Source organism: Chrysoperla carnea, chromosome 1, assembly GCF_905475395.1.
Source record: "Chrysoperla carnea chromosome 1, inChrCarn1.1, whole genome shotgun sequence".
Classification (NCBI taxonomy): Eukaryota; Metazoa; Arthropoda; class Insecta; order Neuroptera; family Chrysopidae; genus Chrysoperla; species Chrysoperla carnea.
In genome coordinates, this window is record NC_058337.1 from 10,064,213 (window position 1) to 10,136,301 (window position 72,089).

Consider the following 72,089-nt stretch of genomic DNA (forward strand, 5'->3'; position numbering starts at 1 on the left):
AAGTTTAAAATAACAATCCTAATAAAATAATTAATTTTATGGAAAAAGCGTGAAATGTTTTTCCAATATTTTTATAGAAAAACGCATCTTTGCTATAAAAAACATTAAATAACTATCATAATTTTCTCGACAATGGATCTTATATATTCGAATGGAAGCCAATAAATTCTTTTTATATCCTTGTGTACGATTCCAAATTTCATGAACAATGTCACTACATAGTATAAAACAAAGTCGCTTTCTCTGTCCCTATGTCCCTATGTCCCTTTGTATGCTTAAATCTTTGAAACTACGTAACGGATTTTGATGCGGTTTTTTTAATAGATAGAGTGATTCAAGAGGAAGGTTTATATGTATAATAACATCCATTAAATAGTGGACAAGTACTGCTATTTTTGAGGTTAATAGTGAAAAATGTAAAAAGTAAATAAATAAGTAAAAATGTAGTGTATGAATTTAGATATTCCAAGATAGCAGGAAATCTTCATGGTATAGGGAAAGGGGGATTGTTTTACTCCAAATTTAACGCGTGCGGGCCACGGGCAGTAATGAATAAATCAAAACTACTGGATCGATTTTAATCACATAGGCTATATATTTTATACCCGTGCGAAGCCAGAGCGGGCCGCTATGTTTTTATATACAACGTTCACAGTTTTTCTGTAGTGTATTTAGTATCAGCATTGCACCCGTGCGAAGCGGGGGCGGGTCGCTAGTTAAAATTATATGGTTTTGTTTCAAATTGGCCCCACTATATTATTTAATAAGATTTAAGAAAGATAACAATCTTTTAAAGTGACTCATTGTTATTTTTTAACACATCCTGTATAGTAGATATTTGAATCCCGATCTTTTTAAATTACAAATATAAAACAAAGTAAAAAATCTTTTTTTTAAATCATTCAAGGTGTTACGTATTAGTAGCAGATTTCTTCATTGGATATTATACCAGAATGCTTTTGCTATATTGGCGAACAATGTGATTTTATTCGCGTCGACTTTTTGAATTAATGAATAAATATATGTAAAAATATTTTGTTCGAAATGGTATGAGATTTTATTTATTCTACAATCTAAATAAAAACTTTTTCTTTTAAATATAATAAAGATTGTTTTCTTGCATCTATAATGCAAAGTATTCGCATTGCGCTAAAAACTAATATTGTTTCTTATTTTAGAAATTGCAAATTCTTATCATTATCATATTACGTCATTTTAACTTCCATTGATGCAATAATGGAAGAGAAATAATCATGTTCTTATTTTTCTTAAAAAATATATAAGTAGTAATAAGTTAATATACTCATATCTGTCAAATAGAAGGTAGACAGAAAAACATAGACATCGGAAAGTTAATCATGTATGTAGATGATATCACAATGTTGATACAAGAAGAAAGAAGTTCAAAGGTTAGCTACTGATGTCGTCATAAAGTTTGAATGGTGGTGTCATAAAAATCAACTAATTTAAGTCAATCTAAAACATTAAATATAAGCATTGGTGACTATGACAACAAGAGTGATAAAACAAAATTCCTAGGCATAGAAATAGACAGTAAACTACGATTTATGGAACAAACTGATTCAGCAAGTTTTGTATTCAGCTAAGAACTCTCAAGCAGTATTTAGGAATAGACCAGTTTCTAATGTTTTATTATGGCATGTTTTCTCGATCTTTAAAAATGGCATATTAATGTGGGGGCGAAGTGCTGATTCTAAACGAATTCTTGTCAACCAGTAAAAAATTATACGATGTATATTTGGAATAGAGTCACATGATTTGTGTAAAAGCAACTTCCAAAAATACGAAATTTTGACTTTTCCTAGTATTTATATTTACGAACTGTTAATCTATATGAATCGAAAATAATATTTTTCAACTCAGAGAGTACAATACTACAATACAAGATTTTTAGCTTTCTTTATTTCTACACTGAACCAGTTTCTATGAAAAGTGTACACAGGATACAGAGTACTTCAAAAGTTACCCAGTGACATTGGGATGGAACAGAAATTTTTTCAATTTAAACTAAAATTAAAAAAGGTATTTAGTAAAGTTAGCTATTTATGATCTCAATGAAATAATCGAAATCTAATTTATGTATGACTTACAAATAAATTATTATTATTATTATCAGATGAATTCTTAGATTTTATTGATTAAAAACTTGAAACGAAAACTCTTGTATAGCATTATTTTAAATTTAATTAGCGAATTTCGTCCCACGGAAATGAAGATATTGCATTTGTGCCTATGGAATTTGGCAAAAATTTCAAAATTTCTTCAAATATCCATGGATCACATCTGATGAACGTCAAAAATGACTATCGTTATTATGTATATACAGGTGAGTCATTAGGAATGTACCCAGCTCCAGGAGTGTCTTATACACTACACATGAAAATAATTTAAAAAAACCCAAATGTTATAATTTGATTTTAATTTGTTTTCAAGTTATAGCGTTATTAATTTAGGAAAAAAATTTTGATGCGTAAAGAACCCGTCAAGCAGAGAGGCTACGAGATTCGTTGAAATAACTTAGGAACAAAATGTATTGCATAAAATTTTCAAAAGTACAAAAGGTACATTGACTCCTCCCACCGAAAAAAATAAAATAAAATTGTATAACAATATTTGGAGTCCCCTCCTGGAGTTCGGTGCATTTTTCACAATGCATATGCATAATAAATAGTCGTATAATATATTATTAGTAAGTAACCCTGATTGGCTGTAGGAAATCGATTTTGGAAAATAAAATAAATATTAGCCCACCTTCGCAATTAAATTTTTTTATTTTTAAATTTTCATATACAATTGCTTTCATATCATCAAAAAACTAAATATCTTCTTATTAAGTACCATTCTACTATTGAAAATCGCATCGAAGTACAAACTTTCGATTTTCCTCTTATTTATCAATCACTTTCCCTTACATGCATAAGAACAAAACGGAAAATCTCCAATTTTTGAATTTGGTTATCTCTAATTTTTACTTTTAAATAAATAAAATAACCTTTTATTAACGAATTTTTTTAACCAAAAAGCTTTATATAACGTTCCCATCAATATATGACCCTCAGTCCCATGGAATGTGATTGATGTCGTGGTAGGTTCCGACACGATTTTTTCGTAATACAATCGTTGTTTGATGGAAAGTTATGTAAACACTGCTGCTCGTCATTATTGCCAAAGATTCAAGTTTCAATGCCTATCCTTATCAGTTGCAGAAAACAAGTTTTAGACCAACCTAACCTCAACATAACAAAACTCAGTTTAAAGAATTACTTGATTTAACGAATATTTACGTTCCCTTTCAATTTGTTATATCGAGGTTGTACTGTAGTTTTAAATCGTATTATTTTTAAAACAGCTTGGTAACATATGTCTGTATAATTTTCCTTTCAGTAATACAGGTGGAGTTAGTCTTAAACGTTTAAATATACACCGATATGAAGTACTTTCATTCGTACGAAATACGTTGATAGCATCACAGCCAATTTCCAACCAAAGTGCCGCTAAAATTTGATTTCATTAACAAATCATAAATTTTGCGGGTCCTATGAAATGAAACCCCTACTTTCGTGAACTACGAGAAAAAAATTGTTAGTCAGAGCATAATTTAGTCACAAAAGAAATTCTAGAATTCTATAAATCATAAAACGATTAAATAAATAGAAACGTTGTAGAATTTACTGATTGAACCGTCTATTTTCACATTAAAGTTTATTAACCGTGTACGAGAAATTTTTCATGGAAGTAAGAAAATTTAAAATGAGTATTCCGTTTTGGTAATATACTTTAAAAAAAGTTTAATCCTTTATTTTATGTTTTTGAACCCTTAGTAAGCACGTAGATATGACACTGGTTCAAGTTATTTTATCAAAATTGCACAAAACATTTCACATAGAACAATTTTTAATCCTTAATGAATTTATTTCACAAAAAGGTTATTAAAAGTCATTTAATTAACACAATTATTGTTCATAACAAAGGTTTATACTTGAATTAAAAACTATTGTTCTAATTATGTAACAAATATTATACATAACCTAGATAACCTATACATTTCTCTACATATTCTACGTTATCTTAGTAAATTTTACCATAATTTTATGTTCTATGAAAATTACAATACAATAATTATTTTACTGCCAAGCATTGCTAATAGAGAATCAATGTTAAGATATTTTTAACGACATGAGTATACAAATTTTTTTCACGAAAAATTCCAAATTGGTACACTGAAAAAAAAAATTCTTAATACCAACCGATATGAGGTTGTCTCAATCTTATCGCGAGATCTAATATGACGAATGGTCCCACGAATGTGATACAACTACCGTACGAGGTGAGTGGTAAAGTTGACACAAACGCATGAGTTGTTTGTATGAAATTAATATACTGTTTAAAAAATTTCAAATATTGTTGTTTTGAAATGCAACATAGTTTCAAGCAATCTTTTTTTGACTGGTTCTACCACTTATAAATATTATAACAAAATACTCATGTGATAGTCACAACTACATGAGCAGGTTAAAAAACTAAAAGTTTTATACTTCCTAATAGATTTATTTAAAAAAAAAAAAGATATCTTGGAGTCGGATTTGAAGCAGCGACATAGCGATTCATATTGATTTTAGTGTCCTTAGTCTACACAGCTTAATCAACTGCCCTATCGATGTTTGTTGCATATACACCAAAAAATGACATATATTATAAAAAAGATCGATGAGTTTTTTTTCAAACTTTCTGTAAGTAAGTAACAACAATATTCATGTAGTTGGTTCAATCACATATGGACTAGACATGATAGATATGCGATCATCATAACCAAATCCTGTTTTTATAGAAAACGCAAAAAAATTTTCTTTTAATTCATCGTTTCGCTTTATTTACACGATTATTTATTCCAACTAAGTTCAATTATATTTTCCATCAATAAAATGCATGACTTTAAACTAAAATCAATCTCTTTCATAGAAGTAGTGATTTTGTATCAATCAATTCATATTACAAATTTAATTCGATTCTATTGTAAATAAAAATATTTAGCTGTACTTGTTCCAATCGTTTGAAAGTATTTTTACTTTATTACAATATGAAAAGGCCAACTTCGGGATGAGGTGATCATTATTTTAATTTTTTTTGTCAGAGTACATATAAAATGCTTTGTCTTGAATAATTGACTGACAGATGGACGCTCAGCCTAAACCCCTGACCATAGACACCTGAAACTTGGATGGTGTGTTCTTTGTATGACGTAGACATTCGATAAGAAAGGAAATTTTACCCCTCGATAAGAAAGGAAATTCTAACATTTTTTAACATAATTGATGGGAGACGTATTTTATTGAAACTCATCGCCTAACGGGGTTAAAAATGTGTAGAAAGTTATTTTGTGGTGATTTGGATCGAGGTTGATATTCGTTATTTTTGAATTAAATACTTAACCGATTTTAAAAATTATTTCGCCTGTTGAGAGTTACATTATCAGCGAGTATTATGGGTCCACTTTTATCATCAAAAAATTTAGATTCCTCACCAAATATTAAAATTCACAAAATTGTGAACTAAAGGGAGAACAACTCAGGATAAGGGAAGTGAGTGCTTAAACACGGTAATCTTTGTTCATGCTTTTATTAGCTTCATGCCTATCTTAGTATGTAACGGAAACTTTGAACATTATTTTGACTCCCATCAAATCATTGGATTAACTCGAAGTTTGGCATACTTATTAAGAGCCGATAACAATACTATAATTTAATAAGATTATTTGATTTTCCTGATCAGCATTTTCAAGAATAACGATTTCCATATCTGAAAAAAATACATTTATTTGCGCTCCCACCATATTAATACTGAAATATTGATAAATAAATAATAGCCTAAAATAGCTAAACTAGAAGGTATAAAACATTTTATCGTAAAAAAGCGTGGGGTGCTGTTTATGATATTTCATGATGACTTTACTATTACCAATATCTGTCTATAAAATATTTACAATAATTGAAATGTAGCACCCCACGTTTTTTTACGATAAAATGATTTTTTCGGATTTAAAGAAATTACTTTCTACCTTTTAGTTCAACTTGTTACAAAAGCGCATTTTTTTTTAAAATTACTATTTTTAAAGGCAAAGCGGGCGGTTCTCTGCTAGTTTAAGTATATAATTCTTTATTTTTGCTCTTACTATTGGATAGACACAATTCACGATGTCATCACTCTATTTGTAGTCTTTAGTAGAACTGAAAATAATTAAAATTGGCATGCTAAATAAAAATCGTTGTCGGACTTCTAAATTTGTGGCATTTTTTTGATTTGTACCTAGATGCTGAAAAAATAATTTCCATATTTATAATTTAATCACATACATACAACGTTAAGGTGAATTCATTTAGAATATTTTATTTAACAAATTTCATAGTGCTATATGAACAAAAACAAGTTGTTTGACAATATTGCCAACATTATTATGGATATTAAACACGTAATATATTGTCTACTTTATGCATGTACAAATGAATCTGTTTTCATATTGCAATTTTCCATGAAGATTTTCAAATCAAATAGCTAATTTAAAAGTATATATTTTTAAATGCCAATATATTAGTGATCAGTTTTTCATCTTATATCTAATAACCTATGAGAACTGAGAAATTCAAATTACAATTGCACGTGAAATTTTAATGAATTTTTTTCCTGCTGGAAATAATTTTTAAATTTGTTAAAATATATTCAACATGCAACAAAAATTTCAGACTATTATATGTAAAAAGCCCAAAATTCTTCTGTAATCAAAAAATATTTCTTTCTATTAGTAGTCATATTTGGAAATATACTTTTTAACCATAGAATAATTCATCGTTTACTATATTTGTGTGTCGCCCTGTTAGCTCAGTTGGTTAAGGCGTAACCAATTCAGTTCGGGGTATGGTAAGGGTAGCAATGGGCTCTATATCCTACATGTTTCCTTCTTGTACAGCCATGATAACCTAACCTAGCCTAACCTATATTTGTACCATGTTAGGACCTACAACTATACGATACGGGTTCTCGAAGAAATTAATAAGTTGCCAACCTGCTTTGTTCAAATCTTTAATTTTTAACTTCCCATTATAAGAAGATATTGTAATTGGTCTGATTTTTGAAATCGAAATTTTCAACATATCTATACGTTCCATGGTCAGGACAAGGCACGGTACGTAAGTACGTTCGTGGTAACTTATTTTCGTCATCGATATCGCAGGAACAAAAAATGATATCGACTTCTTTGAGGAATCGAACAAATCGTATTAACGGCAATATGACCCGAAAATAATTTCATAATAATCGGTCAAGTTGTTTCGATTCGTTCGAGTTTTAACTTTTTTTAATAATATTAAAAGCTATTTATTACGCAGGGATCCGACTCAGTGGCCGAGCTGGGAAAGGCGCAATCGTCTTTAACCGTTTGACGACTGACTGGGAGGTTGCGGGTTCGGTAACAGGTAACGGCAGTCTGACCCATTATAATGAATGGGGCGAATTGATCACAATGTCGTTGCCTGGATAAGAACGAAGTAACCAACTCCACCAAACACCAAATTTAATTGTATAGTCTTATGTATTTTGCTACCTATAGCTGATGTAGGACCCTTGCTTGTTTGAATAATTTATATTTTCGTTAGTAAAATAGTTTTTAAACAAACTTCAAAAACCCGACACCGGTAAAAACTAACTGGTTTGCAAATTTGAGTATACAAATAAAGCCTCCTACTACTCGGCTTGTTATGCGAAGTCGAATTTTTCTGAGGTGATTTAAAAAAATCTTTCATAACATATTGAATACTGATGTTGAATATTTTGTGTAAAATTTCATCTTCTTTTCATTTATACCTAATATCATAAGATATATCTCAATTTATAAAATATCAAACCAATGTGACGACCCCTAAATTTTCGGCATAAATTATGTCACTTTTGATACTTCAATGTAAGTTCCATGTCACTTTTGATGCTTCAATGAGCCTTTATTTACTTATATCTGTCCACCAGTGTGGTCTCCACGATGAAACAATATAGGACGTGCTATATTTTATATCGGTATGTAAGCATTTAATAACTTTTACAGTTTACCGAATAATAGGCGTCTTAAGTTCCAAAAGTAACAGATATTTAAAGTTCCAGTTTTTGTTTTTTCGGTCAAGTAACACAACTGATTTTTGAAATAAAATTTTTACTGATTTATTTGAAAATTAAATGTATTTGGCTTGTGCATTAAAGTGAATAAACACGCTGTATATTTAGCATGAACGTAATTATCTTTTTAAACAAATTTTAGTCTAGTTAGATGGTAGTTAGAATCCAACATAACAAAACTCTAACCACTGCAAACGACCTGTCTATATATTAAATTCAATTAAAACTATTGCTTTAAAGATTGCATCATAATAATAAACCTCAGTTCTGTTACAATGTATTGTATAGTGTGTACCTAGTGTCAACCAAATCATTTCACAAACTCCAATTCTATTAACATATTGCCCAAAAATGATTCGCTTCCGAGATACACGGTGTTGAAGTATCTAAAAAAAACATCATTTAAACAAGTGAAAACTAACAATTGACTGAGTCCACGAAAATATCATGTATAAACAGTGTTGATTACAGTGTTGATAGTCACTCTTAGATAGCCACAGTAGTGTATACATAACACGAGAGTGGTGCAACACACATAACTGCTATTCCCATATAATACATACTGTATAATGATCTAAACTAATTAAGGCCATCGCGGGTAAACAGTGATGTTTAAGAAAAAATGTTTCAAACAAAATTTGATTATTTTTTTATAAGAAATATTTTTTGCATTTAACTTTCGATCTACCTCTAACTTTAAAAATTTCAACTTGATATATCTTTTTGTTTTTGAGATATCGTGCTTACGAACAAATAGACGAACAGACAACCGTAAATGGATTAATTAGCAGATTTTATGAACACCTAGCTGATTTTATGGGACTAAACTTAGTATACCTTCATATATTTCATATATTGTTAGGCCCTGGATGACGTCATCCTTAAAATCACGGTTCTAACACACTCAATCAATCAAATTATTATTATTATATAATACTTTATTAAATACAACCTAATTTTAGTATTTGAAATATTGACATGATTTTGATTATTTAGCTGGTCAGCAAAATTAATATTTAATATTTTAATTTTGCGTCACAATATTTAATATTTTGACCTAAAAGTTTTATATTTAAAGGGAAGCTAAGTATTCAGAATTAATACAGTTAATTATACAAACGTTAACTTGAACATACAGTAATTTTACAAACACATTAAGATTGAAACAGTTATTATTCGACATTCGAATTTTGATCAATTAATAATCATTCATTAATATGCGAGCGCAGCGGGGTCTACTGCCAAACGCTTTAGCCAGACCAAAGGCTGAAGCTTGTCTGGAAGGTAAGAGTAAAATTTGAGTTTATGGGATGGAATTAACAAAGGGTGAGCTAGCAGGGGGAGGGGGCTTAACGGGCTTAGATAGTAGTAAAATTTGGGTTTAGCGGACAGTCTTAGCAGAAGATGGGCTAGCTGGTTGAGCTTAAAGGGCTTAGATAGAAGTAAAATTGGGGTCTAGCTGCTAGGCAGGGGATGTGCTAGCGGGTGGACTAAACCAGCAGGCAAACACAATATATGTATTAATAAATTGGAGTTATGTTTCCACAGGATACAGTCTGTCGGATTCAACAAAAAAAACGGATTCAACCATGAGTACTTTTTGGTTTCATATTTGAAAATGATAGAAAATTGACTAATCGAACTAATCGAATGAATTTAGTCAAATGGGTGAATGACCGACTAGCTGTCGTAGAGAAAATTACCAAAACCGACTCGCATTCAAATTTTTAAATGCCTCAAATTTTTCATCATATTTTTGTAACTAGATTTTTGTTCTGCATGCCACAGTCATTTACTTTTATAGATAGATATATAAAATCTAGATACGCCATATTGAAACATATCACTTTCCGCATACCTTTCCAAAGAGGGGAGGTTTTCGACTTTCATTATTTAGTTTTTGCTATTTTTATCAAAGTATTTGTGAATGTCTATAATACCGTTGTAAGTTTGAAAGGATCTGGAAATAATATCGCTGTTTACCAGAATAGGCAAAAATGCAAGGTTTGGACGTGTCATATCATTACTCCGACGACGACAATTGCTTTGCGTTTGATTGGCATGTATGTATTTATAATTATCTGTTCCCTCATAATTTCTAAACTACTTTTTATAATTTGACAAATGAGATACCGTTAAAAGCGTCCTAATCGTTCGCTGGTTATATGCTATGTCGCGTCACATTTAATTGAATATGACTTCCTCTAAAGAACATAAAATCATGAACTCAAAATAATTTTTTTTTTAATGATTTGAATGATGTGTTAGGTATCTAATGAAAGGTCGTATTTAGCATGAAATTATACCCCTAAATTAGTTTAAATACAATTCAAAAATTAAAATCCCGTCGACTAAAAAATCACATTCTTAGAAGTTGAAAACATGAAAATATTTTCATTTGAAAAGTTAAGGATAAATAAAATCATTATTATAGTCGGGGAACTTCTTTTCCATGTTCAGGAAACATTTTTTATCGCAGAGGTCCCCCGACTTTAATAACGATTTTACTTCAAATGACAATGTTTTCTTGTTTAGGTTTTAGTTTTCGAACTTTATTTTATTATAGCGTGATTTTGTAATCGTCAAAAATTTATTTTTTTGAACTTTTTTGTATTGTACAATTCGCCGACTTGAGGGTATTAATTTTTTATGAAATTCAGGCAGGACAAATGACAGAGCCAACACAATCTTAGTTCATCATTGAGGCAGATAACAAGCATTTATTAACTTTGACATTAAATTGTAATTAAATGATTTGACTATACCAAGTTCAAACAACATTTACATCCCAAAAAAGAAATATTTGATTATACTTGCAAAGTATACTATACCATGTGTGTTTGTACCATCTAGGCATATACATATCTGTAGTATGACAGAATACATCCGTTTAGCATGCAGAGAGTGGGAGTTTTGTTGCATACTTACTAGTTATCTGTAACTAAAAACTCCCACTCTCCAAGCGTCTTCCAACTAATGTTCAATACATGTATATCATACCTCTCGCTTAGATGCATTACTAAACGGATGTATTCTGTCATACTACAGATATGTATATGCCTAGATGGTACAAACACACATGGTATATTGACTCGCTGTAAACATTTACATGCAATATGCTACGACAAGTCTCGAAAGTTACTAAACAATTGTATTATACGATACAACAATGTTCGTTTATACGTTAGATTACAGTACAGTGGCAACGATCACCTTACGAGGTGTCTAGCACGAACAAGTATTTAGATGTCGTAGTTTAAGTAATAAACCAGAGCGGTTAATACATATAGTATGTGTTGTGTAATGAACGTGCTACAAATAATATACGGTATACTGTTATTATTAGTGTGTAAAACGATCAAAGTAAACGACCTGGTTTTGAATGCACCAAACATCATCAGTCCTTTGGAAAATACTATGGATTATATCATCGTACAAAACGTAATTACTATTTAGTAGTGAAGATTCACCTTTGAAGACTATTTAAGTACCAATATATGCTATATTCTAGAAAAATTATCGACTAGTAGGAATGGTTTGAAACAGAAATATAATAATATTTGTCTTTAACTAATAAAATGGCTACGGCAACCCAGCGGTATTGAAACAATACTTTCCTTTATTGAATAATGATTTAGATTTACTTCTGAATTCTGAAAACGAATGGTTTCAACAATGCTTGTAAAATTTATTCATTAATATAAATATATTTCAAAAAAACTTTTAACAAAAAGAAAACCCACTTCAAAAGAAAAAGTTTTCCAAAACAAATTAATATGCGCTAAAAAGTAAAAACATTACGATAATATAATGTAGTTAAAGTAATTGGTATTTTTGGAGTAGGTGTCAGCCAAGGAAAGAACTCTGACAGTTTGCTACATTAACTTGACTGATACCGATTCCAAAAATAACAATAATTTTAACTACATTATATCATCGTTATTTTTCTACTTTTTAGTGCATATTAATTTGTTTTGGAAAAGTTTTGTTTATTTTGTGATTTTTAGTGAATCTGAAGTACACTAACTAATTTGTCATTAAGAAAAGAATCATCGAAATCGGTTGGCGTGATATTGAGTTATTCCTCCTCTTGTCGTGCAAACTTAATGTAAATGGAAGACTTTTATGGTTTTCTCATGGGAACCGTTGTCAGAACTGGACCAAAATGAAATGGGACCACATGGGAAGCACCGGCTTTCAAATAGATCAGAAAGAATCATCAAAATCGGTTCACCCAGGCGAAAGTCTGAGGTAACACACATAAAAAAAAATACAGTCGAATTGATAGCCTCCTCCTTTTTTGTTTGAAGTTGGTTAAAAATTTCATGATTATATTATAAAGGTTGCATTATTCTGGATGGGTTAGCGTGTAAAAATAATTTTGTAATTGCTATACCCTCGCATGATTAAACTTTTAATGATTATTTGTTCAGAATTGTTTTACAGTTTTCCGAAATTCGCCACTGTTATTTATATTAGAGAAGCTACAGTGCTAAGTTTTCCAATAATCCTGTTTTTTACATTTTACTAAAGCCATTTATAATTTGAATTCAAAATATATTTTAATTGCTCTTTACTGTAATCAGTTTTTCTTACATGTTTTAATGCAACTGTGACAGTTTTTTAAGCTCCTTACATTCTTCCTCAAACCATTTCTTGTTAAATTACACTTTTTGGGGTTCTATTAGCAATCTGGTTTTTTTTCTTTTATATTGAATATTATCATCTTCAGAGGCGCATTCAAACTCTGTTAAATGCATTCAAAACTGGTTTATTAATAGTTTTGTTTTTATCTTTTCTGGGCGTTTTTCCAGTATTATTAAAATATTTAAAAAACAATAGATAAGGGTCAAAGGATCGGAGACTATTATTGTATCCACTACAGTCATATTACCTTACGCTCAAGTAAGGTCTATGAAAATGGATCCTTGTGCGTAATTGCATTTTCTTGTTTTGTTTTTATCTTTTCTGGGCGTTTTTCCAGTATTATTAAAATATTTAAAAAACAATAGATAAGGGTCAAAGGATCGGAGACTATTATTGTATCCACTACAGTCATATTACCTTACGCTCAAGTAAGGTCTATGACAATGGATCCTTGTGCGTAATTGCATTTTCTTGTTTTGTTTTTATCTTTTCTGGGCGTTTTTCCAGTATTATTAAAATATTTAAAAAACAATAGATAAGGGTCAAAGGATCGGAGACTATTATTGTATCCACTACAGTCATATTACCTTACGCTCAAGTAAGGTCTATGACAATGGATCCTTGTGCATAATTGCATTTTCTTGAAAAGATGCAAAGCAGGATAAAAGTTTCTTTTGATAATGCGTCCAGATAATATTGTGATATTTTAGGATCGCTGTTTTTTAAGGTCTGGTTAAATAGGTGGATTCTTATTTGCATATTTTTTTGACCCGATTATCACATCTCCATCATATATGTAGATGTGGAAATTGATTTTCTGCCTGTAGACAGGGATAAATAAGGAATACATGCTTTAAGCACGGAGTTTTCCAAATTAAATACTGCATTTGAATAAAATATACCGACATAGTCAATGAACTAAAGAAAATTCTTAAAAAGCCCGATTATCACATTTAGACATATAATTAATTACATACACTTCTGCTTTTTCACTTCTCGAAAAAATCCACATTGACGAGAAAGACTTGAGAATTATAAAATCTTGTAATTGGATTCAAACGAAATCATAACAATAAAGGAAGGAGTGATACAAGGATGTATTCTTTCATCTGAATTATATAACTTATACGCAGAACTGGTATTTGAAAATTTCCAGGATATTAAGAGGGTTAACGTGGATGGAAAAAATGTCAATAAGTTAAGATATGCAGATGATACTGTGTTGATAATTGACAGTGAATACAGTTGACAAGCTTTAATAAACAAACTAACCTCAAAGTAAATCTAAAGACGGGCTGTGTAAAGTTAGAGCAAGTGAGTCAATACATAAATCTTGACGCGACCATTACTTCATATTACTTTCTGTCGAAAGTAATATTTAATAAATATAAACAAACATTAAAAACCAAAGTATAAGTAATAAAACTAAAATTCATATTTTAAAATGCTACGTTTGTTCGGTTTTATTATATGCATGCGAAAGATGGACAGTGGTTCCTGCGTCGCTCCCGCCGGATATCACGGACCCAACGAACAACAACTGAACTTATTCTACGAAAAGCGGGTGTAGGCCGTGAACCAATAAAGACTTTAAGATTTCGTCAGCTTTATCGACTGTTAAGGCTCTGAAGCTCTTACAACAAGGCACGAAAAATTAGGTGGCATTATCAACATACATAATAAAAATAAACGTTTATATTTGTAGATGGTTATTTGCGGTAGAAGGAAAAATATTGATCACTTTATGGCAATGTTATACACAGTTTCAAGAAAAATTTGACAATTTATGTTACAATCTGTTTCAAAAATCATATTGCTAATTTTCAGGATAATAATTCTTGGGCGGATTTTGTTATTTTTATCCATTGTTCATAATTCTTTATTAAACTTTCTATCCTCCATGCACTATTGAATAGATTTAAGATTAGTTACATATTTGAGCCTCAGACCGCGTACCACAAAATAAATGCTGGTCCTCGAGATATTAGCTCACTTTTGAGCGTACTTTTGAAAATCACATAAAGAAGGACTATGAAACCTCGGATTAGTAAATCGTATGGACCAATTTCACTTTTTTAAGAGCACAGAAGGATTATTGTGTGTACCCTGTCGTACTTTGTTGCTTTTGAAATCAGAAAATTATTTTACTATAAAACGAGCATATAAGGTCTTGTATGAAATCAAATTGGCAACTTTACCGCTGCTGTGGATGCATTCTGTTCCATGTGTCCAGAAATTAATAAGAGTTAATTTTACCGCAAGAGATCCGCTATATTTTATTTTTAATGGGCTGTATTTTATTTTTTTTTTTAAATTAGGGTTTTGCACCAAAACTGATCTTAACCGACACTTAACCAATTTTAAAAATTATTTCATCTATAGAATACTACATTATTAACAAGTAACAAAAGGGGAGTTAAGTGAAGTTCAGGATTGGATTTTTTTCCGTAAAACAATGAAAATGGATTTAAACTTTTGGTGCGGAAAATTTACTTTTTTTTTTGAAAATTGAATACAGCCAATTTTATTTGCTGTAATGTAGCATTCTTTAGGTGAATGAATTTTCAAAATCGATTAAGTAGTGAGCTCAAAAAGGACAGTTTGTTTTTCATACATTCCCTACTTCACTTCTTTAGGGGATGAACTTCGAAAAATATTTTCTTAATTGACACCTACAGTATAAAATTAATATCCAGAATATTTTCCCCCTTTGAAATGTTTCTTAAAAATAGAAGCATTTAAAAAAAAATCATCAAAACGGAAGCTGCTATTGAGGACTTTCTAAGAATGGCTATTTAATGTATTCCTTGATGCGAATAATAATTCAGATGTTACAGCCAGGATTGAAATTTCAAAAGTATGCCAAATATTTCAAAACTTTCATCACATTTCTATCTAAAACTATGTCAAAAACTTTCAATACAAATTTATTAATCTTTAATAACTGCATGAAAGTTAATGGAAATATTAAAATGGGGTCAAAGTTTGTATGATCACATTTATAACAAGAAAAAAGTTATTTTAAGGGTTTAAAATACAAATTTTATATAAAACTTTATCCTATACGTATTGTCACTTCTATCCAAGGTAATAATCATAAGGGGTATTATTCGTTATATAGCAGAGATTATATCATAAATTAAATAGATTTTCATATTTCTCATATAATACTATTTTATTATACCGTTTCTATTAAAATTATTATTATAGTGAAAGTAGATAATAATTTCAGTGAATTCTAGTATCACCATCAACATTTAACAAACAATTTAAGCACTTAATACAGGTTATATAGAAGCTAGTTACTCTTGTGCATAATGCACTAAATTACAGGAGTTATTTTTTTATTTAAATACGTTCAGTATCACGCATTGAATGTAAATGCACAAAAACCTTAAAATAGGCGACATTCCTCCATTTTAAGGAAAACAGTTTTAGGCTATATCTCCTTAACCGTGCACTTTAGAGTTAGACCAAAAATAGTAATAACCTTTATTGTAAATAATTAAATTACCTACCTTTTTTGTAGAGCAATTTTTTTTTTTTCAATAACCGTTTATGACTTATACGACTATGACAGTTTACTCATTGACTATTTGACCGATATCTCTTCTAATATTTGTTTAAACAATAAAATGCTAAGAACTGGACTTTTAAATTTACAATTTTTCTAAAATTTTTCAATGACACACTACAGCTACAAACATTTGAAATTTTTTCTTGTACTAATTTACAGGAGTTATTATTTTCTAAAATTAGGTTTATCATCACATACTTAATGTAAATGCACAAAATCCTTACAAATTTGGAGAGCGGAAGTCTCACCATTTTGAGAAAAATCTGTAACGGCATATAACCCCGTAACCGTGCATTTTAAACCAAAAATGGAAATAACTTTCTTTGTAGATAGTTAAATTTCGTATCCTTTTAGTTAAAAAAGTTTTCAAGGGCCGCTTGCTGCCTTTGCAAATCAGAAATCAAACTATTTATTGCTAATTATAGCACTTGCATTATCATTTTTTCATATATTTATTGAATTTTTATCATTACACAATGGATACGTCTTTTTTATTAATATTGCACCCGGTGGCTGCAACATTAAACGCGTTATAACTTCATAAATATTGATTTTCGAACGAAAAGTTTAGAGTAAAACCTTTAGAAAATTTTTAGATTTAAAAGTTAATTTATTAGCATTTTAAAACAAATATTAGAACAGATGTCGGTCAAATAATCAATAAGTAAATCGTCATAGTCGCATAAGTTATAAGAGTTAGTGATACAAAAAAAAAAAAATATTTAACAAAAAAGGCAGAAAATTTAATTATCTACAATAAGGGTCATTACTATTTATGTTCTAAAGTACACGGTTATGGAGATATAATCCAAAACGGTTTTCTTTAAAATAGAGGCACTTCCCCCGCCTATTTTTGTAAGGATTTTGTGCATTTACATTCAGTACGTGATACTGAACCTATTCAAATAAAAAAATAACTTCTGTAATTTAATGCAGAAAAAAATTCTCTGTAGTCTGAAGTAAGTTATGTTTTTCTTAAACAACACTTGATCATCGATTTAATGCATGTATGTACACATACACTAGTGATTATATAACTTGTACTAATAAGTTGATAAAGTGTAATATTTTGAATGTAATATTTAGAGGTATTATTATCATATACACAGTAATAATACACATAAATGTTAAAAAGGAAATATAATAACCATATCTCTTTTTAACACATTAATAAATATTTTCTAGTATGCATACAATAATTACGGATTGTACAAATTTTTTATTGTTGTGTATTTCTCTATAAACTTGAAAGATGAATGTCCTATCAAAACGTAGTATTAAGAAATTTGCAAATGAAAGCCCAAATTCTTGTTTAGTTTTTTAAACAGCATTTACTTGATGAACTAGAATCCAAACGCAAAACTTTATTGAGAAGTTTTTGGAAAGATTTATCTCTTCGCAATTGTTTGTCGATGTAAAACTATTTAAGTTTACAGTCGCATTTTATTTTATTGTTTATTATGGAATTAACATTATGACAATTTGATGTGCAATGGCCAAACCTATGCCAATCGTGACATAGCTTTAGATCCTGTTATTTAAGATCATTTAATTTCTTACCTGGCCAATCGGGGGATTACTCATAATGATTTCCTTTTGATATTATCTAAAACATCAGATGTTTTGAAGATTATTTCATTCTTCAAGCAACATTTCTTCTATTTCTTGTTAAAAGGTATGATAAAAAATACCACAACGCATAAATTTGATTTACTCCAAAATAAACAAATAATAAAAGTTTATACATTCTTCTAAACATTAAAGAACAGTTTTCCCAGTTTAGTGTAGTAAATCATGAAAACTAACGGTCTTCTGATGATATTGTGTATAAGAATATAATAACGAGTTGTCTATTAGAAGTGTCCGAACTTTTAGCTTCAATTGAATATGTGGCGCATAAAATATGATTTAAACAATTTTTTGCTTTAAATTCAGAAGCTTACTTTGATAAAAGATAAGCTAAAGGGCTGATTTTTTTTATTTTGGTCTCCGCATAAAATTGTTAAGAAAAATATAACTTTTAGCAAAAAAAAATCGTTAATACTTTAATAAAAAATTAAATATCAATTCGTTAAAATTATGTATGAAGATAATATTTGCCAAACGATCGCTCGTTTGATGTAGCGTGACGCACTACAATTGTTATAATTTTCGGTGACATTTTTTCAAATCGCAGACTGCTTTATGTTCCGCAATCGTGTTTAGTTTGTGAACACTAGTGAAATTTTCTCTTTAAATAGACCCAAAAGAAGAAGGGAAGTGTTTTAAATCACACGATCTCAATTCTAGCAATTCATTTGACCTGGAACTTTGGTGTTCAGAAGCACGACAGTTTCTGCTAATGTGAGGCTGTTAACATCATCTAGTTGAAACCAGAGATCCCCGATGTCCACATCATTCAATTAGTTCCACACAAACTTCATAATCATGTTCCGTTAGACAAAGCAATGACTAATACAAAATTTTCCGCTTTATCTTAAAAAAATAGGCCAATTACGCCTCTAGACCACAAGACACACCAAACAGCTAGTCTTTGAGGATGCATTTTCTTTTGGTAAATTGTCTTGGATTTGCGCAAAATAACCTTAATCGAAACTGTGCTCTGCAGAAATATCATTGAAAATTATGTCAATCGCGTATGATTATGCCTCATAAATCGTGTTGATCATATGGCCGATGTAATCATAATTAAAAATAAAATTTGTTTGTTGTTGTAAAAATTATGTTTTGCTTAATAGTTGAACGGGGGAAGTCAAATAGAATCATTCTTTAGCTTTTGCATTCCATTCGATAGAAAAAATATTTCCAGCATTTCCAATCTATATATATTTGCATATCAGACATGAAGTTTTTATTATATAGATATTGTGCTATAAAGATACGTATTTCGACTACCATGTAGTCATCATCAGTATGAATTTACTAATCGTAATTACTCTTGTACTTTATCTTACTCGTTGTTAGTTTGCAGTAACATACGACGGTCTGTGCAGTAACATAAGCAATAAAAGTCATTTCGACTAGCTAATTCATACTGATAATGATTACATGATAATTGAAATACGTATTTATATAATACAAAAATATGGCCAAAATGAACCAAAAATATAATTAAAAAAATGCAAATAATGAATTAATATTGTACTAGATTAGCTATTTGACTATTAAAATTAACTGATTCTAAATTAAATTCTAAAATACAAATTACTTAATAGGTATATATTTGGTATACATTATACGTTTTTTATTATAATTAAAATTATTAAGTAATGTTTTGTTTGTTCACTTTAATAAACAGATATTCATTATACTATGTTGTAGTGTATATAGAAAATGTTCCCATGAAAATCATGCTACAACTACAATCACTTTAAATCTACTCTCTCTCTTTCTCTCTCTTGTATAATTATTTAATAATATATTTATTTACATGTATTTTGTAGTATGAGAATGTCAACATTATGGGTTTTTGGTGGAACGAGACAACCATTATATAAAAAGAACCATGTATATAACTGAACTATTACTGAACTAATAATAGACCTGGCAAAATCCGTTCATTGAACAAGAATAATTTTGGAATGGAAAATTTTTGCCAAATCCCGTTTAATACATGCTCCCGCACATAGAATTGCAGGTTGCTGGTAAGCAGCCCGGAATGATATTGTTTTAAACTAATTTTTTTCAAACAAATAAATAAAATTGACCGAATTGCTTCGAAAAAATCAGATTTTTAATATGTATATGATTTTATTTGTAGTGTAAAGCTTAACAAACCATATTCATTCTCCAAAAAATTTTTGCCTGGTTAATATTTTCGAACTTTTCTATTAATTTGACTTTATTTCCAGTCGATTGGTGAAAATTCCGCCTTTTAAGCATGTAAAGAACAGAAAATCGTTAGTTTTGGGTGGTTTTTCGCGCGCTTTATTAATAATTAACAATCAAGCACTTAAAATGCAACTAGGCCAAGAAATTTTGCGGGATGTTGCTGTGCAAGCCTTACACTACAAATATAAATTTTATTCATTTTTAAAATCTGATTTTTTCATACACTTTTTCAGGGATGAAAATCGTAAAAATCGCGTTTTTTCAAATATAACGAATTTTTTATTCAATTACTGGGGAGTTTAGACAAAAATGCCTAAGACCATTTTTTGTTAATTTTGACCCAAATTATATGATAAAATGTTTTTGGAAGCGATTCGATCAATATTATTTACGCGGAGTAAATTTATACAGTAGCTATAAAACAAAAAACAAAGTGATTTGGGAGGGCGCAATTTCGCATATGCACATTCGTTACGTAAAAATATATATCGTTTATTTATTTCAAAATAGTTTTAATTTTTGTTCATGAGAAGAGGAGATAGTTAATATTATGTACATATTTTTGTCGTCAAATAATATATTATTGATTTTACTTGCAGTTTTAATAGCTTAATAACTACCCCACAGCGTCTGAAGGTACCACGTGGGGTACTTTCATACAAATTCTACATTGAGTTTGACACATCAGCTTCTTATTGTCACAAAAGCCAAAAATTTGCAGTTTTTCATTCTTTAATAAATAGATTACTTAATATTCCACTTTCTAGATCTTCTTACCTTAAGGAATTGAAATACAGTAAATTTTTAATGCTAAAATTTATTTAGGGCAGACCATGAGACAAATTTCAATTTGCGAAAAAAAACATATAAGCGATGTCAAGAATCATCGAATTGATAAATCTTGCATTGCGGACCATGTTCTAAATAGAGAACACAAAATTCTACCTGCCAAGTTAATTCAATTTGTTAGACATCACAATATTTTCGATGCTTACGAAAGGATTTTAATCCACGAGGCAGGCAATAACACTCTGAACTGGAATAAAGGTCCTATACCTGACTCTGAATTGATACAATGGACAACTGTTAAACTCATAAAACAATCTCGCCAGTTATAGCAAACTTGGACACACCCATTTTACAGACGATGCCGAATTTTAGATATAAATTGAGGTCAATAAAAGAATTTTTCAAACCCACTAAATAATTTGTTATTAAATGTTTACAAAAAGTTTGCTGGTCTTGAGAAATTTTTACTGCAAATTTGTGATAATTTTTGTATTTTTATTTTATAAATCTTTACTGTAATTGTTGGTAATGTTATGCATATTTATTTTCAATTTTTTAATTTTTTCTAAAATGTTTGTAAATGAATAAATTTAGCTACTGACGATGATTGTGTTGCAATCGAAATATCGATATTAAGCGACATGTAAGTTTATAGAATTTCTTAATATACAATTTTATTTCGAGTATCGTGGTATTTATTTCAACAACAATTTCCTACTGGATTACCCACCGCACTTTTACGTTCGGGAGCATTTTATAAACGGAAAAATTTTCCATCCTAAAATTATTCGTACTCAATGACGAATTTTCCGGAGCTATAAAACTATTACTAAATGAGTGTGTTCTGTTGTGTTATTGTGTACATACAAATTTAAATCTCTAAAATGTGTGTAAATTTTAACAGTTAGTCATTATTTATATTTTGCTATTCACACATATCACATAAAATTATTATTTTCAAGTACGTATTATCATCAACAACATAAATTTGAAGATATTAACAATAATATTTTCCGTTTCTAGAAATAATGAAGAAGTGAAAAAGTATGAATTACTCTTAAGAACACGACTATTAATTAGTTAACAGTGAACTGTAGTTGTAAGTCCTCTAATCCTAATAATCTAGTGCAGTATAAAGTCCTTTTATTATATTGCTTACATTTCATCGTAAGATACTAGCAACAAATAAGGCTCACTTAGGATCACAAAAATAAATAAATTCTCTAAATTAAGTTTTTTTCAAAATCTCGAATAGAATAATAGTTCATTCACTGCTAATACAAATTTTCAAACTTGTCATATTTAAGTGTTTCTAGTACTGAAAAAAAACTTAATTTCAAAACATAGGTTATCTAAGAAATTTCATTGCCCAAACAGAGCCGTTACATATAGAAAAAAAAAGAAATTATTAAAAAAAAAAAAAGAAAGATTAAAGTTTATGATTTACCAGCAAAGAGTTGTTTGCACAAATGAGACCCGCTCGATTGATTTACCTTCGAAATATAAAATTGAAATGTAATACTTAATAATACTTAATAATGCATAGCTTACAACAATAGCACTAACCGGTCAAAACTCGCGTTGTGAGTATTTGGCTCACGCTCGATTTATAAAACATACATAATTTTTATTTTGAAATGGTACATTTGTGTTTAAATATTTTTCTGTTCGTGTGCTTCGGTAATTGAATGTTTATTAATTTGTCTGCTAGCCGTTCACGAATTAAATTTGTATAAATGTATAACTGTCATTATTTTTTTGTTTAAAATATTTGTCTTAATAAATAATAATTATTAATTGATTTTAAGTTTAATAAATGTTAAGCCTAACGCTTTTTTTTAAATATCTTTATATTAAAATTTTTATTGAAAGCACTCTTACTTATGCATAACCTATAAGTATATTTATTTTGTATATAAAATCGCCATTTTTAAAATGCAAAGAGTTCATTCAATAAATATTTACAGTAAAAATTAATCACTAATTTAAATTCGTGCTCAGAAAATTAAAGAATATTTAAACGTGCGGAATATTTAACGCATGCTGGTAGCAGTTCTCGCGTGTTAATGAAATTTGCTTTCATCATTACATGAATTTTTAAGGAAATGTTCACTTACTTCTTTTGAAATAATAATATATCCCCTGTATATCATATTTCAAATGAAGCAAAAAACATTTAATAAAAGATTAAAGACAAATAAACGAAAAACAGTACTCAATCATAATCACCAAATTAAGTAATCACTTTTATAACGTTGTTTTGTTTTTAGGTAATCAAGAAATTAATTAATCATAGACCTATATGAATAATTCATTTATATCATTTTGATGGATGTTCTAAATTTCATTCTGGGAAAAATAAAGTTATTCTTTTTCAAATATTATGTTATTATCGGAGCAACTAAAAAAAAAATTTTTTTTTGTTCAATTGGTTAAGTAGATTTGTTTAGGTAAGTGTATTATAGTTCAAAGTTAAAAGATATGAAAAATTCCTCAATAAAATTCATGGTATTTTTTAAAATGTAAACTAAAGAGATCTTCAGAAAGGAGTTCGTAATGGCTCCTAAATGAAAACAAATCAATCTCAAAACTAGCACGGGCTCCAAAATGTGTATTGAAAATTTGTCAGTAATACAACAAAAGTTGCTGTCGTTATCGTTGCATTTAATTATCAAACTATCTATCGCACTTTAAAACCTTTATTTAACCCCATCCAGTAATTACCATGGTATCCAATAATACAGTGGATACCGGGTTGGGGTTTATTAAATTTGAAAAAAGTGAGATAGATAATATGATAATTAAATGCAACGGTATTCTCATATTTCTATTTCCTCCTTATATTTCTAACTGTTTTGTCCTTGGCCAAATTTATAATTATTGGCTAAATTTTAATAATTGATTTGGTGAATTATCTCGGAAATAAAGCCTCAGATCGAAATGTGGTGAGGAAGTCGAAAGTTTTTCAGTCAATTCTAGAACACCTTGCATATAATAATAAAAATAAGACTAGCGTAGCGCAACTACAACCATAAAAACAAAAAAATGGCAGGTGTCATTAATTATTTGATTATAAGCACAATGAAATATATAATATAGTTCTAAAAAATATATAATAATAACAATAACATGATAACGCAACACCTGCTGACACTTTAAACTGTCAGTACTTGCGTTTTGAGCAATTTACTCCTACTCGATTTAAAATATAAATAATTTTTATTTTTCAAATAGTATATGTGGTTGAAACTTTTTTTACCTTGATAATTTATTTTCGAATAATGAATTTTTCAGGTTTTTTAGTAAGTTTTAAGATAGCTTGCTACAGTTTTTAAAATTATACTTTTTTCAAATTCTCCAGAAATTGTAGGTATTTCTCTCACCACGAGAGTAAATGTAAGCACAAAATATAAACTTCGGAAATTTTCGGGCCTGTTCGTGCACTTTCTTAGTTTAATATATACAAAATGAATTTAATTATTAAGATTATTTCTCTGCTGTAAAATTTGTAATCTCAAACATCATTCAATAATCACGTAAGCAACCTACTTTTTTAATTAGCTAGTGCATTAAAAATAATTTTGTATAAAATTATGTAGAGGTTATGCTTTACAAAGTTAAAGAATATTTATTGTGCGAAATATTTGACGCATTTGCAGAATGCATGAAGAAATCTCTCATAACGCGACTTAAGAATACATAGTGTAATTATGAATTGAAAAAAAAAAAGAAAGAAAAACAGTATTTTATGAGACGTAAATTTTAAATCAACCAGAGTTTTTTATCGGCTGATGTGGTTAGAAAGAAACAGATATAAACTGATTAAAATCTCTTTGATATTAACACAATTTCCGTCAAAGGATTTCCTTGAAAAAATCTTGTCGTCCAACTTCCTTTTAAACTTAAAAAAAAACCTTCGATAAACAATTTGTGTATACAAAAATATCATAATACTGACAGATAAATAAATATTGCCGCCTGAAAAACCTAAATATTTTATCACTATATGATGTAGATACACAAAGTATCATCATAGCTGATATGTCAATTTAAAAAAACAGAAAAAACAAAATACAAGGGGAAAACAAAAGAATGTCTACATAAAACGTAACAATAGAAGAATATGACATCTGACATTCAGAGAAGTCTCACATACCATTGTGTTGTCCTTACTTATACATGAACAAGTGAAAACAAACAATTGACTGAGTTATTTCTTGAAATACCATGTATAGACAGTGTTTATTACTCTGTCACATAACACATACATACATGTCACACATTTAAAAGTGGTACAGCCATAACATACATACTTTACAATTTGCGCATAATTTGCCCTCTCACGGGTAAACAGTGATGTTTACGAAAAAATGTTTCAAACAAAAGTTGTATATTTTTTTATAAGAAACATTTTTTACATTTAAACTTTTGTTCTATCTCTAACGATTTACCTACTGACCCAAGACCCAATTGTACTATGTTATTCATTTACGAACTTGACCTCACTTTTTTTTACGCCCTCAGCACGCTATAAAAATTTCAGCTTGATATCTCTTTCCGTTTTTGAGTAATCGTGATGATAGACGGACAGACGACAGACAGATAGACAGACAGACAACCGGAAATGGAGTAATTAGATGATTCCATGAACACCTATACTAAAATTTTTTTCGTAGCATCAATATTTTTAAGCGTTACAAACTTGGGACTAAACTTAATATACTATGTATATTTCATATATTCATGGTATAAAAATGTAATAATAAGGGGGATATATTTCAAAAACAAAAAAATTATGGATAAAACACAAAAGATAATACCATGAATTTGAAAAATATTTATCGTTTATTGGTTTGTTTACTAATATATCAAGGAAGATATCTGTCCTCATATTCTTTTTCAATTTGATTTACAAAAATATTCACTGAATTTGACGATAATTTGTTATGTTGTTTTTCCGTTGTGTACCATACTAGTAAGCACTTGTGGCCGACAATATATTACCATTACATTTATGTAAATAAAACAATGTTCTTGCGAATAAATTTTTAGTTCATTTTCTAACTTTTTTGTCTTCCTAAGCCAGTGGCATGGTAGTCAAAATCAAACCCGTTTCGAAAAAAATTCCGAATGGCTGAAAGTACTTTTCTAACTTTTTTTTATCATTTTGTTTCTCAATTTTTATTTAAGAGGAAAACAAGGTTTGGAAGGATGGAAATTTCGGTTTTTCTTCAATCTAGCTTTGAACAGAGGAGTTGGACCAAAAAAGTTTTCAGGTAAAAGTTGTAGCTAGGTTACAAACGCACCGATTTCCGCCAATTGAACGTGTTTAAAAGTCATGGGGCCTAGATATGGCCCCTTTTTTTGAATGCTTTTTTCGTATAGGACGTATTAGGAGGACCCTAAAAATAACATATATGCCGGGGAAGTCACTGCTTATTTTCTAAATTCTAAATTCAAATCGCCGACCTCCTTGCTATCAATCAAGAAATTTGCAGCGCCGTACCGCATACATTGTCTTCAAAGTGCTTTTTTTTGTAGCTGGGAGGCCGCAAATTTGGCTGTAGAATAAAGGTGCCTAAATCTAACACCCATTTTTTACTTTTCCCCTGGCCCAAAATTGGCTTCATGCCGGATGAAGCGATAGTCAAAAAAGCAAAGACGAGGGGGAACAGCATAAAAACCACCATCTTTTCCGGCATACATATTATTTTTAAACTCAACCTGAAATTCGAAAAAAATAATTTAAAGAAAATGCAATGGACATATCTTTTTTTTTTTGGGGACGTTATATGAAGTGGCAGTTATAACACAATAATCTTTGTATTTATTGAAATTTCCCAGCGAAGCACGAAGCAGGTAGCTCACAGCTAGTAATAGTATATTTCTTTTAATAAAGTATACTGTTTGTTAGAAAACAAAGCAGCATATAAGTTTATATTTGATAGTAATAAAATATAAAACGGGCTGTATATAAAAATATACTCATACATATGAGAGTATAACACTATAATTTATGAAAATATGTAAATATGAGAAACTATTTTCTTAATTCTTAGAAAATGTGTAAATATCAAGTATTTAAAGTTTTCGTAATTGTGAACAAAACTTTTTGTCGCGAAAATTTTCATCAATTGGAATAGATATATGAGAACTATATGAGTATACTAAAAAACAAAAAGTTAATATATAATAAATTGGTGAATACATATACAGGTGACTGATTAAAAAGTTTCCTGAAAATTTCTTTCAACAACTCCGAATAAAATCCGAGTCTCCTGAAGTCGAGAGTGTAATTTTATTTTCCGAGGGCGCCATCTGGTTCACCATATGGAAAACTGCTACCGCGGTTTGATATTCTAATAGACACTTCCAAAAGTTCAAAAGTTAGTTAAAGTCCAAAATGTCATTTAAGCTATCGAAACCGTTTTTTTAAAGTTCAAATTTTTGCGAGGTAATATAAACATCTTTTATGAATGGTTTTGAATCCAAAGAGCTTATATACATAGATAACGCGAGGGATCTGCTGGCCTGTAAGTGGATGCGATAAAATGAAATGAATGAGAGAGAATAAGGCCAGTGAGCTCCTCTGTGTCCCTGTTATAGTCATAATCATATGATGCATAGAGATTTTGTGTCTGCTATTATAATTGTTTGCACAAAGAGGTTATTTACAGTTTTTTTATTATTTTTTCTGAAAAATGAAAGAGTGTTTAATATGCAGATTTGCATATTCTCCAATATGTGGCCGCAGTTTATACGCGATATACTTAGTACACAATTTGTTTATTTAGAAATATTGTAATTGATATATTGGTAGATGAAAGTGCACTTAAATTTAAATTATAATTAAACTCAGTAAAATTTTTAGTTAATTTTATTAAAACTTAAACTGTTTGTTTGTTTGTGTTTGTTATGTAAATAAAGTTTTTTTTGACGGTTCTACTTTTTAAATAACTGTTAATGTATTAAATAATATTCCATAACTCGTTTTTTAACTATTAATTTAATAGTTATAATGTAAACAAACTCTATCCAATGGCATATAGATAAGACAAGGACACAGGGGAACTCACTGGCAGTCTTCTTTCTCATTCATCTTATCGCGAGTTTTGAGCCCTGGTGTTCTCTAGTTGTATAAACTCTCTGGTATACTTTGAATTGTCGTAACAGATGACGTCATGATTCACGACGAACGATACTGAAGTGTTTTATTGTCACAATTTTGTAAGCGAGTATATATATCGCAAAATACTTTTAAATGTAAATATTTATTATAGGAATCATTTTGGTCCCTACAATCGATTCGACGTGTTTTTAGTTCATCAAAAGTTTTACTGGAAGTGTCAATTCTTCTTCGAAAAAAGTAAATGAAAACTTTAAAAAAAAATCATACTGTATTCAGATTGTATATATACTTTGTAGTGTAGTTTTTCATACACAAATATTATTTACTTGTAATTATATTTAAGTTTCAAATTATGAATATCATTCCATATGCTTCAGAATGTTTATAGTTTTCTTTGAATGTTGCCATTTTGTGGGTAAACTTAAGATATCTCTATATATTAATAATTACGTATGTAGAGGTACCAGTTATTCAAAATTCAAAACTTATTTAATATTGTTATAAGTTTACAAAACTTTAGCATAATATTATATTAATTTATGTATGCCATTGATTATATTACTTAAATTTTCAGTAATTTTTTTACAAAATTTCCCTAAAGTTTTGTTAAAATTGGCTTTACAACCACAGATTATAATTTATTATATAAATTGATAGGCAACTCTACTGAATATGTAATGTTGTCCAAAAAGCCCCCTGGAGTTTACAGAAAATTATCATTATCATTTTTTTAGTTTTTTTTGTATTTTTTCTAATAAAATAACTGGTATCAATAAAATAACAATTTAGTACAACATTTGAAACAAAATAGCATTTTTTGAATATTAACATATTTAAAATTATTTACTAGTTTGATGTTATATGCAATATCTTATCATTTAAGTTCATTAATAGTCAATAATTATCACAAATACACCGGATCTAAAGGTAATCAACACGATTTACAAGACCTAAACACTAAAACATACTCAGAACCATCAAAAAATCAGAAAATATATTTATAAGCACACCTAAAACGGCCTTAACTAAATTACACTAATTAGTTAATGAACAGGGGTATAATGAGAACGGCCTAAACACTTAAATAAAGTCACTACACAAATGGCCCACAAAAAGTTAATAGACGCAATCAATTGAGAATACACACAAAGAAACTTAACTAATTTTAACGGCATGCAAAGTTTGAAAGAGGTATTGTTTATTTATTTTAAAATATATAAAATATTGTTTCCCCAACAAAATTTAAAATAATAAATTATTATCCAAACTATATAATCGTGAAGAGCCACCTGGAGTAAAGCACCTTCAGAAAACTAAAATAATACAAAATTTTCAGGGAGTTGCAGATCTGTTTTAAATTTAAAACTTTAATCTATGTTTACAACTTCACTACAAATCAAATGTCTATATTTTCAATAAAATAGAGGCTAATTCAAAGCAGTTCTCTCATTCTTGAAATAGGTAATGATACTTTCTGAACCATTAACCAAATGCGGTCTGTGAGCCATTTTTTACTTTTTCTTATTAAAACTGACTTTAGAAAATCTACTATAGGTACAGAATAGCCATTAGCCAAAAAATGAACAAATAAATAAGAATAAAATAACTCAAAAAAGGAGTGTAAATTATAAAAAAAAAATTATCTTCTGGTTTTCTGAAACAAACAAATGAATTCTTAAACTGTCAAATAACGAGATAAATATAAAAAAAAACTGTTCAGTTAAGAAAAAAAAAATTGTATAAATAAATGAACAATGAAAAAAAAAACATGCTTTTATACTGTGTAAATATGAAATATATCAAGGTATACTAAGGTCAGTCCCAAGTTTGTAAACCGTCATCGGCAAGCTTATAGCCAAATCTACAATCAACAAATACCGGAATTGTTAAATATAGGGATAACAAATTATAGCAAAAGTAAGAAGGTAAACGCGATTGATAAATGGGAACTAACGCAAATAAATTAAAAAGAAAATGCTACATTTTCTGACTTTTTTCAGTTTTTGTAATTCAATTCAAAAACTATGAGCTTTTGACATTAGTTCCCACTATCATTTTGAAAGTATATCAAATTTAAAACAATTAAAGCCAACACAGGGCTCCGAATATCTAATAGTTTTTGAGACAAGATGCTTGAGAAATTACCATGGTTTTTTTGCTTATTTTAAACCGTTAGAGATAAAAGGAAAGTTGCAGTGTAAAAAATGTTCCTTATGAAGGGGTAAACAACTTTTGTTTGAAAAAATTTTTAGTTATCGTGGTTTTCTCGTGAGGGAGCTTATTAGGGCAAAACTTAAGTGTCCACTTTCTCTAACTAGTGAGCTAAACAATTTTCCAAAACTAGAACAAATGGCGTCCGAGCTATGTAAAGCTGTTTCTTTGGTACGTTTTTTGAACCCTTTAAGAGAGTGTGGAACTACGTTTTGCAAGCAAATAAACTTGTGCTGCCATCGTAATAAAAAATCTCCAAATTTGCTTACGCATGAAGTACAACTTTTTCTTGCGTGCAAAACGTATTTTCGAACCCCCCTAAGGGGCCCAATTAGCATGTTTAAAAAGCATCACGTTTTGCTATTTTAGTAGTTTTTTTTTTTGTCAGATTTTACTGGCGTATTCAATCTAGGTAATATTTTGAAAATGCCATACACAGACTGTACACTGTAAATTAAATAAACACAGGTAGCGTCTGGTAGAAACGGTTAAACGAAACTAAAATAAAAAAATTAAGTTGTGACAGACGATAAAATAATATATAATGACAATTTTAATTCACAGAGCATACTATAAATTGTGCACAAAACTAAGTGTGCAAACAACAAACAAGCTTTGTATATCTACAAAACAAGATGGCGCCTCACAAAAACAAAAACAAATTTTCAATGAAACAACCAACATATTCTCATAGCACATATAAAGTAGAATAAGTCACTACTATTGTTATCTTAGTCTAGCTGACGAAATGCAAATAAAATATATAACTAAAATGAAGAACTGAAAACAACTACAAATACAGCGAATAAATATTATGAATCCAACTCGTTCCAATAAACAAACACCTTTTTACTTGTGTGACAATCAAATTAGAATTACTAATGAGTTTATAAAAACATCAAAACATGACGACGATGATGACAAAGCAAGGCGACGACGACAGACAGAAGAAGCGACTTTTATGACAAACTCACGAGACTCGAACTTGTACATATTATTTTTATAAAATATATTTCGCAGTAGTTTTTTTTACTTATAGTTCAATCAGAATAGGTAAAAATAAAAATAAACAAGTGAAAACAAACAATTGACTGAGTTAATTGTTGAAATACCATGCATAGTCAGTGTTGATTTCTTTATCACATTACACATACAAACATGTGACACATACATAACTAATAAAGTATAGTACATATGTAAATGACTTTATAGGTTTCTGCATTAAGGACCGACATGACATTTAGTGTATAGTTTGTACACATATTATAAAATTTCCGCCTATTTGGCGCCCTCACGGGTAAACAGTGATGTTTACGAAAAAATGTTTCGAACAAAAGTTGTTTAATTTTTGATAAGGAACATTTTTTACATTTAAACTTTTGTTCTATCTCTAACGGTTTATAAGATGGGTCCTACGGACCCAAGACCCAATTGACCACTATGATGCTATGATGCTCACACTATGATGTTCATTTACGAACTGGACCTCACTTTTTACGTCCTGAGTACGCTGTAAAAATTTCAGCTCGATATCTTTTTTCGTTTTTGAGTTATCGTCTCCACAGACGGACGGACGGACAACCGGAAATGGACTAATTAAGTGATTCTATGAACACCTATGAGAAAATTTTTTTCCTAGCATCATTATTTTTAAGCGTTACAAACCTGGGACTAAACTTAATATACTATGTATATTTCATATATGCATGGTATAAAAAGTGAAAATTGAAACTTATTATTTACTCCGCCCCACTTCGCTGTTGGGCATTATGGTTGCATGGAAATAAATGAAAAGTATCTAGTAAATTTTATGAAATATGATAAACCCCCGATAAAAGAGTTCAGAACTTTTAAACAGCTGAACTGATTTTCATGTAAGTTACAGACTTGGGTATATTTGAAAATATTCGATCATTTATTACCACTTTCACCCCTCCCGCATATACCCTTGCGTAGGGATAACGGTTTTGAAATGTACAAGTAAAGCTCTTTTATTTGATTCCCCAATATTTGAAAATATTCGTTTTTTCATGAATATAAAAAACATGCGTGTCCATGATAGTACCTAAAGAATAATTCAGTAGATATTTTAAAGAACCGTATAACTATTAGTAGTTTTGTATCAAATATTCATTCTATGATATTTGAATTTGCAAGAAATTCTTATAAACTGTATGTCTTGTTCAAATTCAAATTTCTATCTTCAATGGTTCGAAAATGTCTACCTGCTCGAACTTTACATATATAGCTTTATAAGCATTGTTTCAAATTTTTCGTACAACGATAAAATATACTGTGCAAAAGAAAAATATATTTATAAAAATTAATTATACATAGTATGTTACATTTTATATTAACTGTACCTATTGTACAATATAACCAGTTTTGTTTATAATTTTATTATTGACTAGCTGACCCGGTGAACTTCGTATCACCTGCAACTTTTTTTTTTACAACTTTTGGTTCATGATTATGTCAACCTTTAGACTCTAATTTATTTTTGTCAAAAATTAACACTGGTTGTATTATCTACGGTTAAAATGGTATTAGGTTATTAAATGAAACTTGTTGGTCATTTTAACATGTTTTAGGTGTTTTATTAACACAACAAAATATAATCAATACATAACAAAACATAATAAATATATCTATTCAATTTAAAGCTTTTGGATAAACTACGTTTTTAGTTTGGTTTTTCGTAGCATAAATATATAAAGACGATGGCTTTCCTACACGTGAACACGCGACATATAGGACAAATTCTAAATTAATCCCGCACACTTCCAACGACTGGCCTTGCGATTTGTTTATGGTCGTCGCAAAGGCCAGGCGCACGGGTATGTTAATAAACATATAAAACAAAAGTAATGACAAAATATCTTCTTGAGTTTCTTCTTGAAATTTTTTGTTATGTTTTACAAACTGAATATAGATAAATAGTATAACTTCGCAGTATTCTTGTACGTATCTTCCTATATATTGAACAATTTTGGTACACTCTTGCAACCTTGAGGATCAAGCGTAACAATAGCGATTCCGATACAAAATTAATAAATTTTGATTTCTTTAGTTTAATTTTTGGGTTTTTTTTAATTTAGTTTAGTTTAATTTTGAAAATCGGTCCAGCCGTTTTTGAGTTTTAGCGAGACTAACGCACAGCAATTTATTTTTATATATATATACAGAAGATATTCATATTTTTATAAATATAGTTTCAGATTTTCGATTAATAAAGAGACATTGCTAACATACTGCTTGTGAGAATAATAGTTAGAAGGCAAACGTTGACCTGTATTTGTCTATACAATTACTTACATGGGTTTTTCATATACAAAATTTCATCCCCACTTCCACCCCACCCCACCCCCCACTCTACCACTTCCTGAGGGTTAATATTCTCGAAGCGGGTGTATATCATGTAAAAATTTGAGCACAATCTATGCAGACCTTTTCGAGTGCATAATTATACAAACGAACATTTATACACATATAGATATAAATAGATAGATGATAGTTCCCAAGAGGAATGTGGAAGAATGAGAGAGAATCTAAAAAATGGTCTTATTTCACTGAAGTTTTGAATAATAGATTAATCGACAAGTGATAATATTAACTCAATTCAAAAAATAAATTTCGATTTAAGAATATTTATTCGAAGATAATTGTTCATTCGTCTATTATTCAACACCTGGTTCGATGAAATAAGCTCCTCCTTTCACATGTGTAAAAAAGAATGCATTCTAGTAAGAAAACTAGTCGAAAAAATTCAAATATATTTTGTATGATGCATATTTCACTCAATATGCGTACTTAAATAAACTGAAATAAAAGAATAAAAACCACTTTTCTGTCGATAGTTTTCTGTTTTCCAGAAAAACCTAATGGAAACTATAAACTTCATATTCGACTTTATGATATTTTTCATCATTAGTTATCAACAAGAAAAATTTTCCGCTTTACATTTGCAATAAAACTTGGGATAAATTGGCGAAAATTTAACCGAAATCTGCTTTTTAAACTCAGCCTCCCACAAATTGTTGGCCGATATATATTATATTTTGCCTAAGGTTGAGATGGTTTGACATATCGAAAAAAATATAAGTTGCTTAGAATATTTTTTTATGCCAATATACCGACTTTCATGACATGCATTTTTAATCTCTGCATTATTTGGTCCATACTCATAATTATTACATGTTTGAAATATTGGAATACACAACACTATTAAATTATCAATTTGCCCGGTTTTTACATTCATAAGTTTTTTACAAACTTGTAAAAGTTTTTTTTTTTTAATTTACAATATTGTTATGTATATATATATATATATTTTAATAAACATTAATAATTATGAGTGTGGACCAAACTAATGAAAAAATTAAAAAATATTATCATGAAAATTGGTATATGGGTATAAAAAAATATTCTAAGCAACTTTTACAAATAATTTTTTTCTAACCATCTCTGACGCTAAGCAAAATATTAAGAATCGGCCTTATTTGCCAATTTGTAATGGACTGAATTTAAAATTAAGAATTTCGTTTAAGTATCTTAAATAATGTGACCCTAGTAGTATGACTGTGCAAAATTTCAAATCGATAATCCTATTCGTAACGAAAATATGATAGTGATGATAGTGTCCTCATCTTAAATGCGACACACTGTTTAAATGCCAATTTTTCTAAAAATATGAAAGACTGGAAAACCAAATTATAAAAATCGGTAGGTAATTAAAATTAAAATAGATTCAAAAACGAAGAAGTTATAAGCATTCAAAGATTGTTTCCCAACTCCTTTTAGCAAAACAAAGTTTTATATATATTATACCATGCATATATGAAATATACATAGTATATTAAGTTTAGTCCCAAGTTTGTAACGCTCAAAAATAATGATGCTAGGAAAAAAATTTTGTCATAGCTGTTCATAAAATCACCTAATTAGTCCATTTCCGGTTGTCCGTCCGTCCGTCCGTCTGTGGACACGATAACTCAAAAACGAAAAAAGATATCGAGCGGAAATTTTTACAGCGTACTCAGGACGTAAAAAGTGAGGTCAAGTTCGTAAATGAGCATCATAGGTCAATTGGGTCTTGGGTCTGTAGGACCCATCTTATAAACCGTTAGAGATAGAACAAAAGTTTAAATGTAAATAATGTTCCTTATAAAAAAATAAAAAACTTTTGTTTGAAACATTTTTTTGTAAACATCACTGTTTACCCACGAGGGCGTTAATTAGGTGCAAATTTTATAGTATGTATTAATATAGGAATATCAGTTGTGTGTGTGTCTATTTAAAAGTGAATATCTTTTGTTATTTACGTGACGTCAAAAAAACAAACGATTGCGCATCAACACTGTCTTTACATTTTTGTATGTGTTATGTGATAAAGCAATCAACACTGACTATGCATGGTATTTCAACAATTAACCCAGTCAATTGTTTCTTTTCACTTGTTTTATATGTATCTTTATGGTATTATGGGACATTGAAGTCACTAACCTATATCTTTCTCTTTGTTTAATTAGAATTTTAAACGTTCATGTTTTATATACTTCTAAAAATTTTCAAAAGCCAACTTCTATTTTTCTGACCGTGCATTGAGAAATCTACACCTGAAGTGATAAAAAAAATTTTACCAACTAGCCTATTAAAATTCTTATGTATGCAGATGCCACAGTTTTGGTATCTTATTCGGTTGGACAGATGAAAAAATCTTGAAATGGTGTGGAAGTATATTGTGATAAATGGAAATTAAAAGTAAATGTAGAATAAACCAAAATGTTGATAGTGAACGAAGAAGGGAGAGAAAGTAGCTGTGTCGATTGGAAATGTATGGTGGAAAAATGGATGTTTTAAAATGTTTTCATGTGTCAGATGACAAAGAAAGGAACGTGCAACAGATATATACAGAGTGAACAATTTTAATATATTATAGCTAATAGATCGTTTAGTAGTTAACCAATCCAAAAAATACATGAAACAAAAGTTGCAGAGCTTGATGGGGGATATTCTGTTCTTCATCAAATTGACCTACTTCTCCGGGTTGCTTTCATAATCAATTTAGATACTAAAAGGTAACAGAGAGAATAACACTTTAAACTAGAAAATTTCCCCTCATTAAAAAACTAACATTTAATCGAAAGAAAATACACTAGCTGCAGAAAAAGGATTTAGCCAAAAGTTTTTTTTTAAACTTGAAACTCTAGTTTCTAGGTCATTTGACCCTGGCCTTCAAACGATCTTGAAAATTTACCTAGACTTAAAAGAAATTAACACAGACAAATGATCTGTACTGTCACTAGTAACTTTGGTCTTAAAAATGTTTCTAAAGCTAGAAATTTGACGCAATTCCTATATATTATAAATGTGAAAGTAAACATGTTTGTTTGTTTGTTTGTTACGCTTTCACGTAAAAACTAGCGAATGGTTTTTAATGAAACTGTACATCAAAATAGGTCATACATTAGAATAACACATGAGCTATAAATTAAAAATATACAGATACTAAAAAAAATTTTTTTTAATAAATTTAATCTGACATTTACTATTTTAAATTTTACCGAAACCTTAAATTTATGGTTCCAAATTATGAAGATTAAAAATTTCTGTAAAAATTTAAAATAGTAAATTTCACAATTCATGCCACCTTTGCTGATATACAGCGGTGGTTTTTAGCGGGGGAGGGGATATGCCCGATTATTTAAATAAATAAATGACTTCAAAAGTAGGCATAATTAACATTGGTCTCATAGAAAACGGTAGATGGATGATATGTTTTCATACATTTCTCCAAAACTAGTTTGTAGACATAAATAAAAAAAACTATTTAAAGTTAAAATCTCAATAAATAATTTAAAACGAAAAACCCGTTGTGCCCGACTAATTGCACGGAAGCACGGAAGTGAGGACAAAAATTAAAAAATATATATATTTTTTCAATGACGATGGTAAATTATATTATAACTTGGCAATATAAGACGAAAAGTACGGATAAATTTTTTCGATATCTGAAATAGTTTTTAAAATATCGAAAATTGAACATTTTGTTAACTATTTAGCTTTCAATATTTCGAAAACCAAGGCAGAAATCGAAAAATTTCGTCTACATTCACGAAATTATAAAAAAATTAATTACCAAAGTTGAATATAAGGTACAAAAAGTTTCAACCACAAGTTGTTCTCTAATTGTTTTTGTGTTGTGTAAACAAATTGTCGTATATATGTTTTATGTGCATGCGCGAGTACTGCTCAAAGACAGGTATTAGCCACACGGCCCCTTCCAGCTGCAACCGCAGCACACGAAAGTGACGCGTCTAAGACAACGCTTGCATTAGATTTTATAAGAGCAGCACACTGCGTCAGACGCTTGCAGCATAGAAATCATACTTAATACGTATTTTATTATCACGTTAAAGTTGTCGTCTGAGAAAGTAGTTAAGGAGAATCCACTTTCGTCTGACAAAGTAGTTAAAATAACAATTAAACGTGATAAAATTTGACAAAAGGACAAACTAACATAGAACCTATTGATAAATAAACAATTGTACATATTTTGTTTTACTTACGTAAATAAACTTAACTCGACTTTGTTGACTACAAACAAAGTTGTAAAATACTATTATATAAATGTACTATGGTAGTCTATATCTACTAGCATTTAGGTAGTGAAACTCTGCGACATAAGGTTGCGAATTGTTTATATGTAACTGTGTTGAGTACCACCAGCAAGCACCACACACCATGTGAAGAGTTAAAACACCAGAGTATGAAGTTAAAACTAGATTGAAATGCAAACAATTTTATAACTGCTATATATTTTATTTTCTCTTACACTTCTATTTTTATTCGACAAGAAAATCTGTTTGTATTTACTGAAGTGTATAAATAAAATGGAATAATAAATAAAAAAAATACAACTAGATATGTTTAAAATAAACATTCACATTTTATCCCCACTAGTCTATGTGCATAGAACCATTATTCTGTATTATGAATAAAGTAATGCAAATCATTGCGATGTGGGAATCAAAATATTCAATCCAAAAATTGAGCAACGTGTGAACGTTTTCTATCTTCATTCAAAGCACATAAAATCAACCAAAACTGCAAATCAAATAGAAGCTACGTTTTTTCAAGTCTGAAGTCATAGTTTCAAGTAGAAGGGGGAATTAATCAAGGAAAAATTGCAAAACTGCCAACTCAAGGACCTAAAAATTCGAAAAGTTGCAATTTAAGGGGAGTCGTAAGATTCTATAAGTGGCAACAAAATGGTAAGACATGAAACATTCAAAAAAAAATCAATATCGTGCACGTCAACCACCATCATCACTACATAGTATAAAAGAAAGTCGCTTTTTCTGTCCCTATTAATAGATAGAGTGATTCAAGAGGAAGGTTTTTATGTATAATACATCCATATTATAGTAGAGTAAGGGGTTGAAATATGGGTTGAAAGGGATATGCTTCAAAAACTAAAAAAGTTGTGCATCGATTAAGCTCAAACATTGACACGATATACAACCAGCTTCAAAGATCTATTGTTTTATCTACTTTTAACCTTCGGAGGGTAGAAAGGTGTAGCGAGAAAGTGGGAAGGAATTATCGAATATTTACAAATATACCTAAGTGGGGTATCAAATAAAAGAGCATGACGTGTACATTACAAAACTGTTATCCCTCGCAAGGAAATGTGGAGGGAGAGGTGCAAGTGGGGATGTTGCCCAGCAAAGCGGGTAGTTCACAGCTAGTATTGTATAATGTGAAAATATTTTTCGTTCTATTTTCTTCAAATACAGGGTAAATCAGAATTATTCTAATAAGGACATCACTAAAGCACCAAAAATAATATTCTAAATAACATACGTAGGTAATCAATTTCTTCTTATTCATGGTTCTACAATCAATCACTAACACCCTTTAATTAACACTCTCAATCTGGCGGAGTTTGCCGCCGTGTTTTGTAGCATTTTCACCCATAAATCGTAAAAAACGGAAGCGGTTCAGTCAGTCCGTTCTTTATTACATATAATTTTTAAGTTGATCGGATCGGATCGGATCGGATCGGAGGCAGTATGATGGCAGGGAATTAAATAAAGAAGAATTTGTTTTCCCCAAGTATCTGACCACTTCGATAATTTCAACACCCTTTTCAATTTTTATTATTCTACTTTGATTGAGAATCGTATCTTTCTAGCATGCGTATAAGAAAAGGAAAACGTTTGGGGGTGTTTTTGAAGGGTTGTAATATTCATTCAAATCAATCAGCGAGTTTCGTAAATATATATATTTATAGTTACACAATTCATTTTAACTGTTATAAACCTAAAACCTGTAAACTAGTCAACAATCGTTATGAGTAAGTTCATTTTCGCAACATGAAAACTATTCCTTTATTCATTGACCAATTTTAATTAAACAAAATTCATATAATTTTTCCACCCAATCCTTAGTTTCTAGATAAAATTGGATAAAAGATAAAAAGGACCATTTTTACGTTTTTTAGATTGAATTAACTTTTTGATGAGGAGAGATACACAAACTATTAAATCTGCTAAACTGTTGCATCAACTACTAAACGAACGAACATGTGTTTTATTACTATTTTGTGGTATATATAAATATCATTTGGATAATTTCACAACTCTAATACCATCTGTTTTCATAACTTTTACTTCTAGGAATTCAGGTTTCAAGGACGCTTCGTGCTATCTACCTTGGCATTCAAATGACTAAAAATTGATCTAGGGTGAAACATATATGAAGACAAAAGAACGGCTTTTATTTTCCTTGACTTTTACTGAAGCATTAATCAGTAGCTGACATTGTTGATTCAAATGAATGTATGGTACCAATGTGGGGAAAAATGAGATTGTAGGTCATTTTTTGTAGGAAAAATGTATTTTATAATAGTCTAAAAACTTTTTAAAAATAGTCAAATGCATTTACGAAAATCGAAGAGGGGTTACCTAAAAGTTTGTGATACTAGATTTTTTTATTCATTCATTCAATTGTGGGTTGTTTTGACCCATATTAATGTCAAAGTACACGCTGCAATTGATAGAAAAAAAGTTATTCGTGTTCAAAGTCAAAAATTTTCCGTCAGTTTCTTTTTGCTACGGTTTTTTAAAAAAGGCTGTTTAATAATGCATCTTTTTCTTAAAGAGATATCAAGCTGAAATTTTATTGCGTGCTTAGGACGTAAAAATTGTGGTCGAGCTCGTACATGAGCAACTTAGGACAAGTAAGTCTTGGGCCCGTATGACCTATCTTTTAAACCGTTAAAAATAGAACAACAATTTAAATGTAAGAGCTGCACTTTATAAAAAAACAATTTTTGTTGGATAAATTTTTTGGTAAACATCACTGCTTACGCGTGAGGGTGTAAATTAGGTTAAAAACACAAACTGTTACAATAAGAAACTCACAGAAATTTTTTTGATTCTTTGACTCTCTCGAATGATTTCTGACACTTTTTTCTATCAATTGTAGTGTATAGTTTGAGACAAATGGGCTTGCAAACAAAACGTAGACTAGTCCAACGACACCAAAATCATCAAATTTTAATAAATAGAACGCAAGATATGCACAGATTTAAGGTTTTCAACCCTCTCTCGATTGTGTGAATAAAAAAATCTAGTGTCAGAAACTTTTATTTCAGTTTGTAACTGCACTGGAGTATAAATGGAGTTTCGACAAAAGTGATATGGGTCAGATAGAATAAGTGACTTTACAAAATTATCGGTATCACGGGCGTGATTCCTAAAATTATCGCATTTTTTTAACTTTCGTTTACATGATAGAGAATTGAGAATGCCGAAAATATAACCAACTAAAATATATAAGGGTTATTGCTTACCGGCTTGGACTTAAACATTAGTTCATATAGAACGCTAATACTTAAAATTAATTTCACTCAATGAAGTAAAAACACTTGGTTAATTTGAAATAAATGTCTCTTGTAGGATCTAATTTTAGAAGCTAAAATATTTCAAAATCTTCATATAAACATGGCTTCCCATAACAAATTACAATAGAAAACCCGTGCATAACTTTGGATTTTACCAGAATCCGTTGTGTTTTCAAAAAAAATATTTCGAACCAAACATTGGAATTTTTATGAAAAGTGTTTTTGTCGTCTAAAGTTTTCTTCTACCTATAACAGTTTGAAAACCGTAATAAATAGGCAAAAATTCGGCAAATATCAGCAATTCTAAATCTTATTTGTAAATGTAATAGGTAAAGTAGGAAGAATTATCACGCGTGGGTTTTGCTAACGTAATACAGGAGTGTAATAACAGAAGGATAAGTGTTAGTGCTTAACTTAATCTGAACGTAATATGATGCAAGACAAAAACTTAAGGAAAGAACTACAATATTTCGACGAGTGTCTAGCTTTTTTTATGAAATAAAACATGATATAGTTTCTTATATTTAAGATTATCATACAAATTATACTGAAGAAGATTTTTTCTTCAAGAAAACTCAAAATAATTAAAGCGATAAAGTTAGATAAAGCTTCTGAAATATAATTGGAAAATTATTTAACTTACAAATACATGGAATATAACAGAAGAAAAATGTGTGTACGTACCTGAAACAAAAGAAAATTCTTTTAAAATAACTAGTTGCAATAAAATAACAATGTTTTATAAATAACTAGCTTTGCACGGATGTATAGGTTATACCGTGCAAATTTTTGCACCTTAAAGTAGGCACCTTGATAATTAAAATAAATAATATGTGTTGATATATAAGTTCCCTTAAAATCAGTAATTCAGTTGAAAACTTGTCGACAAAATGCAATTTTCCATCTCCTCCGCTAAACTTACTAAATTAATATTTTTTAATAGTAACAAATATTGTTCTATTCTAACTGGCACTAGGGTCAACGTTTCCGTTAGCAAAGAACACCTTAGAAAAATTACCTCTATCGGGAATAGAGAATACAAGTATTGTAACGGAAATAGACATGCACTGAATTAGGGATAAATTTCATTTTCCATATTATTTCCAAGTAGTTGACAAAACCTACAATCTTATTACTAACGGGGTATTGCGAATAGATTATCATGCTAAATCATTATCATTGTAATATAGTAACAAATGAATAATAAAATTAATTTCAAAAATGAAATTTTTCTAAATCAGATAAAAACTGTCAATGCTGACAAAACATATTTATATCTGATATATACTATATTCATGAAAGTTTGAGAGGATGTTTGGATGATTGTTACTCTTTTACGAAAAATACTGAATGGATTTGGATGCAATTTGGAATACAGATAGTTTATAACATCACATTCTTTAAAATACTTAACGGCTACATACAGTAATTCCGCGGCAGCTTAAAATTATTTCACCTATACAAAGCTACATTATCAGTGAGTATCATGGTCTAAATTTTATTTTCAAAAAAATTAGACTCCAGCATCAAAAAATTAAAATTCGTAAAAATCTTAAATCTTAAAATTTATAGAGTTGAAATTACCCATCGAGCGGGTATTTGCTAGTTTTTTTTTTGTATAAATATGATTTTTCGATTGAGTTATTTGAATACAAATTCTGCTACTCAGACTAAAAAAATTTTAAAACACACTTGTTTTCTAATTCTTGCTTTAAATTAAAAAAGTTAGTGGTAGCAGCGTTACGCCCTTTAATGTACATCCATTTAAGTGTAACATTGGGTCCACAACAATTTACATATCTTTGCGTTTGTGTCTTACATATGCACGTACAAAGAACACGTATTTCGTACATATATTTATGGACATAAGAAGAAGAAATTGAAGAAATTTTGGCGAAATTTCAACATCTTTTCAAAAGCAATAGCTCCGTTTCCTTTTGTTGAAATGCTCTTAAAATCAAAACTGCGCGATGAGATGTTAGTATATCTTTTGCGCAAACTGAAACGAGGAATAAGAGCAGAAAGAAATTTAGCAAATTACACACGAATACCGTGTCGTATCTATTAATCCGCGTTGTATCTATTTGACTGCGATACGGTTTTGAAATTTCTTGTCTATATAAGTTCAATGATCCAGTTTAGGTTAGGTTAGGTAAGGGTGGCTGTTCTGGGAAGGGACACACTTACACCATAGGGTCCGTTGTGATACCGAAGAAGGGTTGGCCCATCTCTGGCCACTACTCCATGGACCATTTGAAGTTGTTTAAGAACAGCAGGAGTGCTTTGACGTCGACGGACTTTAGGTTGGCGAGGTCGTCAAAGAGAGGCTGGCTCAAGTAAGTCCATCTCCTCATGGCAAGTGCTGGTCAGTGGCAGAGAAGATGGGATATTGTCTTCTCCTTCTCACCTCTGTGACAGCTCCTGCCGTAGTCGTGATACACTGTCAGGCCCAGGCGTTCAGTATACCTATCGCCCATCCAGTGTCTTGTAATAGCCGCAAAAACTTTTCTAACAGAGGTCTGTGGAAGGGATATAAGATCTTCGAAACGCCTGCGATTGTACTCAGACCATACCCATACCAGACCCATACCAGGTTTACATTCTTCTGTTCTGCTAGCTCATTTAAGAACGAACGGCAGTCCTGTGCTGACGGATTTAAGGGCTGCTTGGCTGTCGGTGAAGATTGTAATGTCCCTGCACCTAATAATGTTCTGTCTTATACATTCCCTTACGTCATGAATAGCCATCACTTCCGCTTGATATACGCTACAGTGATCCGGCAGCCGAAATGATAGACGCAGATGTGATCAGTTTAATGTTTATGTGTTTTTCAAAACAGATGTTAAACGAAAATACTTACTTCATAAAGTTGCTTGAGATTGCGTATTGATTATCATTTATATTATTCAAATGAATGTACCAACGTCAAAAAGCCTAAGGCCAGTAAATGTTCTCATTTATTACGCATATAATGTGTGCTGTTTTCGATGTTTTCATAATTAATAAATAAAAAAAAATTAGTAGCGCAGAAGCTGCATTAGCTAAGCAAATTCCCTCAGAGATTGAAAAAATAACACATTAATACTAATTTTTAAAGAGTACTTTTTTGAAGTTCAAAATTTCGTACTTTGTTCATCCCCCACCCTTTGTTGTATATACACATACATACATATACATATAAATTTTAACGATGGCCAATTTTGACATCTATTAGGTAGGATCGATGGATATTTGTAGAAATTTTTTCAAAATTCCACCATCAGTACAAAAGCAATAGCTCCATTTCCTTCGACAATTCGCTAAAACAGATTCTCCATATTTTTTTCTAAACCCTCGTTTGCCTAAAGTCTTACATAATAAAAATGGATTAAAATTCGATACGATAATGCCAACATGAATATATTTAAAATGACACAATATTCACAATTATTCTACATCATATTTTTTTTTTTTTAATTTGGGCATATTTTATTGTTTTTTTTTTCTACTAGTGTTATTATTTACCATACCCGCAAGGCATACAGTATTATCATAATAGTCTACCATTTTACTCATATGAGTAAAATTGTTGATTAAAATATGATACATTAAATTTTACATGAAAAATAGAAGACAGCATTTTATATTCGGGGAAAGAATGACATCCATATTTAAATCAAATTCTTCATGCTTAAATAAAACTCATTGCTCTAAAGACATAGTACATTATGATTTCAATTGTGTGGAAATTCTTTGAGAGATTTTTTCATGCCAGTAGATAGTAGTAGATAAGAATGATAAGCGTCGACACAATAAAAAATATTTACGCTATTTTTTACGGGAACTACAATGACTTTATATCGACTAATATTTTGATATGAAATAAACATCGATAGGACCTATTTATGATTTATTCAATCAAATGAAACATTGGATCTTGTGGTTTGGTTTTTTTGATATGATATACATCAAATCAGGTGTATTTGTTTTTTTGATATGTTGTTTGTATCTCTTCATAGGATAAGATTGAAGAAATATAATTGCAAATACAAAATGCAAAAATTTTGTATTTTATTTTGATGAATAAAATTTCAAAAATATTAAAAACAAGTGAAAACAAACAATTGGCTGAGTTAACTCTTAAAATACCAAGTAGAGACATTGTTGATTATCGTTTACTTTTTTACGTTATGCAAGTAAAGAAAGATAGTCACTATTACACGCAAAGTAATAAGAGTATCTTTCTTTTCTTTTCATATACTATAAACAAACAAACACATACATAATATATATAGCGCATAAATATATATATACAATACCTGTTTACATACTATATAATGTTTCTAAACAAAAGTTGTTCATTTTTGTTACAAGAAACATTTTTCTTCCTACGAAAAGACCCAATTGACCTATTTCGCTCATTTACGAACTCGACACGCTATAAAAGTTTCGGCTTGATATTCCTTTTTGATATTGATTCATCGTGTTCGCAGATCAACAGACGGACAGACAGATTGACAACCGGGAAGGGACTCTTTAGGTGATTTTATGAACACTTAATATAAGCATAAATATTTTTAAGCGTTATAAACTTGGGACTAAACTTAATATACCTTGATATATTTTATACATACATGGTATAAATATTTATAAACTTATAAACTATTATACTTACTATAAATGTATAATATTTATACATTTACAAACTTATTTAATTAAATAATTTATCTAAATTTATTTAGAGATTTGAAACTTGATGACTTTTGTATTTATTCTAAATGGTGACGATTGCGTTGATAGGATTTGTTTCTTACGACTTTAGCACTACTACGCCAGTCGCTGTATTGTAGCAATTTTCGTATTTGAAAATTAAAAAAACTTTTAACAAAAAGAAAATCGACTTCTTAAAAAGTAACAAAATAGCGATAATATAATGTAGTTAAAATTAATGCTATTTTTGGAGTTGGTGTCAGTCAAGGAAATAACTCTGACAGAAAAGTTCGCTAGATTAACTTGGCTGACACCGACTGCAAAAATAACAATAATTTTAACTACATTTTATTATTTTTATTTTTTTACTTTTTAGGGCATATTAATTCGTTTTGGAAAAGTTTTTCTTTTGAAGTCGGTTTTCTTTTTGTTAAAAGTTTTTTATTTTGTGATTTTTAGTGAATCTGAAGTACACTCACTAATTTGTCACTAAAAAGAGAATCATCGAAATCGGTTGGCGTGATATTGAGTTATTCGCCCTCTTGTCGTGCATACTTAATGCAAATTTAAGACTTTTATGGTTTTCTCACGGATGTCGTTGTCAAAACTGGACCAAAATTAAATGGGACCACACGAGAAGTACCAGCTTTCAAAAAGATCATCAAGAATCATCAAAATAGGTTCACCCAGTAGAAAGTTCTGAGGTAAAAAAAAATACATTAGAATTTATAACCTCTTCCATTTTTGTTTGAAGTCGGTTAGTAAAAGATTTGTTGAGTGGATATTGAAGGATTTCTTCAATTTGATTCACCCATGTTGGTTGAGTCCTAACTCGGAAAAATCCTTATTTCAAATCTTTATAGTAGTACAATAAATAACCCGGAAAATGTGGAAAAGTAAAAATTTTTTGTGTGCGTGTTTCTTAGACCTTTAGGAACATTCAGCCGCACTAACCTTGGCATAACAGAAAAAATTGAGGAAATTAGGGTAGTTTTCTCATCCCCAGAGCATTCCAAATAGTAACAGAGAAAATAAATCAATATTTAAACTCAAAGATCATCTCTTGAGTGTTTTTAAGGTCGCTGATCATGAATTCAAGGTTAAAAATCAACTGGATACGGTTGCAACCCCATTAAAACTACTCTTGAAGTGACAGAGACAAAAAATTTATTTAATTCAAAATTTTGTCTCAGAAATTGTCTCTCGTCGGTTTTTGAAGTCGTTGATAACGATTTTGAGGGCAAGAAGCAACTCAGGGGCGGCTGGGAACTACATTCAGTTGTTTTTTGTCCTCATATTGATGATTATCGACTCCGAAAACCGCAGGGAAACACGATTTTGAGGGCAATTTCTGAGGTGAAATTAAGATTTTTCAATGTTTTTTTATCATTGACAATTCTAGTGATAGTTTTAATGGGGTTGCAACCATCAAATTTACTTTTTGACCTTGGATTCGTGATCGGCGACCCCAAAAAACCCCCGAAAGACGATATTCGAGGAAAAATTTTTTCTCTGTTACTTCTAAGGGTGGATTTTAGGGGTGGCTTGGAACTATATTCAGTTGCTTTTTGCCCTCAAATTCATTCAAATTAACCTAGCTCTATTAGGTTGCAAGAATGTGGAGGCCTAGTCCCGGAATTAAGCACATAAGTGATAACTAGCGAAAATCTGACATCACAGCTGAAAAGAATGACCCAAAATTAGTGGGTTTCAAAAAAATTCCAATAAGATCGGATCAAAATTGCCTGTGTTGTTTAAAAAAATCGAACTTTTGAACTTGATGACGTCATCAAAATTCAAAATATTTAATTTGGCTCTATCACATCGAAATTTTATCCAATTTTGATAAACAAAGTATGTAATCCTACTAAATTTAGGCCATATTTTTCAAATTTATGATCAAAATTAACCTAGCACTAATAGGTTTCAAGAATGTGGAGGTCTGGTCCCGGAATTAAGCACATCAGTGATAACTAGCGAAAAACTGACATCACAGCTGAAAAGAATGACCCAAAATTAGTGGGTTTCAAAAAAAATTCCAATAAGATCGGATCAAAATTGCCTGTGTTATTAAAAAAATCAAATTTTTGAACTTGATGACGTCATCAAAATTCAAAATATTTAATTTTGCTCTATTACATCGAAATTTTATCCAATTTTTACAAACCAAGTATGTAATTCTACTTAATTTGGGCCATACTTTTCAAATTTGTGGTCAAAATTAACCTAGCACTAATAGGTTTCAAGAATGTGGAGGTCTGGTTTCGGAAATAAGCACATAAGTGATAAGTAGCGAAAAACTGACATCACAGCTGAAAAGAATGACCCAAAATTAGTGGGTTTCAAAAAAAATTCCAATAAGATCGGATCAAAATTGCCTGTGTTGTTTAAAAAAATCGAATTTTTGAACTTGATGACGTCATCAAAATTCAAAATATTTAATTTTGCTCTATTACATTAAAATTTTATCCAATTTTGATAAACAAAGTATGTAATCCTACTAAATTTAGGCCATATTTTTCAAATTTATGATCAAAATTAACCTAGCACTAATAGGTTTCAAGAATGTGGAGGTCTGGTTTCGGAAATAAGCACATAAGTGATAAGTAGCGAAAAACTGACATCACAGCTGAAAAGAATGACCCAAAATTAGTGGGTTTCAAAAAAAATTCCAATAAGATCGGATCAAAATTGCCTGTGTTGTTTAAAAAAATCGAATTTTTGAACTTGATGACGTCATCAAAATTCAAAATATTTAATTTTGCTCTATTACATCGAAATTTTATCCAATTTTGATAAACAAAGTATGTAATTCTACTAAATTTGGGCCATACTTTTCAAATTTATGATCAAAAATAACCTAGCTCTGTTAGATTTCAGGAATGTGGAGGTCTGGTCCCGGAATTAAGCACATAAGTGATAACTAGCGAAAGTCTGACATCACAGCTGAAAAGAATGACCCAAAATTAGTGGGTTTCAAAAAAAATTCTAATAAGATCGGATCAAAATTGCCTGTGTTATTAAAAAAATCAAATTTTTGAACTTAATGACGTCATCAAAATTCAAAATATATATTTTTGCTCTATTACATCGAAACTTTATCCAATTTTTATAAACCAAGTATGTAATTCTACTAAATTTGGGCCATACTTTTCAAATTTGTGGTCAAAATTAACCTAGCACTAATAGGTTTCAAGAATGTGGAGGTCTGGTTTCGGAAATAAGCACATAAATGTTAACTAGCGAAAAACTGACATCACAGCTGAAAAGAATGACCCAAAATTAGTGGGTTTCAAAAAAAATTCCAATAAGAGCGGATCAAAAGTCATTCAAATTAACCTAGCTCTATTACGTTTCAAGAATGAGGAGGCCTAGTCCCGGAATTAAGCACATAAGTGATAACTAGCGAAAATCTGACATCACAGCTGAAAAGAATGACCCAAAATTAGTGGGTTTCAAAAAAAATTCCAATAAGATCGGATCAAAATTGCCTGTGTTATTAAAAAAATCGAATTTTTGAACTTGATGACGTCATCAAAATTCAAAATATTTAATTTTGCTCTATTACATCGAAATTTTATCCAATTTTTACAAACAAAGTATGTAATCCTACTAAATTTGGTCCATACTTTTCAAATTTATGATCAAAATTAACCTAGCACTAACAGGTTTCAAGAATGTGGAGGTCTGGTCCCGGAATTAAGCACATCAGTGATAACTAGCAAAAAACTGACATCACAGCTGAAAAAAATGACCCAAAATTAGTGGGTTTCAAAAAAAATTCTAATAAGATCGGATCAAAATTGCCTGTGTTATTAAAAAAATCAAATTTTTGAACTTGATGACGTCATCAAAATTCAAAATATTTAATTTTGCTCTATAAAATCGAAATTTTATCCAATTTTTACAAAGCAAGTATGTAATTCTACTAAATTTGGTCCATACTTTTCAAATTTGTGATTAAAATTAACCTAGCACTAATAAGTTTCAAGAATGTGGAGGTCTGGTTTCGGAAATAAGCACATAAGTGATAACTAGCGAAAAACTGACATCACAGCTGAAAAGGATGACCCAAAATTAGTGGGTTTCAAAAAAAATTCCAATAAGATCGGATCAAAATTGCCTGTGTTGTTTAAAAAAATCGAATTTTTGAACTTGATGACGTCATCAAAATTCAAAATATTTAATTTTGCTCTATTACATCGAAATTTTATCCAATTTTGATAAACAAAGTATGTTATCCTACTAAATTTAGGCCATATTTTTCAAATTTATGATCAAAATTAACCTAGCACTAATAGGTTTCAAGAATGTGGAGGTCTGGTTTCGGAAATAAGCACATAAGTGATAAGTAGCGAAAAACTGACATCACAGCTGAAAAGAATGACCCAAAATTAGTGGGTTTCAAAAAAAATTCCAATAAGATCGGATCAAAATTGCCTGTGTTGTTTAAAAAAATCAAATTTTTGAACTTGATGACGTCATCAAAATTCAAAATATTTAATTTTGCTCTATTACATCGAAATTTTATCCAATTTTGATAAACAAAGTATGTAATCCTACTAAATTTAGGCCATATTTTTCAAATTTATGATCAAAAATAACCTAGCACTAATAGGTTTCAAGAATGTGGAGGTCTGGTTTCGGAATTAAGCACATAAGTGATAACTAGCGAAAGTCTGACATCACAGCTGAAAAGCATGACCCAAAATTAGTGGGTTTCAAAAAAAATTCTAATAAGATCGGATCAAAATTGCCTGTGTTATTAAAAAAATCAAATTTTTGAACTTATTGACGTCATCAAAATTCAAAATATATATTTTTGCTCTATTACATCGAAACTTTATCCAATTTTTACAAACCAAGTATGTAATTCTACTAAATTTGGGCCATACTTTTCAAATTTGTGGTCAAAATTAACCTAGCACTAATAGGTTTCAAGAATGTGGAGGTCTGGTTTCGGAAATAAGCACATGAATGTTAACTAGCGAAAAACTGACATCACAGCTGAAAAGAATGACCCAAAATTAGTGGGTTTCAAAAAAAATTCCAATAAGAGCGGATCAAAATTGCCTGTGTTGTTTAAAAAAATCGAATTTTTGAACTTGATGACGTCATCAAAATTCAAAATATTTAATTTTGCTCTATTACATCGAAATTTTATCCAATTTTGATAAACAAAGTATGTAATCCTACTAAATTTAGGCCATATTTTTCAAATTTGTGGCCAAAATTAACCTAGCACAAATAGGTTTCAAGAATGTGGAGGTCTGGTTTCGGAATTAAGCACATAAGTGATAACTTGCGAAAAACTGACATCACAGCTGAAAAGAATGACCCAAAATAAGTGGGTTTCAAAAAAAATTCCAATAAGATCGGATCAAAATTGTCTGTGTTATTAAAAAAATCGAATTTTTGAACTTGATGACGTCATCAAAATTCAAAATATTTAATTTTGCTCTATTACATCGAAATTTTATCCAATTTTAACAAACCAAGTATGTAATTCTACTAAATTTGGGCCATACTTTTCAAATTTGTCAATTAACCTAGCACTAATAGGTTTCAAGAACCACAGAGAGACAATTTCTGAGGTGAAATTCAGAATTGTCAATTTTTATTCTCATGACACTTCTAGGGGTAGTTTAAATGGGGTTGAAACCATTCTCAATTGCTTTCTGACTTTAAATTAATGAACAGCGAACCTTAAAGCCCCACAAGAGACGATTTCTGAAGCAAAATTTTGAATATAGTAAAGTTTTTGTTTATCACTTCTAGGGGTAGTTTTAGTGGGATTGCAACTGTATTGAGTTGCTTTGTAACCTTAAATTCATGATCAGGGACCTCAAAAACCCTCGAAAGACGATTTTCGAGTAGAAATATTGATTTGTTTTCTCTGTCACTATTTGGAATGCTCTGGGGATGAGAAAACTACCCTATTTCCTCATTTTTTTCTATTATGCCAAGGTTAGTGCGGCTGAATGTTCCTAAAGGTCTAAGGAACATGTACACAAAAAATTTTTAAAATCGGAGCTGTTCCACCACTTTTCCACATTTGATGGTATTTTCCGGCTTATTTACTACACTATAGGTACCAAACTGACTGCTGTGAAGCTGATGTTGATCTTTAGATTACAGATTGGATTTTGGTTGTCGAAACTGATGTGTAGTCAGTGTAATTAAGGGATAATTGTAGAATTCACATAGGTCATATGATTTCTTCTGCGTTGGGAGATTCGTTGTTCGTCTTTACATTTGTCACAGTGTCATTGAAATTTTTATAGTCGAATCTATTACGTTATCTATTCCTGCATTATAGTGTGAGTTTGTTATCGATCATTCAGAAACTTTAAATCGAATATGCATAAAATTCGTTATCGTTCAAATTAAGTATACTGAAAATTCAATTGAGGGAATAAGAAACTTTATTAATTATTCCACGCTTGATTCTAGCTTTGATGTCTGTGATTCTGTTTTGAAGTATTTTTAATTTTTATTTTCAAAATAATCGATTTGGAGTATGCAATGTTATTAAATGACACAGGGTTGTGCATTTTGCGTAGTGAGTTTCAATAAGTTCCATTTGATTTTCTATAAAAATTTATTATCTTTCTGGAAAAGTTGTAGGAATTTATTAACTTTGTACTTATTTATTTATTGGAATTACTAAGTTAAGTAGTCTCCATTAACTTATGGAAGATTCCAGAAATTTATTAGTTCTTTGTGTGTAAGAGTGACTATCGTGACATAAAAAACAAATGATTGCGTATTCAACACTGTCTATACATGATATTTTAGCAATTAACAGTCAATTGTTTGTTTTCACTTGTTTTTATTTTATTTTATTTTTTATATAACATGAGTACAAAAGTACATAGATAATAGAATCATAATTTTTTTAATACCTACCTACAATTGACAAATGGTAAGTAACCTGGAAATCCAAATTTTGAGAAACCCTAATCTTAGTGTGTACTTCGAACACGAACAAGGACGTTTCGCATTAGAAACTATTCATCATAACTAATATAATCGTAAAACAAGCCTGAAAAACATATCATAGATACTATATCCATTATAAACCTACAATTTACCGTGGTCCCCTTAGGCCTAAAATCATACGTTCACACACAAATAGTATAATTAGCATTTTAATTTCGATTTAAAAAAACACAACTTAAAAAAACCATCCTTCGTATGCATTTTGCATACAAACTGTAAATTGTATATAGAGGTCGTGTGTCGTGTGCCCTTCTCATCGACTTTTTTCATATTTTAATATGGTTTCATTCATTAAAATAATATTTTAGTCGAAATAAAATGAAATTTAACATACAAAAGTAATGTGTCTGTATAAACAGAGAAATTTTACAATTGAATAAATATAGTAGTTCTCATATATACAAAATGTATTCTGATACAATGTGTTTAAAAAATTTACGCATAAATTATTTATTACGGATAAATTAAATGTAAATACTGAAAATCATGTTTATAAATGTTATATATTCGCACCGTGCGTGAGTTTTATTGGAGGCGTTTCCATAGTAACGATACACTACTTTAATTATAGAATTGTATGGATGCATATATAATTATTGTATCACAAATTTAAATAAATAATTATGATAATTTACATTTGAAAAATAATATTTGTGCAATTTGATTTCTTATTTTAACAATTTTTAATGCATTAAGTTGAATTAATTAGTGTTTTCCAATAATTTTAATTTGACATTTTCTATAACATTAACATGTAAATAATTGCAAATTAGTCATACAGCCTCCTTTATCGCCAAAATTTTCACTGGAAGCGCTGGCATCGATTTTATTGTCCCTACCATGACTGCGCACACAACAAATACGATAATTCTCAATTAATATAAAATTGTCAGAAATGATACTAAGAATTTGGCGAAATTTTTCCCAGAGTGAGAAACTCAAAGGAGTGGTATATATGTTTATCAGTCTATATATGTGTGTTCTTATATGGCACACTAGACCAGATTCTGACGTTATTCGATTTATCTTAACCTTGAGAGTGCTACTAAACATATGGAAGTAATGAAAATTCAATCTGGCGACCACCAAACGCCATATTGTGAAAAAAAAAAGAAAGTCGACGAACATTAAAATCAGTTCACGTGTTTAGTCTCAAAGAACCAAACATCCACCTCAAAGGACCAAAACTATTTGAATTAAAGTTTAAACCTTAATAAATTGTGGAAAACAAAAACAAAAAACTGTTGTGCCCGACTAATTAAGGATGTATGAGCACGGTAGTGAAGACACAAATTTAAAAAAATATATTTTTTCTATTTTGATGGTGAATTATATTATAACTTGACAGTATAAGACGAAAAGTAAGAAAAAATTTTTCGATAGCTGGAGTAATATTCAAAATATCGAAAATAGAAAATTTTGTTTAATTATTTAGCTTTAATCTATCGAAAGCAAGGCAGGTATCGAAAAGTTTTATTCTTATTTTTCTTCTACATTTATGAAGCTATAACATCACACTTGAAAACAAGATAAAAATAATTTCAACCACAAGTCTAAATTTGCCTTGGCGGTCCCACTACCTTAAGCCCATTTTATTGTGAAATTTATAGTCATTATTATGCTAAAAAGAAAAAATTAGAAAACAAGAAATTGTATGTGATATTTATTCATCATAAGCCTGATGCAATTGCAATAAAGTACTGCAAGGTTTCAAATGTTACGTATTTTAAGTATATCACAAAATATAACTTGTTCAGATTCGAAACGGTAACCACGATAGATGTACGTCTTTATTACTGTCTTTTAAATCTACACCAATTTCCATTAATATAAATTTCGTTATCTATATTAACTTCGTTTTCCTCAAGTCAATACACCTCGACTTACTGATTTTGATATTTAACAGCGACAGTTATCGTTTTTTGAAATTTAGATTACATCTGAATTTGGTCCATTATCTCCGTCATGATATTTCCTCCAAAGTCACAGGATGGATCTCTCTCTGATCTTGTAAACAACAGATTTGCATACAAATTGTCTGCGGAAAAATTGTTAGTAGTTTCAAATTTAATCTCTGACTTCAGGGTCGATGGAATTTTAGATCAGAATTAATCTCCAATTCATAAATAACAAGAGATAATAATAAAATGCAATACTAAAGGACCTTGGACAGTAAAAATAAAATATGAAATTTTCAAAGTTTTCTCAACGTTTCGTTGGTGTTTATTTCCAATTTTTAGTGTGTTGTGAAAACTGGTCTATAATACTAGGCCCAATCAAGTTAAAATTACACAACAGTTTTTATTTGTTTTGGGCATGGTATCATGGACCAGATTTTATAACACAAATACTAAACCCAAGTAATCTCCAGAAAGCGTTGGAAATAAGGACCAACGAAACGTTGAGAAAACTTTGAAAACATGCTTATGTTTATCTTGTGCTTTGCATATCTCGAAAGGATTTATATATATAAAAAAGGATTTATATATACAGGGTGTTCTGTTATTGACTGCAGTTCGTCGGCCTACAGAATAAGCTCATAAAGACGAAGGAAAATGTCATTTACCAATTTTGGATTGGTGCCCTAGTTTGGGCGCTACAGGTATAGCAAAAATTGATAAATTTGTTCATTCACTGACCATGATTCGATAACCAGCAGCCAATGATAATCAGTAGATTATCATATTTATTCATATTAAAGATATTAGTATATTTCATTCAATAATAAATATTAAACTAAAGAAGGGATATGAACTGATTTCGATTGGATTATATCATTTTGAAAAAACATTTTAAAAAAGTATTTGATTGGTTTGGTCAATGTTTTGTTGTTTAACTTTTGAAAGAAAGAAATTTTGAGACCTTGTGTGTATATATTAATATTTATTTATAGTATTTCTATTTCCGATTTCAATAATAATATTATTTATTATTGATTGATTCACTTACAGTTCATATAAATTTTTTTTTTTTCACATATTTGAAAACACTACTATACTAAAAAAAAAAAAAAAATTCAACAAAAAAACAAATAAATCCTATCCTTTGTGAATTTGTCCCAAATGGTGAATAAATTTTTTTATTGTTTAAAAATGCGTAAATTTTTCACATAAATCATATTATTTGTTTGAGTGAATATACAATAATTTATCAATATTTTCAATAAATGATAAATAATAAAAATATGTTTAAAAAACATTTTTATTGTTGATATTTTAATGCTATTTGTTTGATACATTACAGGCTTTCGAATTGTCTTATCTTAATATATTGACGTTGTACGTATCTTTGAATTGATTTTTTTTAAATAGTCGGTATCAAGTTATGACAGTACAACTATATACAGCCATTATATATATACCGGATTGGTAATTTTTGAAGATCACTAGGCCAGAGTGATAGAGGATGGGCTTTGATTTTCCGCTTGCGGGTGCTCTTTCTAAATATTTAAGTGTCCTGTGACTCGATGAACATAGCTTAAGAGCGTAATCAATGGGAAACTTTAGGCTTATGCGCACTTTTAAATTTAATCAATAAAGTAGACATTTTTGATTAAAGTAGTTTAATGTTTTATTTATTAAAAATTTTTGTATTGTTGGTCAATCAATATGAACATTGAACCTAGCATCAAATCAAGTCTTTTTTTATATGTTGTTTGCAATGTAAAGGCAATTTCATCCAATTTTTCGCCCTCCGCAAACGATCGGATCATGCAGAAAAATAAGAAATACCTCGAAAATTACGACCTTGTTTCACTTTTGCCGATTTTGACCTGGAAGGACAGGTTTTTCTTCAAAAATTGTAGTACTATCCGTTATTATAAGACCAATATAAACAAGAAGTGTAACAAGAAAAAATAGACAAACTTTGAAAACCTATATTTCTGAAGCTATTGGTCGTTTGGACACCGATTTTATCATAAATTGTTGAAAATTTAAACTTCTTGAAAAATATATACTACAATTTTTGAAGAAGAACTCATCCTTCCGGGTCAAAATCGGCAAAAATTAAAATAAGTTTTCCGAGATCAAAAATACCTGATGATGTAAGGTTCACGCTGCTTGCATGTATAATTTGATGGAATCATTGCTAACACAATAGTAAATCAAGTTTTGGTTCAAAATGTTCTCCCGCTGCTTGGCAACACATTATTGCTCTTCTAGTAATTGAAAACGTAGCTCTCTGAAGAGTACTTGGGTACTCACGAGACGACCTTGTTGCCCTTCAGGAGCTACGTTTTCAATTACTAGAAGAGCAATAATGTATTGTTAGGCGAAAATATGTTAACCGGAGCCTGTATATATTAACGTTTTGTGGTCAAAATGTAGTTCTGCAGAAGTGTCACCAAACCATACTGAAGATGATTACTTGGTAGTCAAAATTCGTAATATTATAATATAAAATAGACCAAAATAGACAAGGAAATTGGATAAGTAATCAAAATTCAGTTTTGTAGTAAGATAACATCTATGGTTACGGTATATGGTAGTTTAATAATGTGAAGATTTTTGACATTATAAGCCCCCTTGCAAAGTTATGCGCCGGTAAATTAATTATACGGCATAATTTTTGTATGTGTTTTATGTGTCAGATAAACCTTTCCAAATTCTAGCAAAATCAATTTATTTAGCCCCACTAACTTTACCAACTTTTCACCGACCTTCGTTTTCCAGTACCCCTAAATGCAACTTTGAACTAACGTAATTTCAGTGAAATGAGCCCTTTTTAAGTTATACTCTACCTGATATTCGTTGTGTGCGTAGTCATGGTAGGGACAATAAAATCGATGCCAGCGCTTCCAGTGAAAAATTTTGGCGTTAAAGGAGGCTGTTATGACTAGTTTGCAGTTCTTTACATGTTAATGTTATAGAAATGTCAAATTAAAATTATTGAAAAACACGAATTCATTAAACTTAATGCATTAAAAATTGTGAAAATAAGAAATCAAATTTCACAAATATTATTTTTCAAATGTAAATTATCATAATTATTTATTTAAATTTGTGAGACAATAATATTAAATATTCAATGTAAGTCTTAAATGCAATCCATACAATTATATATGCATCCATACAATTCTATAATTAAAGTAGTGTATCGTTACCATGGAAACGAAACTCACGCACGGAGCGAATAGCGTTGTACAGTCGTTTCACCCTTTATGTATATATATTAAAATTTAAACAAACTTTTATGTAAATATTTCTTTTAAGTCATAATAATAATAATAAAGTATTTCTGAGCTGTTTTTTTAACAACAGAATGTTGTACAAAATTTGTTTCTATATAATTCTTTGAAAAGCCATAGTTTACCATAGGAAAAAGAATAGAGTAGTGGATGGTAATATAGCACCACCCCAAGCATTGTTATGTTTGACGTGGCTACATTATTTTCAATTATATTCAATTACTAAAATTTATAAATTATTATCTTTTTCGGCTTCTAATTTTGACTATAAAACAGTTTTAATTTTTAAACCATCTATATATGAAATATAACAAGATTTACCAATTTTAGTCCAAGGTTTTTTTCAACAGATACCAGACAATTTTGATGTTTAAATTAACAAAAAATTTGTTTTTGTACCAATATCTTAATTCTCCCGATAATATTTTTTAAACTTTACAAGCTTATACATTCACTTACCATATACCTATATAGTGAGTCTTAAAACAGTTTCCAGTCATATATTTCGAAAACGGAATAAGACGTGGGAACTTAGCACTAAAAATGATCAAAGTTCGAAAAATTTTAGTAGAAAAGTCGGATTTGCGATCTTCGGCATTCGATTCGTTAGAGCGTTAGGAAATTTTGTGACCTAATTTAATTTATAATAACTTAAAAATATGCAATTAGCATAATCAATATACATTTTATAATTGCATTTTAAATTGACCGTAAATATTAAGTTCACAATTCGGTTAATAGTGATGAAAACGATTTCAAACTTGTTAGGGGTTTTTGGGGGCCGCTGAAATATCGCGACAGAATTGGTCTCAGAGGTACCTGGTGCCAAGGGTTAATGGTTTCGCATCGTTTCCTGGAGTTTTCGGAAAATTAATATATAATTTGTCCAAACTCGAAAAATTTTTTCTGATAAAAATTTTGCGGCAAAGAACTAAAATCCGTTACAAAAAATATGCGGTTTCATTTAAAAAAAAACAAAGTTAGTCCTCTCGTTTGACCAAGACACAATCTCCATAAAATTATGGCAGCCATTTATTTGTGTTCAAAAATTTTCGAAAGGCAAATTTTCAACTCCCTATCTTCTATAGTTTGATACTTACGAAAAAGTGATATTTACCTACGAAAAAATGTTTCAAAAAAAGTTTTTATTTCTTTATATGGAAAATTTTTTACATTTTAATTTTTATCTCTATTATTTTACGGATCCTACGGACTCAACTCGACCTAATTGACTTATGTTGCCCTACAATACCTAAATGTCCTATGTTGTTCATTTACGAAATCAAACTCACTTTTTACGTCACGAGCACGCTATAAAATTTCAGCTTGATATCTCTTTCTTGAGTTATCATGTCGATGAACGGACAGACGAGCTAACAGACAACCGGAAATGGACTTTGAACGCCTTTACCAAAATTTTGATGATATGATCAATTTTTACAAACTTGGGAGTAACGTTAGTATACCTCGATTTATATTTCAATTTCATATACACAGGGTATAAAACTAAATACTATGTTTAGTTAGAAACTTTAATAAAAGTCAAGCTGTATAAATACAGGACGTAAATATGAATGAATATGTATCTACGCCCTCACATTATTTTGTTTTACAAACGTCATGCCATCTCGGGTTTTTTATAATTTGATTGAGTCATTAAACATACCCTTCCACTATTCGTCGCAGGTGTATATTACAATAATATGTATTTTAGACGTTTGTACTTGTGTTTAATAATGGCATTTGTAAACAATTTTTAATTGCACCTGAGAGAAATAATCACACAAAACACGCATAACTCTTTTTTTTAACTGCTATCTAAATACACTGGAAAATATTTTACAAATTTCACTCAACTTCAACTATCTAATCAAAACGAAAACGTATGCTACTTCAAATTTTAATTTTATTGAAATCTAAAGTCCTACTTTTAGTCGGAAATAGGAATACATAAAATAGCCATTCTTAGGGAGTCCTCAATAACAGCCCCGATTTTAATTATTTTTAAGTGTTTCTTTTTATATATTGTTTAACATCAAACTTTTCAAAGGGGCGAAATGAACTGGAGGGTGAAAATGCAATGTCCCGACTGGTATATCACCGCCTAGCTTAAATCGCTAATGATGCTACCTCAAAAGGCGGGATACTACCCCTTAGGGGAAGGCCACCATCTTGGTTTAAAGGAGTGAGTTTGTTATTTTGCAATAACTGCTACACTATTGATTTTAGTGACAAAAATGCCGAGAGAATAAAATCTACAAAAAAGTACCTATGCGGAAGTCACATATTAAACAATCTTCAGGAAACTTAGTGCAAAATTTGAAATAAATAATTTTGAAATTTTACGATGCTCATATTGCAACGAATATATGGGTATTTTACTCTCAAATAGCGTTATTTATGTTTTAGATGCCTGTAAGCGGTTTTTAAATAGCTCTGTATGCGCTTTGTTCGGGAATGCCGCAAAAATTGATTAGACGAATGTTATTGCCCTTTTAACGGGCAGCATAACATGCTGTCTATAACTTTCATTGAGACTTTTTTTCCTTTCCTTTCGTCGAAAATGCTTAAATCGCAAAAAGGAAAGGTAACTTACACAAAAAACGCAGGGGACCTTTTTTGTAAGGGTCCAAAAATGCTTTTAACACTTTTTTCACTAAAATAGTGTAGCAATTATTGCAAAAAAAGACTCACCCCTTCAAACCCAAACCCAAAGGAAAGCATCCTGCCTTTTCAAATTACAAAAAATAAACTGATCTATGACCATCCTGACCGAAACCAAAAAGTTGAGCTTCCCCACGAAAATGCGATTTACTCTATTGCTTTCGGCTAGAATTACTGTAATAGTAGGCTGGAGTTCTGATTTTAAAAGCATGTGTAACCGCTCACGTTATCGAAAATAATCATAAAATCTTATTTAAAAACTCGGCAAGAAAAATGAAGTTGGATGTTGTGACTTGTACACACACTGAAGTCACTCTAAGTTAAGCGTTTAAGTATTTCACGAATTCTATAAATTTATATGAATATTTTATTATTCTTTGAACTAATACATTTAATGTCACGTAATTAGAAAAATTTGTAGAATCACATATCTATTTAATTATACATTATAGAAAACTATGTCCATAGCAATTAATCTAACAAAAGTGAATCATTCTACATGTCTTGATTTCTGGTATATTTGATAGATTACCCAAGGCTACTATTTTTCATTTTATCTGGTCAAATTAAATAAAAAAAATATGAGTGAAGGAACTAAAACGGTAAGTTTTATCATAAAATTAGCTCAGATGAAAATTATAGATCAGATAATCTATAATATAAAAATGAATCGCTGAATGTGTTGCTAAGCGCAAATATAGAGAGCAGCTGAACTGGTTTCGCCAATTCATTTTTTTTTAACATTCCTTGACGTACGAGGATGGTTCTTACGGAGAGAAAAGTTTAAAAAAATTGCCTGAAAAAGTCTAAAAACAACACTTTTCTATATTCCCATATAGAAGATTTTTAATAATAATTAAAAGTCAATTTGAACTTTAAAACTGTATCATAAAGTTTAAATGTTAGTAGAGGGGTTTCGAGAAAGCAAAACAATTAAGTGACGCTAGTATCGTATAAAAAAAAAAGGAATCGACTGATAATCGGTACGAAGTTCAGCTAGTTAAATATAAAAAAATTATTTCCTAAGATCCACCGTTTCGGAGATATATCGATCCAAAAAGTTGGAAAAGACAAAGATACTAAATTGTATAAATATTATTTTTTTATTGGTAATTCACATAATAAAAGATTTAAATTTGTTAGAAAATACTATTAAATTTTCAATGTAAGCTATGGAATATGTCAATTCATAAAATCATATGACTATTACAACTCTTCCAACTTTTTGAATCGTTATATCTCGGAAATAGTGGCTCTTAGGAAAAAAAAAGTACTCAAACACTTTTTATATTTATTTTTCTGATCTACAGTTTTCGTCCGAACTAATTTTCTAATAAAACTTACCGTTTCGCAGGAAATCGCTTAAAACCGGTTTTTGTACTTTTAAATTTCATTTATGGTGGTGTTTTAAACAATCCTACCAAATTGCCGCCGAGTGCGAATTTTTGTACTTTCCGATATTTAAATTGACCGGGTAATAATTAGAATTTCATAAAAATTTCAAAGTTAATACTGAATTTTGAGAATTAATAATGGAAGTTTCATAATTGATTTTTAGTTTGTTGTCACTCAATAAATCCTTTAAAAAAACATTAATAAAGCCTTTATAAATATAGACAAAACGAATATATTCGATCCGTGCGTGAGTTTCGTTTCCATGGTAACGATACACTACTTTAATTATAGAATTGTATGGATGCATATATTATTGTATGGATTGCATTTAAGACTTACATTGAAAATTTAATATTATTGTCTCACAAATTTAAATAAATTATTATGATAATTTACATTTGAAAAATAATATTTGTGTAATTTGATTTCTTATTTTCACAATTTTTAATGCATTAAGTTTAATTAATTAGTGTTTTACAATAATTTTAATTTGACATTTCTATAACATTAACATGTAAAGAACTGCAAATTAGTAATGACAGCCCCCTTTAACGCCAAAATTTTTCACTAGAAGCGCTGGCATCGATTTTATTGTCCCTACCATGACTACACACACAACGAATAGCTTCCCAAAAGTTAGGTAGACCAATGTATTGAGTGTGATGAGGGGTTGTATTTCGCAGATGATCTAACTTTTATACGAATCGCACTGAGCTAACATTGCATCGTTTCATTTTATTTAACAATATTTTATGACTATGGTTGATGTTACAGATTTTATGGCCAATGTTATAGTGTATTTTTATATTCGTAACTTTATACGTTTTTGTTTGTTACGTTTATGTAATAGAGAAAATGTCAATATTCGAAAAAAAAAATGTTATAGTAAATAGATAGACACCATTTTATCATGGGAATTGATATAATTATTATGGAAAAAAAAATCATTACTAAAACCACTCTGAACAAAAAAATGAATGTGGTTTTAAAATCAACACTTTTATTTATATTTGAATATGGACACATTAGTATTGCTAAAGAAGCAAAACCGCTAGAATATGACACGTCATTTTTGATTGATCAATTTTGAACACGTCCATTTTGATGAAACCAGTGAAGCCAGTAGTCTAGTCTATCTATTTTGAGCACAATGTTAAATTTTCGTAACCAACATACAGCAAATGAATACATGTAAAAAGTCGGAAATTTTCTAAATAATCTATCTATATGAATAAATTAAATATGTATAAACTAGCTGTGAACTACCCGCTTTGCTGGGCAACATCCCCACTTGCACCCCTCCCTCCACATTTCCTTGCGTGTGATAACAGTTTTGTAATGTACACGTCATGCTCTTTTATTTGATACCCCACTTAGGTATATTTGTAAATATTCGCTAATTCCTTCCCACTTTCTCGCTACACCTTTCTACCCTCCGAAGGTTAAAAGTAGATAAAAACAATAGATCTTTGAAGCTGGTTGTATATCGTGTCAATATTTGAGATTAGTCGATGCACAACTTTTTTAGTTTTTGAAGCATATCCCTTTCAACCCCTATTTCAACCCCTTACTCTACTATAATATGGATGTATTATACATAAAAACCTTCCTCTTAAATCACTCTATCTATTAAAAAAACCGCATCAAAATCCGTTGCGTAGTTTCAAAGATTTAAGCGTACATAGGGACATAGGGACATAGGGGCAGAAAAAGCGACTTTGTTTTATAATATGTAGTGATGATTAAATATGTATAAATTCTGTTTCAAGAGAAGGTTTTTTTCAATTGTCTAATGCATACGATCTACTGACTTTTTAAAATTTCTAGCACAGTTTTATAGATGCCCAAACAAATTTGTGAAGATAAAAGCCTCCATCAATAACTAAGACATCACGTATAATATAAATATCAACTAGAAGCAAATATACCATTTCAAAATGTTTCACAACCGATTTTTCGCATGTCACCGATCAATTAATCAAGCGCACAATATCCGCACATATTCAGGCAACTATAGAAGAAAATTTTAAGCACAGAAACCTTTTTAAAAAAAGCAAGCGTATATGAGCTATTGGAATTTAAAGAAAAACGGTTTTTTGACGATAAAAGCGATTTTTGTCAAAACTTTTCAATATTTTCAAATTTGCAAAAACGCTCTTCTTGGGCATATTAAGGATTATTAGGCATATATTTTTCCAAGAGATACGGGCGTTTCAAAAAAATGTAATTTTGAACAGTGTTTTCTCGAACGATTTAGGCGAGTGCTGACGGGTTAACAGCTATTCTTAAAAATTAACAAGAATTTCAGTGCCCTATATCATTGCCATGTATCATAATTTGGGAAAATTAACTTTTATTTTCTGCTTATTAAGGCCATTCAATAAAAAGCAAAAATAATTATTTTGAAGATATTTTTGATACATCACAGTAATTATCGAGAGTATTCTTAATACAAAACAGAACGTATACATTTGGTGTAATAAAAAGATATATATATTTAACTATTAAAATGTATTTGTTATGTGAAACATAACGAATTCACAATAATTTAACGTATAGCGGTATAGCCTGCCTGGTATAGGAACTAACTGCATTTATGACTTTTTAAACAAATTTTATTACATCTTCATGTTATAAAATACTTAAGACTCAATGTGAAAGCACTTACTAAAGTTACTATACTATATACTTGTGAGATGTACAAAATAATAATATTATAATTCATGTGTTGTAAAAAGCTAACCAAAGAAATTATGTATCTACAGTTGCAGTTATATAGCAAGTAGCAGTGAAAAGTTTATAGTTTTCTATGAGTAATTGAAATCTATTCAATTATATATTATGTTATTTTGTATTTAAAATACTTGGTGGAATACAGAATGTCTCAATGTGCCAGTGACAACGATAGTGATAGGAAAAGTTTATGAATTTCTTAAAAGAAAAGGTTCTCGCTTCAAAAAACAAAATTAAACATTACATGACATCTTTATGCTTTGAAGTACTCAAAATTCCGCAATTACTTGCAATCAGACTGTGAAAGAAAAGAAAGAAAAAAAATATATTATTTTTATAAAAAGAAAACATTTTCATTTCCTATTGATAAAAAAATAAGAGGATGAACATACTGTACACTGAAAAAGAAATTAAAATCATGATAACCTCATCCCGAAGTTGGCCGTTTGATATTTAAATAAAGTAAAAATACATTCAAACAATTCCCTAACGATTAGAACAAGTTCAGCTAAATATTTTCATTTACAACCAACATCGATAGCGTAGTTGGTTAAGCTGTAGGCTTAGGACACTAAAATCTATAGTAATCCATATGTCGCTGGTTCAAATCCGACTCGAAGAAATCTAATTTTTTTTAAAATAAACTTATCAGGTATAAATCTTTAATTTTTTTACCTGCTCATGTAGTTGTGACAATCACAACACTATTTTGTTATAATATTTATAAGTGGTAGAACCAGAAAGTGACACTTTTGGTAGAACGACGGATTATCTATAATTTTTGTCTGAACTATTTTTGCTGTTAAACTCACCGTTTTGCTGAAAAAAGCGAAAAACCTATTTTTGTAAACTTCCCCCCTCAATAGAATTTTTTGCACAAAGGGGATTGATGGGGACTTTTCACAATTCATTTATAATAGTATGCTGAACATTCATACCAATTTTTAGCTCTATGATAATTTTTGTAACCTTCAAAGTGTAATTTGACTGGATAATTACGCCTCACAACGACAAACAACGTAGAAAATTTTTAAAACCAAATGGGATTCTTTCGTACTTCCGATTCTGTTAGCAACTTTAATTATATCTACTTAATATATACATTTTAAGAAATTTTGGGCCACTCAACGGCAAAAACATGTTATTTCTACTACAAATTCCATCTACCCACGTCAAAAAAGTTTCAAATAAGGATAATTAAAAGGTTGGAACAAACTAAAACCCAGAAAATAAAAATTAATTAAATGGACACATTTTTGGCGAATTTTCCTCGCTGTATTCAGTTATTTTGCTGTCTGATTTGTTTTCTCAATAAAACGAGTGGTTAATGGGCTCAATGACGGCAAGTAACGCACCATGACCTTAGTTTTACAATAATTTTTTACCCAATAGACATTTTTGAAAAATTCGAAATATGTCTGATTTGTAATTTACATATCTATCTATATTTCAATTAAAAATTAATTTTAAATTTAAAATAAAATTTGAATAAAATTTATATTTTGCTATTAAACCAGGAAATATGAGTAAATTGCACTTGTTTAAACAAAAATTTGTATAAAAAATTGATGCTGCCACTTTGAAAATAATAGCCTTCCAAATTTGGAATCAGCGGGTGAAAATACTGCGAAAAACTTTTAGTCATTGATATAAAATGCAAGTTGTAACAGAATTGTCAAAATTCAAGTAATTATAAAAATTCTGATAAAGTAACTACTGAATTCTAGAATGACAAATTCGAAGTGTATTCTTATAATAACACATAATCTAAAATTTTTCGGGTAATAAAATTGACAAAGAAACATATATCATAAGTATTTTGCTACTACTATATACAAATTAGAAAATTTCTCGTTTGTAGAAATTTATAAGAAATTTATAAAAAAATAATAACATTGAAAATCAAATTCCAATATTTTACAATACCCCGCCCTTTTCCACATTTTTACAGGTTCTCGAATTCAAAACGTTATGTTACTTAAATATACCAGCTTTCAGAAACGAAATCTTAATGTATACTAATTTCAAAGACTCGGCTGTACAGATTTGGTAAGTTGCTGAATAATTTTCATCTGTAATTTGTTATCAAATTTTGATGTAAGCGCTATACTTTTACATTCTGTATTCATCGTTTTTTTTCATAAGACTGCACTTCAAGTTTTTATTGTTACTTGACTGGTATACTGTTATTACTATTGTATTATCGACAAGAGGTGACTCATCATCAATATATGTAAATATAACTCTTATAATATTATGGTTGAAATTTAGTTCTTCTGGCGTCATCTTATCAAATCACGGTATCGAGTTTTTCAAATAACGAAATTTTTAGAATAAAATGATAGATATAACAACAAAAGTTTAAAAACGGCTTCATATGTACATACATTATACGTACGCTCTTTTCGTCTCTGCTCTTTTTATGTAATATACACTGAATGTAAAATCCGTTTATTCTAAATTTCGTCATTGAACATGAATAATTTTTGCAGGATCCCGTTTAAAAATGCTCCTGAACGTTAAAGTGCAGGTGCTGGTTGGTAACCCGGTAGGATATTGTTTAAACTAATTTTTTTAAGGAAATAAATAATATTGATCGAATTGCTTGGGAAAAAATTTTACCATATATTTGGGGTCAAAATTAACAAAAAATTTTCTTAGGCATATTTCTCTAAGCCCGCAAGATTTTGAGAAAAAATCTGATTTTTAATATGTATAAAACTTTTATTTGTGTATAGCTTACTCAATAACATGCCGCAAAATATTTTTGGTCTAATTGAATTTTTAAGTGCTTGATTGTTCAACCACCCAAAAATAACAATTTTCTGTTCTTACATGCTAGAAAAATGAGATTTTCACCAATCGACTCGAAAGCAAAAAATAAAAAATTCTTTTCCACAACAGACCCCCCCCCTCTCCCAAAGATTGGACAAATCGTTCTAACGGTTTTTCTGGAGGGTTGTGATGTAGAAAATGCAATTTTTCAAAGTTTTCTATTAATTTGATTTTATTTGGAGTCGATTTGTGAAAATCCCATCTTTCTAGAATGTATAGAACAGAATCGTTATTTTTGGATGGTTTTTCAAACGTTCAATTCGCAACAATTAACAGTCAAGCACTCACAACGCAATTTACGCAAAATTGTTTGCTGGATGTTGTTGAGTAAGCTTTACACTGCGAACAAAAATTTAATACAGACTAAAAATCTGATTTTTCTATACACTTTCTGAGGAAGGAAAATCGTAAAAATCGCGTTTCTTCAAATTTTACACATTTTTACTTTATTATATTATAAATATAATAAAGTATTGTGATCGAAAAAAAAATCGATATCGGAGTTTCAACGGAAATACACGTTTTGAAGGTCCCTGATTCCAAAAAAGTGGTTTATAAAAAATGTTGCGTCCGTCGGTATGTCGGTATGTCAGTATGTCGGTATGTCTGTTACCATACTGGAGCCTTCAATTTTCAACCGATTTTTCTCAAACTCGGTATATAGGTTCAGTTTGGTCATAATTCAGTTTGGTATGTACTGGTCATGCATTTCGTATATTAGCAAAAATTATTTTTTGATATGGATGGGAATTGGACATACGGTATAAAATCAATTAACTAATTAGAAAAAAAAGTGTATTTGAAATGAATTTTTTACAACTCCTTGCATTACGATTAGGAAATAAAAGACAGCAATAAATGTAGCTTTAGCACGGTTAAGTAAGTATTTTCTTCAAATAGTAATTAATGTAAGATGCATTTTAAAACCAATTTATGGCGACAAAATATAACGTTTTCTGCTCACTAAAATGTAATTCGATAGGAGGTGTATCCTTCAAATTCACTTTACTTATCCAATAAGTGACTTTCGTCTATCGAAAACAAAAAAAAAAACTAATGACAACAGTAACGGATAAATATTTTATAAGAATCGGCGTAGACACTCAAAAGAATCTTTTAGGAAATTAATAATTAAAATAATAATTTCTTTCCTTCGATTGGCTGGCCTGAAGTATAAAACAGAAAGCTTTCTCATCGCTTCTCAAGACGATTCGATAGCTACTCAAACGCACTCAAAGAACGTATATAAAGTAGTCTTCACTAAATTGTAACGAACGTGCAAATCTCAGCCAAAGACTTTCATGCATCTCATTTCGAAATCACCATAACGCCAACCTCCTAGTTCAGTAATACTTCCTGAGCCACAAGTATGGAGTGGATTTCCAAACCTACTATATGCTCCAGGAGAGAAGGGGGCTTTCGTCAAAAATGAGAAATGCAATATCAATTGGAATTTGTTTTCACAACTAGGCAGCTCCCCACCACTAAGCCTGATATAATGTGCTCCATTATTTCAGCTAAGATTGTGTACGTCATCGAGTTCTTTCCATCTGGCGAAAAAGCATAGTCTCGAGAGTAGGGTAAAAACGGACAGAATGTCTTCTCAGTAAATTTTGATCTCCTACAAGAATAACGACAACTACACTTTTCTTACGCATTTGACAGTCTCATATAAGTGGCCTTAGCGGAATTCATTTCACCCTCGAGACGAACAAAGTATGTCATTGTAGCCATCCTTCGTACATGAAGATGAGGAAACTTTTTGCTTTTATTTTATTTTTTGCAGGTTCCCTAGCTGCCTGACAAACGTACACCGAAATGGAAGACCGGCGGGTCTTCGGACGCCACGTAGACTATATATTAATTACAATGTAGCTTTTCGTAGCTTTTCTCGTCTTCCTATTCTCGACAAAAACATCGGCGATATGGTGCTAAAAATTTTTTAGGTCTATATAAAACACTGCTAGTTTGAAATAGACTTACGAAGTTAAAGCAATGTTTACCAAATTGTACATCAAGGATTTAAAAAAATTTTAAAATCGTAAAAATTTTGATTTGAAATATTGAGTTTATTTTCAAACTACTCGAAAAATACTTCAACTATGCATATTATTCACAAATATACGAATTTATAAAATATCCATTCTATGCAATCAAAACAAAATTACTAGTTAGGATTCCACTACCAAACAAAAAATAAAAAAATAAAAAGCATAAACCGGTTTATTTAACTGACAGTACGAAACACTGTCAGAAAGAAATAGCATTTGGGAATCAACTTTTTTGTATTTTTCGTTTATAAAATAGAGCCACAAAACTTATTAACCGTGAAATTGTTCATTTTTTTTCTGTAAATTTTTAGTATTTTTAAATACTTCATGAATCACCATACGCTGAATGTTATGTACGATGGACGTACATTGACGATGCCGCAATTGGGAATAAAATTAATGTTTATGTGTTATTAGTGGTAAATAAAAGTTTGCATTTTTCAAAAAAAAAAAAAAAAAAAAAAAAAAAAAAAAAACTGGAAATATGGCAAAATATTATTTTATTTTTGTTTGCTCTATGAATATTAGTAAATGCCACCCACCATTTATGTTTAGTTTTGACACGTATATAAAAATTAGTTTTTCATACACTGCAATTTTTAATAATTTAAAAACATCATTTCACTTGAAAGATAATAGAGATTTTAATACATTACATAAAGTTAAAAAACGTTATTAAAAAATACTGTAATTTGGCGTTTTTGGTGGTTAGTTATTTGATGATTCTGTCTGGAAATTGTTCATTTGGTGACAACATTGTGTCGATTTGTTATTCAAAATATTAAAAATATTATTTTTCTCGAAGAATTCGAGGTTCTTGTACTTAAGCCCGACAAATTTCTACGCCGATGGAAATAATGGATGGTTAGAATGAAATTGGAACTAGGTAAGTCGTTAATTGTTAACGCCTTACTTAATATACAATTCATACCCACAATTTTATACGGGTATTGCCGTAGAAATTGGAGGGATTATAGTAGAAACACCAACCAAATTGTACGCAAACGAATTCAACATTCAACCTCGTTTTTATATGGATTATATAAAAATTATATTATAAATATTGCATTTTTAATTTTTCAATAATTTTTTTTATTTTGAAAAAATTTAAAATTTTAACTTTGCACCGATTTTTCTAAAACAAACACTGCATTTATTGCCGAAGTTAAAGGTAAACTAAGTTTAGTCCCAAGTTTGGAACACTTAAAATATAGATGTTACTAAAAAAATTTTGATATAGGTGCTCTAACAATCCCCTAGTTAGTCCATTCTCGGCTGTCTGTCCGTCTGTATGTAAACACGAAAGTTCAAAATCGAAAGAAGATATCTAGCTGAAATTTTCTAAGCGTGTTCAGGACGTCAACATTGAGGTCATGTTTGTGAATGAGCAGCATAGGTTAAGTGAGTCATGGGTCCTTTGGACCCATCTTGCAGGTCGTTAGTGATAGAACAAAAGTTTAAATATAAAAAATGTTCCTTATAAAAAAATAAAAAACTTTTGATTGAAACATTTTTTGGTAAACATCACTGCTTACCCGTGAGATCGGTAATTAGCTTCGAAAGATTATAAAGTAGTTACCTTTTGTCTATATTTTAAATTTATAAGTATATAGTAGATGGTAATGTATCTGTCCATACTATATCCGCTGAAGAAGTGAGAGGAAAGATAGTCAAGACTGTCTATATATGATATTTCAACAATTAACTCAGTCAATTGTTTTTCACTTGTTTTAAACTAATTTTTGGTTTTGCGTGATGTCAATTTTTCGTCTATTCAAACGTTTGAAGCGCCATGATTTTACAAGTCATGTCTTTGATCCATACTCACATTAGCTGCCCCAATCGGGTCGAAAGTGATACCTACACTGGTTGTGAAAATGTAAAAATTTCAAAACCCTTGTCTTCGATTTATGTGAGAATGCATGTTCCAAAAGTTAAAATTGCTGAGACATGGAATTTTTTCGCAAAACTACTCTTTTGGTGTACACGATAACTTCAGATGCTCAACCGATCTTGTTAAAAAAAATTGTTCTTATTATATTACCAATCGCGCAACGTATTTATTTATTTTTTATTCGGTGCCCTATTCAAAAGTTATTTTTTAAACTAAAAATTTTGTTGCCCTTTGATTTTTGTTTCAAACAAAATATTATCCTATAAAAAAAAATTTAAAAAAATTTTTGTCAACCAATACCTAAGACAGGAACCTTATTCTTCGCCAACTAGGATTTATACAATACATTTTTTTAATTAATCCCCGA